The 57,042-nt window shown below is 40.0% G+C and overlaps 2 protein-coding genes, 2 non-coding genes and 2 pseudogenes across 5 annotated transcripts; 5 read left to right on the top strand and 1 right to left on the bottom strand.

Moving 5' to 3' along the window:
* Window positions 1–122: 122 nt before the first annotated feature.
* On the top strand, window positions 123–5,333 carry LOC143623200 (late embryogenesis abundant protein At1g64065-like). The gene is made up of 2 exons (XM_077094159.1): window positions 123–460; window positions 5,003–5,333. The coding sequence occupies exons 1-2, from the start codon at window positions 123–125 to the stop codon at window positions 5,331–5,333; spliced, it is 669 nt and encodes a 222-aa protein (XP_076950274.1).
* Window positions 5,334–8,027: 2,694 nt separating this feature from the next.
* LOC143623199 (RING-H2 finger protein ATL67 pseudogene) lies at window positions 8,028–8,972 on the top strand (annotated as a pseudogene).
* A 2,383-nt stretch (window positions 8,973–11,355) lies between these two features.
* Window positions 11,356–11,443, top strand: TRNAL-CAA (transfer RNA leucine (anticodon CAA)). The gene has a single exon. It is a non-coding gene; the product is annotated as a tRNA-Leu (tRNA).
* A 775-nt stretch (window positions 11,444–12,218) lies between these two features.
* On the bottom strand, window positions 12,219–14,481 carry LOC143623198 (2-alkenal reductase (NADP(+)-dependent)-like; annotated as a pseudogene). The gene is made up of 5 exons (XR_013151850.1): window positions 14,229–14,481; window positions 13,403–13,580; window positions 13,070–13,236; window positions 12,824–12,906; window positions 12,219–12,656 (listed from the first exon to the last, which is right to left on the bottom strand). The product of XR_013151850.1 is annotated as a 2-alkenal reductase (NADP(+)-dependent)-like (transcript).
* A 19,977-nt stretch (window positions 14,482–34,458) lies between these two features.
* Window positions 34,459–34,542, top strand: TRNAL-CAA (transfer RNA leucine (anticodon CAA)). The gene has a single exon. It is a non-coding gene; the product is annotated as a tRNA-Leu (tRNA).
* A 3,131-nt stretch (window positions 34,543–37,673) lies between these two features.
* LOC143623197 (uncharacterized) lies at window positions 37,674–38,579 on the top strand. The gene has a single exon (XM_077094157.1). The coding sequence runs from the start codon at window positions 37,927–37,929 to the stop codon at window positions 38,500–38,502; it is 576 nt and encodes a 191-aa protein (XP_076950272.1). The 5' UTR covers window positions 37,674–37,926; the 3' UTR covers window positions 38,503–38,579.
* Window positions 38,580–57,042: the final 18,463 nt, after the last annotated feature.

Below are 57,042 nucleotides of genomic sequence, written 5' to 3'. Positions count from 1 at the left end.
GACTTTTAAAAGTCAAAACAATAAATGAAGGTTGTACAAGTATAAAGCCACATAACATAACTCATAAACCCCAAAAGTCCAAAACTCCTAAACCAATTCTACACACCTCTACAAATTTTAACATGATGGAAAAAGAACAGGTTAGACCCCAGGCTCCAGCCACGGATTATCAACATAGCAACAATAGCGATGAAGAGAACGTTCTAAAGAAAACATCCCGTAGAAGGAAATACATCAAGTGGTGTAGTTGCTTGGTTGCTGCGATAACAATCGTGGTCGTGGTGATTGTGACCTTGATTTTCACAATCTTTAAGGTTAAAGAACCCGAGATCAAGATGAATGGTGTTACAGTTGACAATCTTGGTTTTGTTAATGGCACCGTACCAGTACTAGGACTAGGAACCAACATGTCTTTGACAGCTGATATATCGGTTAAAAACCCGAATTATTCGTCTTTCAGGTGAGCAATGAACATTTTGATTGGTAATTTGCAAAAAAGTGTTTCATTTTTTACTTGGTTAAAAAAGGTGATAATATTTATCCGCCATCTAAATCCCATTACTGTTATAATATTAGCCTTAATTACAACAATATTATTGAAGTAATATTTGAACAAATAAACAAGAGGATAAAAGGAAAAGATGAGAATGTGTACTGGGGATGATATTTCATTTACATTGTAGTATTATTTATACTACGTAAATGTGAAATTGCCGACAAACTCAAATTATTATATCTTTACTTGGAGTGTTCATGTGACCATAATTTAGACAATTGTGAAAAAGGTGTCATACAACTTGCACAATTCGTCGGTGGATTCATAACACTCCCCCTTGGATGACACCTTTTCAAAACTTCGGGGTCTTGAAGTACTGCCTCATTAAAAACCTTGCTAAAGGAAAACCCAATGGGAAAAAACTTTAGCTAAGGGAAAAAGAGTGCAGTATATAGCTCCCCCTCAAATTGCAGGTCGTTACATTGTTCGTACATGGCGCATGCCAATATCATGAACATGTTTCCTGAATGTTGCTGTGGGAAGTGCTTTTGTGAAAAGATCAGCTGAGTTGTTGTTGGACTGGACATATCTCATTTCAACCTAATTGTCTTTAATAAGGTCTCGAGTATACTCAAAGTATCTTGGTGGTATATGCTTTGTTCTGTCACTTTTGATATATCCTTCCTTCATTTGCGAGACACAAGCTGCATTATCTTCATAGATAGGAGTTGGAATTCGATCTTTCTCTAGTCCACAAGAAATCAATATGTGTCGTGACATAGATCTTAACCATACACATTCTCTTGAAGTTTCATGCAATGCAATGACTTCAGCATGATTTGAAGATGTTGCAATGAGTGTTTGTTTCTGAGAACGCCACGAAATCGCAGTTCCTCCATTCTTAAATACGTATCCAGTTTGAGATTTTGCTTTATGGGGATCAGATAAATAACCTGCATCTGCATAACCAACTAACCCTTCTTTTGAATCGTTAGGATAAAATAAACCTAAATCAACAGTTCCTTTTAAAAACCGAAAAATATGTTTAATACCATTCCAATGTCTTTTAGTAGGGGATGAACTGAATCTTGCCAATAAATTAACTGCAAAAGAAATGTCAGGTCTTGTACAGTTAGTAAGATACATAAGTGCTCCAATTGCACTGAGGTATGGTACTTCGGGACCAAGAATCTCTTCATTATCTTCGCAAGGACGAAATGGATCATTGTCAACATTGAGTGATCTAACAACCATCGGTGTGCTTAAAGGATTTGCTTTGTCCATATTGAAACGTTTTAAGAGTTTCTCAGTATAAGTTGACTGATGCACAAGTATCCCATTATGCATATGCTCAATTTGTAAACCAAGACAATATTTGGTTTTTCCAAGATCTTTCATTTCGAATTCTTTCTTTAAAAGAGCAATTGCGTCATTAATTTCTTTTTGTGTCCCAATTAAATTTAGATTGTCAACATACACAGCTATGATCACATATCCTGATGTTGTCTTCTTGATGAAGACACATGGACAAATAAGATTATTTGTGTATCCTTTGCTTATCAAATAATCACTCAAACGATTGTACCACATCCTTCCAGATTGTTTCAGTCCATACAAGGATCTTTGTAATTTGATGGAATACATTTCCTTAGGCTTTGAGCTTATTGCATCGGGGAGTTTAAATCCTTCGGGAATTTTCATATAGATGTCACTATCTAGTGATCCATACAAGTAAGCTGTGACAACATCCATAAGGCGCATCTCTAAATTTTTAGAGACTGCTAAGCTGATTAAATATCTAAACGTAATAGCATCCATGACAGGAGAATACGTTTCTTCATAGTCAATTCCTGGCCTCTGGGAAAAACCTTGAGCTACAAGTCTTGCTTTATATCTTGTAACTTCATTTTTCTCATTTCGTTTTCTCACAAAAACCCATTTATATCCTACAGGTTTCATTGACTTTGGTGTAATGACAATAGGTCCAAAAACCTTTCGATTGTTTAGTGAGTTTAATTCAGCTTGCATAGCATCTTTCCATTTGTTCCAATCTTGTCGATTTTTACAATCATCTACAGATTTTGGTTCAGGGTCATCATTTTCTTCCATGATATCGCTTGCCACAGAATAAGAAAATATATCATCAATATTTTCCATTTCATCTCGATCCCACATTATATGTGATTTACCATAGTTTATTGACAATTCTTTATTGGAATCATTTATTTCTTCCTGAGGAAATGTTATATCATTTATTCTTTCCTGAGGGAAGGTTTTGTCAATCATTCCTTCCTTAGGGTCAGTATCCTTCTCAGAACCCTTTCTTTTTCGAGGATTTTTATCCTTTGAACCGATTGGCCTTCCACGTTTTAAACGTTTTTGAGATTCATGAGGTGCATTATTATGGTTTTGCTTGCTTGGAATCTCAACTCGAGCTGGAGCATTAGCAGCTGGTATATGAGATTTAGTGACCCTGTTTATATCAGTAAATGCATCAGGTAACTGATTTGCAATTTCTTGTAGATGTATTATTTTTGAACCTCTGTCTCACTTTGTTTTGATCTTGGGTCTAGGTGTAACAATGATGGCACACACCATGATATATCTCTTTCTTGCTTTTTTATTTCTCCCCCTAATGTCGGGAACATTGTCTCGTTAAAATGACAATCAGCAAAACGTGCTGTAAATACATCACCTGTTAAAGGTTCAAGGTATCTTATGATGGAAGATGTTTCATATCCAACATATATTCCCAACCTTCTTTGGGGACCCATTTTTGTGCGTTGTGGTGGTGCAATAGGAACATACACAGCACAACCAAAATTCTAAAATGAGAGATATTTGGCTCATTTCCAGAAACAAGTTGTGTGGGAGAGTATTTATGATTTGCACTTGGTCTCACGCGGATTAATGATCCAGCATGCATAATTGCATGACCCCAAATAGAAACAGGGAGTTTTGTCCTCATTATTAATGGTCTAGCTATTAGCTGTAGGCGTTTGATCAACGACTCGGCTAAGCCATTTTGTGTGTGTACATGAGCAACAGGGTGTTCTACAACAATCCCCACAGACATGCAATAATCATCAAAAGCATGTGATGTAAATTCTTCCGCATTATCAAGCCTTACTCTTTTAATGGTATAATCCGGAAAATGTGCACGTAATTTGATAATTTGAGCAAGAAATTTTGCAAAAGCAACATTACGAGTCGATAATAAAGAGATATTAGACCATCTGCTGGATGCGTCTATTAAGACCATGAAGTATCTAAATGGTCCACATGGTGGATGAATTGGTCCACATATGTCACCTTGAATTCTTTCAAGAAACATTGGTGTTTCTTTATCGACTTTTAATGGCGAATGCCTTGTAATTAATTTTCCAAGAGAACAAGATGTACATTGAGGCATTTTATCTATTTTGTGGATCTTTTGACCTTTCAGTGGATGCCCATATGTATTTTCAATGATCATTTTCATCATTGTGGATCCTGGATGGCCTAATCTGTCATGCCATAAGTTTATGATACCAGAATCGCAACAATTTTCTTTGACTGCCATATGTGCTTGAGGCACATTTATATATGTATAATGCAAACCAGAATGGAGCATTAGCAATTTTTCCAATATTTGATCTTTGCTTATGATATGCAAATATTTTTCATTACTAACAGTCCTTGACTGAGTATCATATCCATTATGATATATGTTTCTGAAACTCAACAAATTTCTTGTTGATTTTGGGGAAAATAAAGCATTTTCTATTTTGAGCTTTGTACCATTTGGTAATGCTAAATTAGCTTTTCCCACTCCTTCTATCAAGTTTGTAGGACCTGATATTGTATTGATGATCCCTTTTGTTGGTTTCAGTTTATAAAATATTTTTTAGATCTAAGTATAGTATGCGTGGCTCCACTATCCGCTATACATATATCTTCTTCATTTGTTTGATCTTGTGCTCCAGTGATTTTCATTTTAAATCTTTGTGTCTATTATCTTTCTTGGTTAGGATATAAGCGGCTCGTGCTGATAACGTGTTATAATATTAGCCTTAATTACAACAATATTATTGAAGTAATATTTGAACAAAGAAACAAGAGGATAAAAGGAAAAGATGAGAATGTGTACTGGGGATGATATTTCATTTACATTGTAGTATTATTTATACTACGTAAATGTGAAATTGCCGACAAACTCAAATTATTATATCTTTACTTGGAGTGTTCATGTGACCATAATTTAGACAATTGTGAAAAAGGTGTCATACAACTTGCACAATTCGTTGGTGGATTCATAACAATTACGACATTTTGATATTAGATTTATTGGCTACACATATAGCTAGGGGCGGACCCAACTAGTAAAGACCAGTGTCACGTGACACCATTCAACTTTTCTCTAATAATTTTATATATTTTAATCATATACATGTTTTTCATTTACTATTTACATAACTAATAATGTAATAACGATGTTAACATTTATGGGACGATAATATCTTTTAGGTACAAGAACACGACAACGAGCCTCTACTACCATGGGGCGGTGATAGGGGAGGCACGAGGGCCACCAGGACAATCGAAGGCGCGACGTACGGCTAGAATGAGCGTTACGCTCGATATTATCGTCGGTAGTCTATTAAAAGACCCTCATTTACAAAATGATTTGGGTACAGGAGTATTGACCATGAGCAGCTACACATCAGTTGGTGGTAGGATCAAAATTTTGACGATTATAGACAGGCATGTGACTATGAGGATGAACTGCACCATGAAAGTCAACATTTATAGTAGATCAATTGAAGACCAAAAATGTAAGAGAAAAGTCAAACTATAGAGTGTTAGTTTAACAAATTATTATTTTTTGTCTGGTTGTATGTGGTATATGTCTACATATTTTAATATACATATTAGCTGTAAACAATAATATTAAGTTGTTTAATTTCTTTATAGAACTTAGAGCAGCAATTTAAATTATTTTATAAAGTAAATCTAACTATCTATATAATTGCCTACCATTAAATCCTATGTGTCGTTCTCAGGTTGTTCTCTTCATTCTTTAGAGCCACCAGATTGCTTGATTGCTAAATGGAGGCTTCTCATGCATTTGACCCGAATTCACAGGTATGGGTCTTGCCAAACCCGGATAGTCTTTAAATGGGTTATAACATCTCATATATTTATGAAACTCTTTCATAATCAAACACTAATTTTTGCGGGTCATGGGTCTCACCAAACCCGGATAACTCTTAAACGGGTTATAACATCATTTATTTGTGAAATAACAATAGTTTATACGGGTCAGGGGTCTTACCAAACCCTAATAGCCCTCAAATGGGTTATAAGATCTCATTTATTGGTAATCACTATCATTAAACCCTAATTTAATTTATCTCCTTTACATGTTCTCTGTTGCTGGTCTATCATCTTCATCGCCGGTTAACTTTCGATACTACCCATCATTGTCAACTACATTAACATCCCCTTTTTTATTACACAAATTTTTGTGTTCATGTTTGCTCATTTAAATAAATCAACATGCTCGTGTCCGTTAATATTTGTTTGTTAAAAATATAAAAAACCTACACATCTCAATTGAAAAAATTCAAACGCTAAAATATAATAACAAACTAATATATGCGTATAAAATTAAAACTAAACTACGTTAAAAAATAAAATAAATCATCATAAAATAGCAAAACGATTAAAACAAAAACTTGAATAAACCCAGTAACACGAGAGGATCAAACTAGTATTAAATATTTTCTTCCCCCCAAATAATATCTTTTAATAAATGAACCTGGAGCACGTCATTTAATTTATTGTTAGAAAAAATTTGGCTTAATAGATTAAAAGGTTAAACTTGTCATAAGTCCTTTATCTAAAGTATTAGATTTTTTCCTTACAAATATTTATTAAAATTATTTTAATAAATAATGTGTTCGTATATATGAAAACGGGTCTTATTTATGTGGATGGTAACGGCCCATGACATGCGGGCAAACTAAATGTCTTGGGCTCTTGGCAATTGTCAATTTATCAAGCAAACAATCATTGCATTTTGTGTCTTAAACTAATTTAAAAATTCCATGTTCATAATAACGTACATTCACATCTACAACAACGTTTGGAAACAACGTAGAGTTGAGTTTACATGTGTCATATACATCGTTTGTTATCAACTTGCAAACGGGTTTCAATCATAGTGGCGTGATAATTGGCATTGTATGGTCTCCTCTAAATCGTAATAATACCATGTTATATGCATGCGTTATAGGTAGTTCGGAGTGGGAAGCAAGTATTGCAATCCCTATGGCTCATGAAATTGAGGATGACACCAAACCTATTTGCTATTAAGACACCTTATCATAAAAAATCATCTTGTTTCTAGACTGCAACACCCGGTTTCTACAAAATACAAGGACTAATACATTTAATTAATGAATGCGCATAATACACATATGTGCAATTGAAATCCTGTATCTGATATAACTCGTCTAACACTTGTTATTCATTTAGAAAATACAATTTATTAATTATTACTATTATTGTGAATATGATTACTGATTTTCTTTTTTCTATCACCATCTTCATTTCTAAAATATAAAAACATTTACTATAATAATTCTTTATCTATGGAGAGATTCAATATTCATAAAATCAAAATTTAAAAACTGTATCTCAAAAGTATATCGCGCATCAAGAAAGGAAAAAAAAAGATAATAATAAAATAAAAGTATAAATCTAGAGATCGATGGAGAATAATATATAAAAAGTTCAAACAAAAATCAGAGATTTTTTTAAAAAGAAAAATCATTTTTTTAGATGGAGATACATATTAAGCAAATACATAGGTGGACGATGTCGGACTTGACATGCGGGCAAAACTAATTGTCTTGTTGACAATTTTCACATACAAACAAACCTTTCATTTTTATGTGTCTTGACTAATAATATCTTCCGTATCAAATATTAAACCATAAATATTTTTAGTTGCATGTTCTTTCTTTTGTCCTTGAACCCCTTAATTAATCTTCAATAATTCACCGGCTATAAAATCATTTTTATATAAATATTACTCCTTCCGTCTCATTAAAAGTGTACGTTTTTTTTATTTGTCTCATTACAAATGTTGATGTTCAAAATTTATTGGTCAATTTCAAAGTTTATTTTTAAACACGCACAACTATCATTAATAAACAATATTCATAAACTTAATTTTCAAGGACATTATTGTCATTTGGTAAGCAAAAAAACAATAATTTAATCTACTTTAAACTTTGTGTATTTCAAACTAAGACACTTTGACCGGAACGGAGGAAGTAAGACACTACATCCTGGTTGGCCTTATCCAAATGACATAATAATGATGGTTAAAGTTTGAAAACTTATCATCTCAAGTTTAAAACCTGACCATATAGATTTTCCTTACAGTGATGAGTTTTCTCGATGATATTCTTAACTGAGTTGGACCTGTAACTAGCGTTATAATAATATATTAAGGGTAGTTCAAAACACTATTAATACCAAACAAAGGGTGTAAAATATGGTTAGCTTTCCGGTTAGGTTTGTTTATCCTTTCAATGGTGATGGTGATCAATAGAGCCATTAATGACACATCTCTAACTTGTTCAACAGTCATTTAATGCTACAGCTCAACCACTTAAACTAAAACCTCTACCCTTCATCATCTAACCTCCATTCTTCCCATCTACAAATGGACAACCACCACTATTCACCACCATGTCCACCACCATCCAATTCCCACCACCAACACCACCATCTCCAATCCCCAACGCCGCCCACTACTACATAACCAACCTCGGCCTCGGCTACGCCATCGCCATCGCCTTCGGCTTCCTCGTCCTCTTCTCTTCCCTCCTCCTCGCTTCCTACATCTGCTTACGTCACCGCCACACTCACAGGGTCCAAAACCCTAATAATAACGACGTTACCAGAACCAGAACTGGAAACCCTGGCACCAGTTCTGGTTCCGATAACGGCGTTATCCTCCCGACGATAATCTTCGTTAACCAGGACACGGCCAACGAAGATCAAAACGCCGTGGTGGGACTTGATCAGTCTGTGATCAACTCCTACCCTAAATTCCCCTACTCCAAGATCAAAACATCAAAGACGATTGATTCGATGTGCGCGATTTGTTTATGCGAGTACCGAGAACCCGAGATGATGAGGATGTTGCCGGATTGTAAGCACTGTTTTCATTTGACGTGTGTTGATGCATGGCTGAAGCTTAATGCATCGTGTCCGGTTTGTCGAAACTCGCCGCTTCCTACACCGCTGTCTACGCCGTTGGCGGAGGTTGTTCCGCTCTCGCAGTACTCCGATGGCCGTCGCCGGAGGTGATCTAACGTCAGCAGATCTGGTTTTCTGGTACGGTAGTTTGTTGGTTAGGGTTTGGTACGTTGGTGGCTTGATTTGAAATTTGTGTAAAGTTATATTGTTTACGAACTTTGATTTTTAATTAATAATAATAACTTTGTTTTTTGTGATATTAGTATTTTAGTTATGCTTAATTGTAGAAAGAATGATTAACGCGTAAAACGTACACAAGTTTAAGTACTGGTTGCGTGATTATTTTATAAGTTGCAAAATTATTTTTACATATTATGTACTTGTATGGTTTTTTGTGCGTAATTGGTTAACTTTTATGTATAACTTTTTTACTTATTAATCTGTATATATTACTTATATATGTTGTGTAATTATATATTTTATGCGTAATTATGACGCAAAAGGTGTTGTACACTAAGAGCCTTTGTGGTTATGATTCTTTCCGTTAGTAAATAAAAGCCTCACATATACGATAAACGAACTCTTGCAGATAGTAGTAACTTATTGGCAACAATGTAACAATATCTTTTCTTTTGAACGGCGAATTTCTTTATGTGGGACTTGAACCCAAAACTTTACTTTCAAGCAAGATGTTTAAAAGATTTGTTTTTTCTAATGGACTATCACCACACTGGTCACAATGTAAAGTTTGTTGATTTAAAGGAAATGATTTTTGTTATTATTTTTAAATTATAAATTACACTAGTTTAGTCTAGTAGTAAATATGTATGACTTATAATTAAGTAGTTATGAGTTTTAGTCTCACTTGATACGTGTGTTAAAATGGATAAAAATAAACTTAGATGTTAAAAGAAAAAAGAAAGTTTGTTTTCCTTTTTAATTTTTTATTTGTTGATCACTCACGTACAAGGACGACACATAAGTTCTTTTTTGTTGACCACACGCGTACGAACATATGTGTTGGTATGTGGACCATGTAATGATCACACAACGCTCCGTCCCAAGCGGATTATCCATTTATTTTAACGTTTCTATGATTAAAAATAACAATTAATCATTTTTGATAATTACATGCTTCCAAGTTCCAATTAGAATTTTCAAATGAAATTAGGTTCTTGGTTTCAAAAACTATCTATGTTTTGATTTTCGTACTAGGTTTAATTTGGTACTTTTGTTTGAGCTTAAAAGTTTTACGAAAAACAAAACGGCTCAAACTAACAAATATGAGCCTAAAACCATGGACTTTAACTTTATATTAGTTAGTAATTCTTGCTAGATACCCTTTCTTGCTTTGATAATATTCGCCAATCAAAAGACAATTAAAAAAAGATTTATGGTTCTTAGGGTTATTAAACAAGCTGTTGTTTTAGCTTTTTATCATGTGAAATTTATTGTGTCGTGTAAAGTACTAAATTTGCGTAGAAATTTTTCTTAGCCTTATATGAGTAATAAAATTGGCCAACGTGCGAACAGACCCACCTATATATATTTGATTACTCAATAATTGCTCTTGTTTTTTTTGTTGACTACCTTCGATAGTTTCGTTATACACATAGCTGTTAAATAAGAAGTTACTCATAAATTATATAAAGTATATATATCATCAATGATAAATGATTTGTATAAAATATTAAAATACAAATAGTGATCAACATCAACTTAGGGGACTGGGCTAGAGAACCTGGAAGCCCAACAACAAAAAATTGTCTACCAAATAATGGGCTAATCTACTACACTGCACCCGATAAATATCAAGGGAGACTACAATTTAATGGATAAAGTCATAAAACCTTACTACTCAAAAGTCTCAAATGGACAAAGATAATGGACCGAAGGTTTTGTTTTTTCTACTTAGAATGTTCACCAAAAATCCCCTAACCTTGTACTTGAAAAGATTTGAACCATCCACCTCAAGATTAGAAGGACAAACTTCATACCACTAGGTTATAAGTTGAACCAAATTATAATACTTAAGGATCGAGTAGTTGCGATTAGCCGTTTCCAACAACTTCCCATAATTACCCCATTCACCCCCCCCCCCCAAATAGTTTACCACAATGGACTTTGGGTCTGTTGCTTTGAATTAGCGTACCTTGAAGGGCTTATTCACAGTCAAATCGAATAATTTATGATCCGTCCTAGTTATATTTATTTTCATCTTTTAGAGCTTTCATGAACCTGTCCTAGTAAGGAGCATTACCTAGTCTAGACTCCTCTAAACGGTGTTAATACTTAATATGTATCTCATTAAACCGTCGATACATTCAAACGCCCGCCATCAATTCTCACATAAACATGAATCCCGATCACCTTTTTGATCATAACGCTAATGCGATGCTTATGCAATCAGACACTAAGCGGTATAAAGAACCGATATGTGATGAGCTTTACAATTTGTATATTCAGTTGATGTAAAATGATATTGAAGTGGGAAAAACTTATGCTTTACCAATAGAAATAATGTAAAAGATTTAATTGTTTAAATGCATTCTACTGCATTCAAAGATCAATTAAATACTAACAAAACAAGCTATTTTCAAGATGTCAGGATGGCCGAGTGGTCTAAGGCGCCAGACTCAAGTTCTGATCTTCGAGAGAGGGCGTGGGTGGGTTCAAATCCCACTTCTAACATATTAATTAACTTTTTATTTGAATTAATAACAATTACATTATTAAAAAACATTATAAAGTTGTAGCCCATTATATGTGAAGATTTATTTATGATTTTGCAGTACTTATTTCATAGAGCATATGTAAAAGCTAACACATATATATTATAACTAGTTTTTATCTCCCGTATTACGGGGGTTGTTTTATATTATTTGTTATCATATTTATTTATTTTTTAAATTTATATTTTTTATTGTATGAAAGTAAAATAATATATTTATAATTTGATGATAAATTATTTTACAAATAAATGAGATGCTATAACTCGGTTTAAAAGTTATATGCTTTTGATGAGACCCAAGACCCGTTTATTTCTTTTACTATAAAATTGGTTTTTTAATTATAAATAATATTTATGAAAGTTAATAATATACTTATGGTTTGATGAGACCCAAGACCCGTTTAATTTTTTACTATAAAATTGGTTTTATAATTTAAATAATATATATAACTTTTTTAAAATAAATAAGTTATTAATTTTTATTTTATAAGATTTTTACATCAATAATTTGATGAGAATAATATTTAATTTAATGAGATGTTATAACCCGTTTAAGGAATATCCGGGTTTTGTAAAACTCATACCCATAAATTCTGGTCAAATGCATGAGAAGCCTCCATTTAAAAATCAAGCAAATCTGGTGACTCCAAAAAAAGGGGAGCGATTACATCGCGACACGTAGGATTTTTACGTTTTCGTTTATATATATTATAGATAGTATCAGTGTATCACAGTTTGTTCATTATTAAAAACACCACAACCATATAGTAGTTAAAAGCATAAATACATGGGACTCATTCACGAGCTACAACCACCACCTGCTTCCCAACATTTTTGCCTGAAAACAGCCCAACCAAAGCCGCGGGTGCATTCTCAAGCCCTTCCGTAACGTCTTCTTTGTAGCAAATCTTTCCTTGTTTTATCAAAGGTATAACCATTTCCGTATACTTAGGATACAAGTGATAGTGATCACCCACGATGAAACCTTGCATGCGCAAACATTTTGCTACAAACGAAAACAGGTTGCACACCCCCTCCCCTTGCTCTAGATTGTATTGTGAAATCATCCCGCAAGCTGCAATCTGACCATTTATTCTCATGTTTGAGAGTACCGCCTCTAACATCTTCCCACCGACGTTCTCAAAGTAAATATCAATGCCATTGGGGAAGTACCTAGTATTGTTGTATAAAATAATAATATCAAAACACTAATCTTACTAGTGGTTTAATTCCAAATTGTAAAATAAAAATACCTTTTTTTTTCAAATTGTAATCTAGCAGAAAAAAAAAACGACTCGATAGACCAACCCATTTTGCCACCTCTAGAATCTTATGCTAACCTTTTCAAAGCTGCATTTAGATCTTGCTCTTCCTTGTAGTTAAAAGCCTCATCATATCCGTATTTATTCTTCAAAAGATCAACCTTGTACACATACAACAACGATTCGGAGGAAAATAAATTGTTAGCTAGGTTTGTGACAATGCGATAAAAACATTATTAATGGTAGTTATAAGCGGCAAGCCAGCAAGGAACTATCAATCATACGAGTTGATACTATGTTAAAATTATAAAAAAACAAATTAACCTTTTCTTTTGTACCCGCACTCCCAACAACATAACATTCCGACAACTTTGCAAACTGCCCAACAAGCTGACCAACTGCACCCGCAGCTGCTGAAACAAAGACATACTCTCCTTTCTTTGGAGCACAAATCTCGTAGAAACCAACATAAGCAGTCATACCAGCCATACCTACATAATAACCCAAAAGTATATATATAAAAAAACAGAACATAAACACATAAAGTACACTTATCTAACGCTTGCATCAAGATTTATAAGTTGAACTATACATCAACATTTGAGTTGTAATAAAATAAAACATCTAACTTTAAGCATGAACACACACATAACATACCAAGAATTCCTGCATAATAAGATAGAGGCACATCAGTATGTTGAATCTTAAATAGAGTCTCGGGCGCATCGATAATGCTATATTCCTCCCATCTAGCCTCTCCCCAAACTAGATCACCTTTCTTGAAGTTTGAATGCCCGGAATCAATAACTTTAGCTACTACATATCCTTCTATAGGCTGCAAACCGGTAAAAATATGTACATAAAAATATTGGAGACATGTATGTTAAAAAATGAACATTTTTAATGATTGCATCATAAACTCGAGCATTTTTATATTTGATATTGGAATTTTTTGCTGGATTAGGAGATTTAAAGAAAAAAAAAGTGGTTTTAGAAGGTTAACAAATAATTAAGTGTTGTTAGGTAATTTGCTATCTCAGATAGCGGACAGTCGAACACGTCAGCTTACTTTCCACGTAGTTGTCCACGTCATCCATTTGTTCCGCAAGTGTCGTCCTTGTGGAATTTGCTATCTCAAATAGTGGACCACGCAGAAAAATCTGATGGTAAATGTCGCTAAAAGGACTTTGCGTAATTCGCTATTTGAGATAACGAATTCCACGTGGACAACCCTGTGGAAATATCGGATTACCTGAGATAGCAAATTACCTAAATCATTTAAATTATAGTCAACCACCTTAAACCACTTTTTATTTTTTTTCTTTAAATCACCTAATCCAGCAAAAAAATTCAGTACATAAAAAATGACAACTAAAAACATAAGACAATGTGTTACAATATTCTATGTTATGTTGTATAACAGTTTTGTGCTAAATTTTATTATAAAATAAATCTGAAAACATATGAAGATGAAGTTACTGACCGAACCAGGCGTGAAGGGTTTAAAGGCACCGTCTCCATCCGAATCCGCATGTAAGGATCACATGACAGATAAAGGTTTTTAACAAGAACTGCTGTAGAGCCTTGTGGAAGCTTGAGGTTGGTGGTGGCAGAAGTGTTAAGGATCATGTCGGATTCCTTAGGGAAACCATTATTAACGTAATCTTTCAAAACAAGCTGTGTGTTCTTCACTCCTTCCATAGTTTGTGTGCTAAACTGTTTGATTGTTGAGTCTCAGAATATATGAGCGGCAGAGTTGACTTTAATGAGGCTCTGGAATGAACCCACCGTCAATGTAGTCAAATGTGAAGATGTTAGATTGTGAGTGGCATATAACATGTAGCAAACACGTGTATGTACTATGTATGATGATTGTTCTAGGGTATATATTATTATTATTATTATTATTATTATTATTATTATTACTATTCTACCAAGATACTAGAATCGTCAAATCCACCAATACAATGAAGTATGACGATAATGACTAATGACACGACTAAATTCCTTATTTTCTAAATACACCAATAGTCATCAAGTAAATTACATGAAATGTCTCCTCCCATCCTTTCGGTAATAAAGATTAAAGGGGAAGTTTTATGTATATTTTGATCTTAACATGAGTATGTAGTAAATAATGCCAATTTATTTAAAAATGCGAACGTAAGAAACAATACCAACTACAAAATCAATCTACATAAACAATGACTTATAATAACAAAGAAAAGAACCTAAAAACTACAACAAAAGAATCAAAATCAAGAACAAAATAATAACAGCATATACCAGCAAATACTTATAACAGCAAAAGAAAACATCTACAAATAACAACAAAATATAAATAAGCAAATACTTATAACGTCTCATAATTGAATATTAGCAAATACGAACAAAAAATAGCAGCAAACACCTATAAAAATAAACCTAATCATAACAACAAATTGGTTCTCATTGTTTTCATGTTAAGAATAAAATGTATTTGATCCTTTAATTCCAGTGAATCATGAGTTGAAAAGGCAAAGACGGATGGTCTTTTACACCAAGTAGCAATAATGCTCCAGATCGATAGCTTAAATTGGCATGAGCCAAGTGATGGCGGATCATAGCGAGACTGGGTTAATGGGAACCACTGAGTTTCGAACTTTATATAAAAGATGAAAGTGAACCTGCATATATTTTGTGAGTGAACACATACAAAAAGTGGAATTTTGGTCTAGCTAGTGGTAAACATACATGCTTCCTAATCTAAGAACCCGGTTTGATTCATGCTTTTAACGCATTATTTTCTTTTTTTTTCTTTTCCTTAGCCCTCTCCACACATCAAATATACAGATTACATATATAGAACATGAAACAACCCTTTTACAATTATGTTAGTTATTTTGTGAAAATGAACAAATGTTATAGATATTACAATTATTTGTAATAAATTTTTGTTAAACATTACTAACAAAGTAACAATTCATATTAATCAATAATATGTGGTTAGAACAAAATATTTGTTAATCCGTTAGAATTCGTTAAACTTAACCCATTAGAATTGGATAGTTATTATGTTTTTGTTAAATAAGTTATTAGGTTCCGGTCCTAACCCATTGGCTGATCCGTGAGAACCAATAGTAGGGAATAACCTTAACCGACCCGAACCGTGAAAATGACCCGAATTATCAAAATGACACGAGTCGTCAAACGGACCCCAAACAGTGAACCTACTAAAAAAATCTTAGATCCACCACTTGACAAGTGTTACACCGAGTCTATTTTATCTTCACGAATCAAGCATACCAACCACCCAACCGCCACACTACATTTAGCCCAAGCAAATAACACCAGTATTCATAGGGGTACTAAATCACATTCATGCAACTCAATAAGAAATTGAAAAAACAAATGATTAAATTAATAGAAACATTTTTATTGATAACAGAATAAATATATTTTTGTTTTATAAGAAACGTCTTTTAATCTAGTTAATTTGGTATATCAAAGTGTACATGTATACATGAATTTTGTAATGCATAGACATAATTTGGTATATCAAAGCTTGTAACCTAGTCGGTTAATATCATCAACAAATAAATATATTTTTGTTATGCATATATGAAATTTGTAAAAAGAACACTAACGTGTTAACACCAAAATGCATAGAATATGAATCGGCATTTCAAATGTACAAAAATGCCTACAAACTTGGATACAACATGATATAAATATGTCTTAAAACTTCTGATCATGGAGTCATGGCAAATATGGATTTGTATCAAAGTGTCCTTTCCAGTGGTATAAAAGAGAAGTGCTTATAAATGGGAAAACCGGCCAAGGCACTTAGAAGCAAAAATAAGACTAAGGTTGTGTTTGTTTTTGATTAAAACATCTGCAGGAGGGGTGATGTCTGCAGGCGCGCAGACATCACCCATGAAGACTGTTTGTTTTTTTTTTAAGATAAGATCTGAAATCAGCTTCTTTTATCTTAAAAAAAAAGCTAAAAATTATTGCTTCACACATCTTCACCCTACCTGCTCTCCTGCTGCCTCCTCTCCAACCATCCAAAAACAACAATAAGCATCCCATAAACTCCGGCCAGATATGATTCACCTCCGTCATCGCCTCCGGCAACTTCATCGTCGCAAAAATCCTCATCACCCCACCGGAAAACTCAGCACTAGCCTCCGGCACTTCAAACGCAATCTTCCCTTCAACAATTGACGAGTAGGAGCTAATATTATACGTCTTCACCGTCATCGATCCGTTGGAACCCTTGAACGCGATAAACGATTGAGCCCCCGCCATTCCGGTCCCGATGGGATTAATCGCCCATGCCACCCATCCATTTCGAATCCGGTGTACAACGGTGAGGAAAACGGGAGAAAGAGTAGGGTCGCCGGAAATACGCCGTTTGAGACGCCGGACACGTCGCCGTCACGGTTGGAGACGGAGGAGACGTCTTCTGGCGACGACGAAGACGTTTGTGGCGGTGGTGATTCGAATAGTAACAATGGAGTTTCTTCTACATCGTCTTCTGGAACTCCTTGTACTTCCCTTTCTTGGTGATATTAATGAATTAATAAATAATTTATTAATTAATGTGTTTGTATTTTCAGTTTATGCAGACAGTGTTAACTTATAAAAACAAACAGTCTTATTTTTTCAGCTTACAGAGCTTCAGACCACATCTTCAGCTGCAGACATAAAAACAGATGAAATCAGCTTACAGACAGTTTATGTCTGCAAAAACAAACAGCACCTAAACTTATCGGGGCGTCAATGGGCCTCCAATTTACACACGGGCCATGGCCCGTGTACTACATGCCAGACATTAACTTTTCTTTTTTTAAAAAAAAAAATAAACTTCATTCAACAAAAAAACAACTTGCAAGTCCTCAAAACGAAGACCGCAAGGAAAACCAAGTTACATCAAACAAAAAGGATATTTACACCAATCACTCCATACTACAGATTTAAATCTAGACCTATTTCGAATCCAAAATACGAGCAAGATTTAATCTTGGACGCCACCTCGAAAGCTTTGGCCTCTTTATCCTGAAAAATCTTCTCGTTCCTTGCATTCCATATACTCCATAAAGTGGTAACCACTATACAATGAGCCACCCTTTTATCGAGTTTCGGCTTCTTTAAACCTTTCGCCAACACAAGAATATCCCGAACTTCAAACAAAAAAATAGGATCCAAGCGGCAACACACGACAATCTTATCCCAAATCTCAGCTGCAAAACGTGAAAATTTGAATAGTGGATTCCTGATGCGAGACACAGAACGGACAACTATCCTCGCTAAGACCCATCCCTTGCTTATTTAAAGCTATTTTAGTAGGAATCCTATCCTGCTCCGCTTGCCACGCCAAAACATTGCACTTGATCGGCATCAACCCATCCCATTTAAACTTAAAAAAGAGTTCATATTATCGACTATCAATAATAAGTTTTTTAGCGCAGCAACCGAGAACATGCCATCTTCCGAACCAACCCAAATCCAATTATCAGACTCAGCGGCCCAGTTGCACTCAAATATATTGGACAAAAGCCCAAATAACTCATCCAGCTCCACCGATGATCTAGGATCATGACGCCAAGCTCATCTCATGACCCGTTCATTATTTTGAAAACTCACTCTATCCGCCACGCTGCACCATTTTTGAGATTCCAATCTAAAAATAGTAGGATACATACAACGTAATGGAAATTCTGAGAGCTAAGGGTCACACCAGAATCTAATTTTTACACCATCCCCAGCGACGCCGTGCAAAAAACCATTAAGTTTTTTACCATTACCAATCGAACGCTCCCCGATCTTCACAATCTCTCTCCAACATCCATGAGCCACCGACCTTAGTGGTAAAAAGGACCAACTTCGAGTACCACCATGACAAGCAACGATGAGTTTCTTCCATAAACAATTCTCATCCTTTTTGAACCGCCAACTCCATTTAAGTAAAAAAGCTTCATTAGTATCTTCTAACTGATTGAAACCCAACCCACCAAGTTTCCTCGGCCTCGCCACTCTCTCCCAAGCAACCCAATTGATCTTTTTTTCTTCACTAGAGCCTCCCCATAAAAATCGTTGCATAATACCTTCTAACTTTTCAATCACCGCCGACGGAGCTTTGAAGAGCGAAAAATAAGAAATAGGCAAATTTTCTAACACCGATCTAATAAGAGTTACTCTTCCTCCAATAGATAAAAGTTTAGACTTCCACGAGGCGAGCCGCTTCTCCATCACGTTAATGACAGAAGACCAATTGCAAATGCGATTCATGTTTGCTCTCACTTTGATCCCTAAATAATCAAAAGGGAACAATCCCCTTCTACACCCCACCACGGCCAACATGTCATTCACTTCGACGTCAATTCTGAACAAGTTGGATTTATGTAATCCTAGACATTAACTAAAACATAACTTCTTTATTGAACGAGTTTAATTGACAAGCCTTATTTGTATAGTGTTTTGATTTTATTTATTTCGATCCTTCATTTATTCTTGCTTTTTAACATATTATGATAACAATTTATTTTTATATATGCTCCTTTTATTAATGTTGCCAGATTTTGTAGTTTACACCAACTTAATTGTTTTTCTTAAGCTGAATTTATACTAGAAAAGCTATTAGTGATAAATTGTATAACATGTAATAAAATATCACATGCTATTTAGAATGCTTTAGTTTGGGTTTCCCTACAAATCCCGGCTAAATAAAAGGTGGGTTTTATTTCTTTTATTATTTATTTATTTATTTGTTTGTAGACAATAAATTTCATAAAAGGTCGATCTTAAATTTGTAGTGATATGACTATGATTATTTGTTAGCAATTTGATAGTTAATATTACTATTTCTTTGAATTTTTTAAAAAAAGAAATCTCATTATAATTGTGAATATGAGACTGTTATACATATAAGTTACTTGTGAAGTAATTTTGATGGGATGGAATTTAATTAAATCCAAATAACGTACTACTACTATTAACTCTTAACATAAATCCATTCTGATAAACATCGACCATCAACCGATATCTGTTTGCCTTCTCCAAAATCCAATGTTTTTCTTCCACTTATTTCATGGGCGCCGAATGCTTTATTAGGGTGTTCAATTTTCACCAGATAAAGAAAGCATCATATTAAGTTATCCCATAAAATTAATTATCCAAAGAATATGTATGATCTCATGGAGATTAAGAATAGAAAATTGATACGGGGGATAAAATGATTAGAATATAAGGATTTAATTAGATTCTATTAAAACTACATAGTTTTGATGATTTTACATCTCACTTATATGTGTTAAACAAGTTCGATGGGCCACCGGGCCAATATAGTCCATCTGTATGCTTTTGCAACGTTGAAAACATGTTTTATCCTCTTTTTTCAAAAAAAAAAAATTTTGCAACTCATTTTGAAGTCTTCCTGTTTTTAAAGACGAAATTTAAACAGGCCATAATGCTTTGGTTGGACCGGTTCAACCGGTTTATGAGTTATTTAACATTCATTTTCTCTTTATATCTCACCAAAAGTCTAAAACATACAATTTACCCTAAAACTTTACTATTACTAAAAAGAAATGGATGAAATAATGTCTTCTTCAAGCAAAAGCTGAGACGTGGATTTGATGAAGCTGTATGTATTTTTTTCGTGGCCAGATTGACAACTGGACCGTTACCAGTTCAGTGGATGGATCGGTTTTTTTTTTTGACAACATTTGTTTAAAATATCTTTTTTGTTTGAATATATTGATAAGGTAAAGTTAAAATACAAAGGGAATGGAGATAAAAATAAGAATTGTGAGAAGAATTTGTGACAACACAAAAACCCCTTAAAAATAAATAAAAAAAAATTATAACTCAAAATATAAATAGAAAACGAAAAAAATTAAAAAAACTAAAATGTTTCCACCATCATTCCCGTTCAAAAAAAATGACGAAAAGACACAACGGCGAGATCAAAGACAAAATGACGAAAATGAACAAAATACACAATTATAACAAAAAAAAGACACAATATATCGCAAAATATAACACAATGCCGAACAAAATATAACACAATGTTGAGTAATATAATACAATATAAAGAAAAAAAAGACACAATGTCAAAAAAAAAGACACAATCAATTACGAAAATAAACACAATTATAAACAAAAAGACACAACGACTTTTTTCACTTATCATTGTGTTTTTTTAATGAGAACGAGATAAGCGGTGAAAACATTTTTGTGTTTTTACATTTTTCGTTTTTTTATTAAAATTTGAGTTATGATTTTTTTATTTACTTTTTTAAAATTCTATTTAGAAGTTTTTTGTGTGGCTAAAAATATTTCTCATCCTTCTCATTTTTGTTCATATTTGTAGAATAACTTGACCTCGTAACAACATACTTATATCAAACTTTAAACGCAATATAAAGTTTAGATTTTATGTGATATATTTAAATATTTTATAAAACTAATTCTGACGTCATCTGATTCTTGAGTGTTGAGTCTGGGCCAAAGAATATGGGCCAATTTGATGACAAGTCTGATCATGAAAACCTTGGTTGTAATTTGTAAGTGTGCTAATTTCTTTTATATATATAATTTAAAGAATCACATATATATTTATTTTGTTCATTTAAACGTTATCGAGTTTATGTATTACAAATTTTAGTCTATCAGCTAATTTATTTTATTACAAATTTTAGTTTATCAGTTCAGAGTAGAGGCATCGGGGCTCTCCAAATTTGAAGAGTGCAGTAGCATAAATCCAATAAAATCGTAGTCCACAAAAATAATTTTATCTAGCATAATGAGTGATTTCTTTATATTTAATCAAACCTTTGGCCTTGTTCCATATGCTGCGTCATTACTCAGATTCATCATGAACACACACAATTATTAGAAAAAAAAAATGGGAATGAATCTATTGTTCAACAGTGGTTGTATCGTATCTCATACCAAAAGACCAAATTGCCTTTTTATTTAACATAATTATTCAACCGAGTTAGTGAGTCGGACTAAAATTGATATGAATCAATAAAGCAGCCAGTTTGATGATGAGCCCGGCTGTGAAACATTGGTTGTAATTAAGTATGTTAATTTCTTTTGAGTGTTTGAGTGTGTGCTTACAGTTCAGTTGTTCAAGTTAAATGGTGTACGATGAAGAAACACTAAATGACCACAGCAGATTACGGATAATCTTAGGGTTAAGTAGATGTTTCCCACGAGGGTTAGGTTCGGCAAAGATGGTTATTCTTCTGATGACCTGCAAAACAGACACCGTGAGCTCGTCACTGAGAAGAGGGGGGGGGGGGGTTCCTCCTTGTGACCACCCTCCGGCGTGAGAATCAGACTAGATTGCTTTGAATATAAGTGTATATTAAGAGAAATAGCTAGATAAGATAAGATGATGATACCGTTCCAAGGTGTTGGAGTATTTATAGCCGAATGTAGGTTTCCAAGCAGGTACGGCCAGCTGTATAATATTTCTTTTCCACCGACTACAGGCTATGTACGTGCCACGATGGGAGTTGGTGGGTAGGCAGCGGCTGATAGTGACATGGCCGGCTGTATACTATTCTTTTTCCACCAACTACGGGCTATGTACGTGCCACGATGGGGGTTGGTGGGTAGGCAGCGGCTGACAGTGACATTTTGTACTGGAGCATGCTCCTCCTCATACTATTGTCGGTGAGCTGTCACCCTGTGATTGGTTCATGGGCTGCTTTGGTCAGATCTTGTCTATTTTGTCCATACCTTGGCAGGTATAGTACAAAAGATCTTCCAGAAGCGTACGGACTGGCTCTTTTAGGCGGGAATATTCCCGCCTTGCTCATTCTTTCTTCAGGTGACATTGCTGAAGTATAAGTTAGTGCCTTATGCGTGTAGCCTTACTGTTAGTGCGGGTAGCCTTCCTTCTTGGCTTGTACCCATAGCTGCGGGAACAGGCAGAGTACTGTACCAAGGGAGGCTTTCCTGCGGGAACAGCTGGCTTACTGCGTGTAAGGTCTTCCTCTCTCTGAGCATGGTAGGTCCTGTGGAACCAGTTGGTCTTTGCGCAGACGTACCTCATTAAGGTGTGTCTTGCGGGTCCAACTGGGCTTTGCGGGGACCTACCTCTTCAAGTCCCCCCCAGTCTATTGTTCTTCTCATGAATTGTTAATAAGTGAGGTGAACTTTTGGACTTTAAGCAAGGGGTTTTTAAAGAGGTTTTTGTTTTTTAAGGTTTTCCATGGGGATTATTCCTGCGGTTTTCCTAATGTCACTTGCAGAAATTCCCGACTTTTCTGCCTGATCTTTGGTTATGATGCGGGTAAGTGTTTAACCTCTTCGCAAGTCGGGAGCGTTGAGTTTCATTTGTATAGGCTCTTCACGAGGTTTTGGTAGTTTTGGACATAGTGATCAGTTATGTTAAACCACCAATTCCGCCTTGAAGTTTCATACAAGCTAGTTCTCAACGTTCCCGCCATGCGAAGGTGTTATTACCCTTTCCGCAAGCATGTCCATAAGATCCTTCTTGGCTTCAATTCCCTGCAAGTGCTAAGTATGTGAAGGGTTTCGCCTTGACACTGTACCCACACTTGTCTTACGGTTTTTTGCTTCCCAAGGTAAGGGGGGTATATTCCCTCTTATTCTTGAATCTTTTTTAATCTTCTTGAAATTTGAAGAGTTGGTGAAAGGATAAGAACAGTCCAAACGGTTGAAGTGACGTTGGCGTCTCCTGACGGTTTCTTCTGACAGTTTCAGGATGTGCAGGAAGTTATGGCGACGTGACAGTATATGGTCATTCCAGACGCTTTTTCAGGCGCGTGGGCGCGAGTTTTCGGGCGCGTGGGCGCGAATTTTACGGCACGCGTCCTGTCGACAGCTGTTGCCAGCTTGCTTTCCACGTGTCGTCGTCTCATTGCGCCTGCGCTTTTCTCTCTCCCCCGCATTAAATTCATCGCATTCATTGCGATGAGTATATAAAGGGGGGAGAGGATGCATCTCAACTCACACCTTCACCTCCTTCTTCTTCTTCTAAGCGATTTCCGGCGAATACTCTAACTTTTTTTGTCGAGCATTCTCCTGAAATCGTTCTTCTTTACATCCAAAACATGTCTTCCATTCATGATTCTGAGGCTACTGCCGAGGAGTCTAATGTGTATTCCGAGAACCCGACGTCTACGTCTGACAAGGACGATAAGAGTACTGCTAGCGAGTGCCAGTGTGCTCTTTCCGTCGACCTGTATCAGTACATCGTCAAGAAGTTCATGCTCGAGCCCTTCGAGCCTACGTTTCCAGAGCCTCATCAGACGGTGTATGATGCCCCCAAGGGCAAGATAGGGGTATATGCTGCATTCTTCATATATGGGAATCTCAGATTCCCATTGACGAAGTTTGTATACCGTGTTTTGGAGAAACACGGTGTACACTTGACGGAGGTACACCCAATGGCGATCGCTAAGATCCGCAATTTTGAATGGGTGTGCCACATTCTGGGTGTTGAGCCCCGCGTCGACCGCCTGATGACCTTCTACTCTTGGAGGTGCATCCAAGGCTGGTACACCTTGGTCACTCGGATCAAGGGTTTGAAGATCTGTGCTACCGAGCGCAGTTTTCGATCTTGGAAACGGGAGTTCTTCTATATCTCTGCCCGTGTCGTCCCTATTGGGATGACATTCAAGAACGGGAGAGCACTCCCCAACCTTCACGCCTCCAACTACCAGGAGGCGGAATGGTTTACCAAGATCTCCCGGATCCAGACTCCGGTTTACCGCTTTGCGGAGTCTGGGATGGTGATGCTCGGGATGAGCCGGGTATGGAAGGATGCCGGGGCAGAGACTCCGCAGATACCCATCATCCTCGAATACGGTTTGAACTCTATCCCTTACGGTATGCTCCGTCTTATTTGCCAATTTAGGGTTTTTATTCTAACCATTTCTTTCTTTTTTATTTTCAGAGGGGAACAACTTACAATCACTTCTGCAACCGCGGGTGAGTGGTGGTCCCGCTCGGCTGGGTACTCGTGATCTTGACGAGAACGAGTTGCCCATCCTGGAGCAGACGGTGGATCAGTTCGTGGAGGTCTACCCGCCGGGCCACGAGATTCTGAGCGCCACGCGGCCAGGTAAGGGATTCTTTAACCCCCGCCCTCTTCATGCTCAAACCTCTGCTGGAATTCCTCTAATTTTGTCATCTTCTGATGAGGAATCCGCAGATGGTCCTTTCTTCGTGAGGAAGAAGAAGGCTGCCGGCGTGAAAGGCAAGGCGAAGGTTATCTCCACTGCCGATCAGGGGAACCGGTCTGATTCGGAGACCGAAATCGAGGAGGCGGCGGGGAACCCTGGTGATGGTGAGACCACTGTCTCGGAGGTTGAGACAGCTGTCACATCCGAGCAGCCCAGTACGACGACGGTGACCGGCATGAAGAGGCCGGCTCCATCGGGTTCGTCCCCGCCTGTCAGAACCTTTAAGCTCAAGAAAACCCGTAAGTATAAATTTCATTTATCTTAACCGCATTTCTTTCCGCCATTATATTTAATATCTTGTCTTCATGCAGGCGTGGATGCAACCGCATTCCAGAGTAGTGCGGAAAGGAGCAGTTCTGGACCCACGACGGTAGGTTTGGTCAATCTACCCGAGGCGATGACCCAGGCGGCTGCGCCTGTTTGCAGTATTGGTTCAGTTGCTCATCCCGTTGAGACAACTGTTCCAATTATGACGTCATCCCCGCCGGCTGTCAGTGCCATCTTCATCGCATCCTTCACTGAGCCGGTGGTGATTTTTCCTGTGGGTTCTTCCGCAGGGACGGCCACAGTTGTGAGTTCACCTCCAGTGAGTTCACCTTCGTTGGTCTCTACCGCGGCGGCCTCTACCATGCCTCCTCCGGCGCCGGCGACTACGGCCGGTTCCTCAGGTATGTTCAGGGTTGGGGCTTCTAGCCAATCTTTTCCTCCTTCCCATCTCCTTGACCTTTTGGATGGATATCCCTTAGGTTCAGGTGATGGGTTTGGTGGCTACCGGCCTGTTGTCGACTCTACAGGTGCGTGGGGTTATTTTGGCCTATTATCCCTTTTATTATTTTTTTCTTTTTCTAACTGTTTTTTTTTCTTTGTTTTTTGCAGTTTGTGATTCCAACGAGGTGTATGCTCCACGGGGGAGTATCCGCCGGGGAACGACCCTCCGTACGGCTGCGGATTGTGTTGAATGGGCGCGCCACGCCGCCCCTAGTGGTGCATTGGGGGAAGCAATGGCTAGCTACCAGGAGGGTAGGCTAACCAACGAGCTTCAAATTCTCCTTGCCCGGATGCAGCCGCGCGTCGAGTTGCTCTGTCGTGAAAACGACAAGTTAAAGACGGCGCGTAGCCTGGAAGTGGCCCAGGCGCGAGCTATCCGGGAGGAGAATAAGAGACTTGCGACCATCGCTGCGGAAAAGGAGAAGGCCTTCAAGGACCTCGAGGTTGAAGTTCAGGCCCGGCACGAGGCCCGTTCCAAGGCTACCCAAGCTGTTAACGAACAGCTTAGGTTGGCTAATGAAACTGCACGGAACGCAACCGAGATGGCCACCAAGGCTGAAGCTGTTGCTGAGCCTCTACGCACTGAAAACGAAGAGCTTAAAGCCAAATTAGAGAAGCTCCAGCAGGCTCATGATGCCTTGGCCTTAGAAGACGCCAAGAAGCTCCAAGAGCTTCTGGATCAGAAGGGTATGCTTGACCGCACTGAGCGTAAGCTGAAGGGCGTTGAAGAGGCTGCTGCTAAGGAAGTTTTGTTTGCCAACCTTATCAAAAATGAAGCCGAACGCGCCCGTGACCAAGCTCAAGCTGCCCTCCAGGAAGCTCTGATCACCAAGGAATGGCTTCTACGAGAAGAGTTGTCGCAGGTATGCTTAGCTTCATAATATCTTTACGCTTTTCTTTATACTTAGAAAAGTTTTTGATACATATATTTTTTTGTAGGTTGTGCATCGGATCTTCACGAACACATCTTATGACGATGCCATGAGCGCAGCCCTCAACGCTTCTCATGAGAATGGGGAAAAGGCTGGTTTCCTGCTTGGTCTGGGGTTTGTTGAGAAGGGCATTCCGCCTTCCAGCTTTCCTCTATACGACGTGGACACTGAAGCTGCCTATGACCAAGCAGTGAACCGGTATGCTGCCTTCTCGCATCCGGTGGTGGAGAAGGTGAACGAGATTGCTGCTGCTGATGAAGGGCTAACTATTCTCAAGGCTTTTCTTGAACCGCCACAGCCAACTGATGGTGCGGGTTCAAGCGGGTTTGGAGGGAGTGGTCCTGAAGCTTGAACCCTGAGATCCCTTCCAACCGCTAGGATAGATTTACATTTTTGTAGGCGGGTAGATGCCCAGCCATTCTTGTAATCTTTGAATTTCTATGGAATATAGATGTTTTTGTTAATGCCTTGCCTTGTAAACCTTATATGTTTTATTCATGCATATTTTAGTTTAACTTAGCAACTTTCTAAGTGTTTTGGATAAGTTAACCTGTCAACGTGGTAGATAATAAGTTAAAGTTTTGCTTCCTCTATCCTGATTGTGCGGGTAAGACTGTCACTTTCACTTAGTAGGATGGCCAAACTTTACATATATCTGACCTGCGTGAAGGTTTTCCTCATCTTTTCCTTAGAAATTTTTACCGTTTTTATGTTTATGCGGGTTTTGCCGCCTTCGATACGCAACGACTTACTTCTTCCCATACTTATTTATACGGTGAATACCGGCATATCAGTGTGGAAAGTTCATAAGTATAAAGGTAAGGCTATCAACACAATGTGATAAAGGAGAATCATTTCCATTAGAAGTGACTTTAGGCCTTTTCTTTACAAGTTTGGAATTGATCTACATGTAACATTTGCGTAATTGAGCTCCATTCCATGTTCTTGGGATGGGGGTGCCATCGAGCCTTTCGAGCCGGTATGCGCCCTTTCCCAAAACTTCTCTGATAATATATGGCCCTTCCCAGACCGGGGCCAGCTTTCCTGGGCGTTCTTGGTTCGAAGCCTCGTTGTTACGCAGTATGTAGTCTCCGACATTGAAGTTGCAGAGTTTTACCCGCGTGTTGTAGTATTTTTGCATTTGTCGCTTGTAGTTCTCTTCACGCGCTGCGGCTAAGTCTCCGCGTTCTTCGGTTAGCATAAGGTCTAATCTCCTTTCCGCATCATTGTCTTCTGGTTGAGTCAAGACCCTTGGTGAGGGTAGACCAATTTCGACCGGGACCATGGCTTCAGTGCCATAGGTGAGGCTGAACGGGGTTTCCCCCGTACTTGCCTTTTTTAGCGTTCTGTTTGCCCAAAGGACGTGTGGAAATTCGTCCACCCAGCCGGATCTATGTTCCAAGAGTCTTTTCTTTATACCATCAACGATGCTCTTGTTTGCTCTTTCCACCTCACCATTACCCTGCGGGTGTGCCACTGAGGTAAAGGTGTGGGTGATTTGAAGTTCTTTCAGCCACTTTTGTAGCTTTTGGTCAGCAAAGTTGGTGCCGTTATCGCTCACCAAATTCTGTGGAAGTCCAAAACGACAAATAATAAATTCCCAAAAAAATTTTTTGATATGTTTTGCGGTTGTTTGGGCTAAGGGTTTTGCTTCTATCCAATTGGTGAAGTAGTCGATGGCTACGACTAGGAACTGAACGTTCCCTGCTGCTGTAGGAAATGGGTCTGTCACATCGATGGCCCACTTCTGAAATGGCCATGAAGAAGTGACTGGAACGAGTTCGTTCTTCGGGCGATGCGTGTTGGGTGCGTAAAGTTGGCAGGACCTACATTTTCTGATGTAGGCCAACGCATCCGTGTGCATTCCCGGCCAGAAGTATCCCGCGTTGTTTAGCTTAGCTACAACTGCGCGTGGACCTACGTGTACTCCACAGATGCCTTCGTGTACTTCCCTTAGGAGGTAATTAGCATCTTGGTCGTCCACGCATCTTAGGAGTGGGCCAAGAAAATTACGCCTGTAAAGTATGTCATCAACGAGTTGATAGTTCAGTGTTTTACAGCGTATCTTTCTTGCCTGTGTTTTTTACTCTGGTAGTATACCCGCCGCAAGGTAATTTATGATTGGTGTCATCCACGTTTCTGTGCCGGTTTGGATGACACAAATTTCCTTGTGCGGGACTGATGGTGCTCCAAGGAGTTCAATGCGGATGTCCTTTCCCAAGTGGGTGAAGGCTAACGAAGCAAGCTTGCTTAACGCATCCGCAGATTTGTTTTCGCTTCGCTTGACGTGTATGACTTTACAATCGTTGAAATCGCGCATAAGGGTTTTTGCTTGTGCGAGGTACAGGGCCATTGTGTCGTTCACAGCCGTGTACGTCCCGTTTATTTGGTTGGCTACTAACATGGAATCCACGTGGGCTTCCAAGTTTTTCACTCCCATCTTACGCGCAATTCTCAATCCGGCCAAGAATGCTTCGTACTCCGCTTCGTTATTCGTACTTGGAAAATCCAGTCGAATAGCATAAGTGTACTCTTGGCCCGCTGGGTTAGTTAGTTTCAACCCTGTGCCTGAACCCTCGTTGTTGGCTGCTCCATCAGTATAGAGTCGCCAGACATCATCAATGTCTTGTGCTGGAGAGGGTTGAGCCTCTTCCTGGCACTCTTTCTCCCGCGAAGCGGGGACTTCTGCAATAAAGTCGGCCAAGACCTGGCCTTTTATGGCTGGTCTTGGCTTGTACTTTATCGCATATTCTCCCAATTCTATTGCCCACTTTGCTAGGCGTCCTGACAACTCGGGTTTGCCTAGAACGTTTGCAAGTTTGAAGTTGGTGAGAATGTTGATTGGGTGCCCTTGGAAATACCGTCTTAGCCTGCGTGAAGCCTGTACGAGCGCTAAGACTAATTTTTCCAAAGTAGAGTACCGGGTTTCTACGTCTGTTAAGACGCGGCTAACATAGTAGATGGGCATCTGGATGCATTTTCGTTCTACTAGCAGGACTGCCCCGGTTGCTCTATCTGTGGCGGAGAGGTATAGGATTAACTCCTCCCCCGCTTCTGGTGCTGTGAGCGTTGGGAGTTCGATCAAGCGTGACCGAATCTCTTGAAAAGCTGCTTCCGCTTCTGGTGTCCAGCGAAAGTGCGTTTTCTTTAAACAATTTCTCAATGTTGACACGAATGGGAACGACCTATCCGCATGATTTGCCAAAAAGCGGTTAAGTGCGACTAGTCGTCTATTCAGTGTCTGAGCTTGTTTGATGGTAGTAGGTGATTCCATTTTGATAATGGCTTGGACCTTTTCAGGGTTCGCTCTGAAGCCATCTTTGGTAACGATGACTCCCAAGAACTTCCCTTCTTCCATCCCAAAGGAACACTTGCTCGGGTTGAGCTTCAGGTTTATCTTTCTGAGCGTGTTGAAAGTTTCTTCGATGTCTTTCAACATCGCTTCTGGCTCAGGGCTTTTGATGACCAAGTCATCCATGTAAACTTCCAAGTTCCTCCCAATTTGGGCATGAAACTCTTTGTCCATCAGGCGTTGGTATGTGGACCCGGCATTTTTAAGTCCGAATGACATCATTTGGTAACAAAACGTGCAATCGGGAGTCCGAAATGCGGTTTTGTCCTGATCGTCAACGGCCATGTGGATTTGATGGTATCCCTTATATGCGTCAAGGAAGCATTTAAGGCGAAACGGTGCTAATGAATTTACCTTAAGGTCAATTTCGGGTAACGGGTAACAATCTTTGGGGCATGCTTTGTTTAGGTCTTTGAAATCTATGCACATGCGCCATTGTTTGTTAGATTTCGGTACCATGACGGGATTTGCAACCCATGTTTGATATCTACTAACGCGTACGATGCCCGCGTCTAGGAGTTCTTTGACTTGGGTTCTACACGCGTTAGCCTGTTCCGCCCCCATTACTCTGCGCTTTTGTATGACCGGCGTAAAAGCCGGGTCACACTTGAGCTTATGCTCTGCCTTACTTCGAGGTACACCAGTCATGTCAGCTGGTGTCAACGCGAAGATGTCAGCGTTTTTCTGTAGTAAGCGTTTGAGTAAGGTGCGTGTGGGCTCGATGAATGTTGGACCAATGGTAACAGCCTGGTCAGGGTATTTGCCATTGAAGGCCCATTCTTCTGGTTCGGTAATGGTTGGTTTAGCCATCTTTGGTTTGGGTTTAGATGAGACAGATGCGATGTATACCTGGGGAATACCGGTGATCATCGCTACATCCTTAGCTGTTGGCCACCCCATCATGCCGTGGACTGAAGACACCACGGCATTGAATCTTGCCATCCCGTCTCTCCCGAAGAGAATGTCGTATGTGTGGTGTGGCTTCCTCATTACGACGAAGTCCACGTCTTCTGTGCGGGAGTGTTTCCCGTCCGTGAGAGTGACGGGGAAAGATAGGATACCCAGGGGGGTGTTTGTGCTGCCATCGAACCCTTCCATCGAGGCGTAGACCGTTTCCAGGCGTTCTTTGTCTTCGTCGTCTAGCTTGTCGAAGAACTGCCTGTACATGACCGTTGACGAAGCGCCGTTATCAGCAAGAGTGCGGGAAGTGATGTAGTGCCCCAGCTGGCTTTTGATGACTATAGGGCCTTCTTTGTTGGGCCCTCCTGGCACTCGCGGGAAGCGCACTTCAGCTTCCTTCCACGCACATGGTTCTGTCGTTCGTCGTTTTCTTCCTCTGACGTTACCATGAACCATGTGAATGCTGATGTCGACGGGCTTTCGTCCGTTGCCCTTGTACCGATTATCATTTCTCCCCCCATTCTTGATTGATGCCACAAGGTGTGTAAGTTTTCCATCTTTGACGAATGTTTCGACAATATCCTTCAAAGATGTACACTCCTCGGTGGTGTGGCCCTTTGTCCCGTGGAAGTCACAGGATTTGCTCTGATCAGCGTTATGGCGCTGTCGAATCATTGGAGCTTTTGGCCATGGGAGTTTCTCAGTGGCAAATATCTCTGTGACGCTTTTGGTGAGTGGCGTCCATCTAGGATTCCGGCTTGATGAGTGCGTGTTATCCCTTTCGCCTAATAGAGGGCGAGAGCTGGATGAGGTGTCAAAGTTTACCCTTGACTGCCAAATACCAAGCTTCCTCTTCTTGTTTTGTCGGGCGGTGCGGACATTATTCTCTCTGGTCCTTTGCGTGTAGAGGTTTGTACTATGGGGAAGATTCCTACCCAGTTGCTTCTCCGTTTCGGCAAAGCGTTTAGCTGCCGTCATGATGGCATCCCATGTGGATGGCATGCCGTCTTTACCCGTCAATGTGCGGATAAGCTCTGGGTATTCGGCGCCCTGGATGAAAGCGGCGCGAACGAGATCTTCACTTATGGTGCCCAGACTCAGCTTCTTTGAGTTGAAGCGAGTGATGAAGTCTAGCAAAGATTCATCCTCCTCTCTAACGCATTTGAGGATCGTCCACTGCTCTTCAGTATATTTTCTCTGTTGACTGAAGTGCTGGCTGAACTTGTGCTGGAAGTCCGCCCAATCATAGATGTGGTGGACCGGTAGACGGTCAAACCACGCCCTGGCCGCTCCGACCAGCGTCATCTGGAACATATAACACCACGTGGGTTCCGTCCAGTTGCTGACGGTTGCCTCCGCTATGAATCTGTTCAAGTGACCGTCTGGGTCGGATATGCCATCATAAGTGCCGATGTTGGACATCTGTTTGGCACTCTTCGGGGCGATTGCTTCCGCAATGTCCTTTGCAAACTTGGACGTTCCCGCATTTGCAACAGTTGGCCTGAAAGTTTTGGAGAAGTCACGTGGGTTTCCCCCCGTGTTCCTTGGCTTAAAGGTTTCTCCAAAATTTCTTCTCGGCTGGAAGTCTGCTTCCTTACGCTTCCCTTTCGTCTTATGACGAGGGTTTTCGTCACTGTCAGATTCTTCCCTCTCATCATCCGAATACTCGCAATCATTGCTCATGTTGAGCTGTTGTCGAGTGCTTCCGAATTCGTCATTAGCCTGTTGGAGTGAACTTAAACGTTCATCCAACTCAGCTTGGAATTCTTTTTGACGTGCTTCCGCCCAAGCTTTAACTTGATCAAGTGTTTGGCGGGGGAGCCTCGTCTGTTGTTTCTCCAACTGGGTATCAATGAATCCCAGGGGCGGATTGTTTACTGCACTTGCCCCGGCTTGGGTAACCGGGGTAGTGTTCGTAAAAATTGTGTACTCGCCGGTGTTCCCCCTAGTAGCTGGGGTTGTGGTTACCGGAGTTTCTTGGTCACTCGTTGGAGTAACCTTAACCATCTTTCCAGAGGTTTTGAAAAAACTGAGAAAAAGAATTAGTTCTAGCTTTGTCCCACGGATGGCGCCAATTAAGAAACACTAAGTGACCACAGCAGATTACGGATAATCTTAGGGTTAGGTAGATGTTTCCCACGAGGGTTAGGTCCGGCAAAGATGGTTATTCTTCTGATGACCTGCAAAACAGACACCGTGAGCTCGTCACTGAGAAGGGGGGGGGGGGTTCCTCCTTGTGACCACCCTCCGGCGTGAGAATCAGACTAGATTGCTCTGAATATAAGTGTATATTAAGAGAAATAGCTATATAAGATAAGATGATGATACCGTTCCAATGTGTTGGAGTATTTATAGCCGAAGGTAGGTTTCCAAGCAGGTACGGCCAGCTGTATAATATTCCTTTTCCACCAACTACAGGCTATGTACGTGCCACGATGGGAGTTGGTGGGTAGGCAGCGGCTGATAGTGACATGGCCGGCTGTATACTATTCCTTTTCCACCAACTACGGGCTATGTACGTGCCACGATGGGGGTTGGTGGGTAGGCAGCGGCTGACAGTGACATTTTGTACTGGAGCATGCTCCTCCTCGTACTATTGTCGGTGAGCTGTCACCCTGTGATTGGTTCATGGGCTGCTTTGGTCAGATCTTGTCTATTTTATCCATACCTTGGCAGGTATAGTACAAAAGATCTTCCAGAAGCGTACGGACTGGCTCTTTTAGGCGGAAATATTCCCGCCTTGCTCATTCTTTCTTCAGGTGACATTGCTGAAGTATGAGTTAGTGCCTTATGCGTGTAGCCTTACTGTTAGTGCGGGTAGCCTTCCTTCTTGGCTTGTACCCATAGCTGCGGGAACAGGCAGGGTACTGTACCAAGGGAGGCTTTCCTGCGGGAACAGCTGGCTTACTGCGTATAAGGTCTTCATCTCTCTGAGCATGGTGGGTCCTGTGAAACTAGTTGGTCTTTGCGCAGACGTACCTCATCAAGGTGTGTCTTGCGGGTCAAACTGGGCTTTGCGGGACCTACCTCTTCATACGGGTTGACAAGTCAAAGAATTAGTTCGTTAACTTTGGATTTTGAAAGCATTGGTTTTGGTTACTGAGATATAGTTGTTAATATTAAAGTATAATGAGATTTCACTCATACTCATTAGTCTTGAGCTACAATATGAGAAATAGAATTGTAATATTGAATTTAAATAGTAGTAGGTGTGAATCCTAAATTATTACCCCTTATGATACTATTAGTTAAATGTTTTATGTAGTAATCACAGTAATCAGCATGCCATACTTATATGATTATTCTAATATATTACTTATGTATAATAATATAATATACACTATACAGCCTAGATAATGAAATTATCTTGTATGCTCACCTGTTTCTGATAAAAATTCAAGTGGTAAACTTGTTGACAGTACTTCTTTCAATTGGTCAGTCAAATATTAAATTTATTGCATCTTTTTCAAATAATCATAAGCAAGTTAGTTTGATTAACTCTGTGACATAAACTAACAATATTAATAATTTATATGAAAAATATAACACAAAGTCAGGATGGCCGAGTGGTCTAAGGCGCCAGACTCAAGTTCTGGTCTTCGAGAGAGGGTGTGGGTTCAAATCCCACTTTTGACAATAAATGACGAGATTTTTTAACTAATCAAAATCTGATACGTGTAAAGGTTCTGACACATCAGAAGAGAATTTTTAGAAATCTCGTCTGGTACAACCATTTTTTTAACTTAATTAACTTTTTAAAAAACCGTCTCTCCAGACGGTTTTTTTATGTTTCTCGTCTGATCCGTTCAAATTATTATTATCCCTACATTCTTCCACATCTTCATCTTCTTCTTCTTCATCTTCATCTTCATCTTCATCTTCATCTTCATCTCCAAAATCTACATTAATATTCAACATGTCTCAAAACACCTCTCGAAGATGGTGTCTCCGGAGTACGAGTAGAACCACCTCTCAGCGGCGAAGGAGACTACGGAGATCTGCCCGGCGGTGACGACAGACTGTTTCTTGAAGTGGGTGTTGCCGGAGAAGTGGTGGACGGCGGTAGTGTGGTGGGTGTTGGTGGCGCCGGCGGAGATGAAGTAGGGGAGATAGGGGCTGGTGGGGAAGTGGCTGCCGGAGGTGAGGAACTGGTGGTTGGCGGTGGTGACGGGTGGTGGAGATGAAAAAGAAGATGAAGATGATGATGATGAAGATGAAGAAGATGAAGATAAAGAATAAGTTAGGGATCATCATAATTTGAACGGGCAAGATAGGAAACATAAAAAAACCGTCTAAAGAGACTGTTTTCTACAAAAAGATTTAAAGAAAAAAATTGGACTGAACCCCTAAGATTTTCAAAAATATGGTCGGAATTGTCAGATTCTTGCCACGTGTCAAGTTTTAATTGGTTCTACAATCTCGTCGGTTATATTTCCAAAGCGTCGCCTCAGTACAAATTTATGGGTTATATTGGGAAAGTTAGAAAGTTTTGGGTCTTTTTTTCTCTCTCTCTTCATTTGGGTTATATAGGGAATTTTCCCATTAATAATATAGTAACCTTTTAAAACAAAATATTATTTACTTTTTAAGTATTTATTATAGGGGAAAATTCCCTAAATGACCCAAAAGAAGAAAGAGAAAAAAAAAGATTCTTTTTGAGTCAAGATTCCCAAAACAATCCAAATAATATGGACTGAGGCGACATCTTGGAGAAATAAACGACGAGATTTTTTAATCATACAAAAGCTGACACGTGTAAGGACTCTGACACGCCAGACGAGATTTTTAAAAATCTCATCTGTTCCGACCATATTTTCAACTTAATTAACTTTTTAAAAAACCGTCTTTCCAGACGGTTTTTTTATGTTTCTCGTCTGTTCCGTTCATATTATTATTATTCCTAAACTTAAATGAAACCGAAAAAAAAAACATAATAATAATGATATTAATATCTTTAGCTTTAGCTTCTCACATACACAATGAAGGTACTGCATTCAAATTTGGTGTTTGATTCTTGTTTGAAGCTTTTGATGAAGCTGATGATGATGGTTTACTGAACGCTCTCATCGAACTTGCTAACGCCCACCCCCAGCTCCGGCTCCGTGAATGCTGCTCGCCGTGATCCGTTCCGGCACCGATGATGTCACCTTAGGGTTTGAAGCCACAAAATAAGAAGACGAAGAGGATGACGTAATCATAAACCCACTTAACAACCCACCGCACCGGACTCTCTCGTTAATGCAGTCCTGGCCGCCGGTGCGCATGGCGGCGTGTTTTGACTTCCCTTCGCGGTGACTCCACGCGCTGCAGGTCGCTGAATTCGGTTGAGATTCTCTCGAATAAGTCGCCGGAGAACCTCCGGCTGTCATGAAGATGAAGAGTGTACGGTGTGACTTCCCTTTCGTTTCATGAAGATGAAGAAGATGAATAGATGAAGATGAAAATAAAGTTATGAATAATAATAATATGAACGGACCAGACGAGAAACATAAAAAAACCGTCTGGAGAGACGGTTTTTTAAAAAGTGAGTTAGGTATAAAATATGGTCGGAACAGGCGAGATTTTTAAAAATCTCGTCTGGTGTGTCAGAGTCCTTACACGTGTCAGCTTTTGTATGGTTAAAAATCTCGTCGTTTATTTCTCTAAGATGTCGCCTTAGTCCATATTATTTGGATTGTTTTGGGAATCTTGACTCAATAAAAATCTTTTTTTTTTCTCTTTCTTCTTTTGGGTCATTTAAAAATTTTCCCTTATTATAGCCCCTTGATCAGTATTTCGGTGTGTATATAGTGGCATTTATTTAAAACTCTAAATACATTTGAAGAATTTAAAGAGCTCATATATAATAGCAATTATTATATTTAACGAGACAAGGGTCACAAACAATTTAAAAATCAAAAATCCCCTTTATTTTAATCATTAATCTTACCTCATTTCTTTCTCTCAAATGTTTTCTAAATTCTCTCTCAAAATTGTTTCAGCTGACCATTTCTTTTGGTTTATCATGTAATGCCATTATAATGGGTGCAAGGGTCGGTGGCCCAACTTTGGGGTTCATACAAGTGTTGTGATTTTTTAATTGGCTAGTTGATGGTAAATAATTATAAAATAATTGGAAGGTGATATCAGCATACCATGCATGGAAGAAGACAAATTAACAGGCAATTTTTTGGTGATGTGGAAAAAACAACCTCTTCAAGTGTAGGGTAACATGTGATGTAAAAGAAATTCTTGAAATTTATATTGATCATACTTGAATGACCGACTTGGATCTATGTACTAATCTTTTTTAGTAAGTGGTTTTGGATGTTAACTTGATATGTGACAAATCAAAATAGGGATACATGTATTTATGTGCATATGCTGGTCTCTTTATGAAATTTGGATACGTTACATATGTACGCTAATTTCATATGTAGAGTTCATATAAACACACAACTTATAAGTTAAAAGTGAATGCTCATTCATCAGTACAAATGTTGTCTTTTGGAGTGTTGAAAATGTTCTTTTGGAATGGTTTTGGACCACAACAAAATATATTAGCTTTTAAATATCATTGAAACCGCTCCAAAAATCATGTATTACAAAAAATGTTTTGGAACCCTAGCCTACATCAAGGGAGTTGCCGGATGTTGCGGTTAGGTCTTTAAGTCATCGTTAGTCATTACCACTTCCTGCAAGCATTAACATAGTTCCAAAGAATTATGTCATGAACCCGAACACAACCACCATTTGTTCTTTGAGAATATATATATTATAATTTATAAGTAATGAAATAGTTTAGGAACTAGTAGAACTTTGAAAAGGAATTTATATTATTTTAACATCATTACAAAACGTCTTTTGAAATAAACAAGCCAAATTATGTTCCTATTGTAAAGACTAAAGAACTATAAGTCAAAAACCTAAAACACCAACCTGGCCCCTCGTGTACACTTTCAATTATATAAATGTTCTTTTACATGATAATCATATGTCATAACTCAAAACTAATATCCTTATTCCTTCCAAAAGGCAACCATGGAAACCTCTCAACCTCTCACCATAGAAAGCTTCTCCTACTCTTGGTTAATCAACCAAAAGCCCTCCCTAGACCACATCTTCAATCCAAACAACCGCAACAACGAAGATAACAACACAAATTTCTGTTTCAATCTTCCATACGCTACAAATCTTGTCGATGCCGATGAAGTTATTTTTAATGGACACATAATTCCTAAATCCATCAATCAGATCAAGCTTTACTCGTGTCCCGCTACACCTGTGGTTCATTTTCCACACAAAAAACCTTCAAAATGTACGAAAAAATATAGTCAACTTATAGCAAGTTGGCGAGTTTCATCCAAGAAGGTGTTTAGAAAGTGTTTTAGCTTTCTTGTACCTAGAAAAAGTACAAGGATTGTAGACAGTTCAAGCAATTCAGTTTGTATGTCATCTTCGGTTGTTACATTCCGGAGAACAAAGAGCTGGAGTCACAATTCGATAAGTGCGTCTCATATTTCGTGTTCAAATGATAAAGCATACCATGATTATAATGAAGGATCGGTTCATGAGGCCATTGTTCATTGCAAAAGATCATTAGGTAATGCTTTCTGAATTATATATAGAGATATATTTCTAGAAGCGTATTTTAATTCAATACAAACAACTCTTAACGTGAGAAACGTACAAACATCTATAGTAATTACGCTAGTACTAAAGTAACTATTGTTACGCAATAGTTTTTGAATTAGAGTTACTATTACTCAACTTCATTTTGTAACTACTATAGTTCAAAACTGTAAAATAATAATAATTACTATAGTTATATTTACCTTTAATACGTTAATTTGGTCTCTTTCGGATCCCACCCCTTATCTTAGCTTTATGCTATCTTTTGTAATTAAAATTCTCATGCTGCATGAGTTTGGTTTTTGATATGCAGAAAAGTGAAATGAAAAGAAGAATGGAGGAAATGAAACCTTTATCAAGAAGAATGATAGAAGATATATGTACCGTTGTTTCTAAAGGAGTTGGTAAACTTATATATGAAATTAGAATATATGTCACATGTAAAATCATAAAGGAAATATGGTTGGATTTTAAACACTTCTCGTCTTTTCTTTCATATGATATACTCCCTCCGTCTCATTATAATAAAATTAGAACTAGTAATGTAATAAATATCAATGTTGATTGAAATTCATGTATGCGAACTTGGCCTTTCCTCTTTATATAGGGAATTAGATGTCTTTCATCATGGTTTCTCTCTCTCTCAACCCCTCTTTCAATTATCGCAAACGAATTATATAACGAGTTATGATAATTGGTTCACGATAAAGCTGAAGATCGGCCATGATAGTTAACAATAAGGGTTATTACAAGAACTTTTTGACAGGGATCGCAAGCAGTGATACATGGATCTCAAATGCATATCAAAGGTATAAACCTTTAAATTGAGAATATTAAGAATTGAGTGAGTTATTTGTTCATTTATGCTATGTAAACTAGTCATGTGTGAATGAATGTGAAAAATTTTATGATTTGATTTGAAAACTTGAAAAATATGATTTTATAAAGGGGTTGTCCATGTTGGTACAAAGGCCGGAGTTGGCTTACGTAAGCCATATGTCGGGTCTAACATTTTTCCTCTCCCCTACAGTACCAGCCATACGTTGTATCTTAATTCGTTTGATTTTTTATTTTTTAACTAAGTTTTAATGTATTTTTAGTTGTGCTCTCACTTAACATTGCTAATATGTTATTTGAATATGTAAAATTGGGATGAAAAGGCATGGTCGGGTTTCTAGACGAAAATCGGACTAAAATTTGAATCAGCCCACACGGCCACACCCATTACCAATATGCCACAAAACTTGTAGGTTTATAAAGTTACTATGATTTTATCAGTACTTATTTATCGAATATAAATGGAGTTTGTGAAAACTTTAATGTAAGTTATTAGTTTTATAAATAGTTAATGTGACTCGTCATGCTACAAATATTGAAAAATATGAGACCATCTTGATTCTTGAAAAATATTATATAAAGGGTTTACAAAAATTAGAGTGTTACCATTTTGTTAAAGTTAATAGTTAACATGAACATAAAATGCATAAGTGAAAAAAGAAAAACATAGGCGGTGCATAAAACAATTTCAAGCATCCTAAAAAGCCATTTCAATGGTCAGTAACTTTAAAATAGATTTCAATGACTAACCATGGACGGTTAAGATTTGAGAACTTTATACCCACTAGCCAATTTACTTAAGATATATAAGCCTTTATTCATCTGTATTTAAGTGTGACATACAATACAAGTCATATCGGATATAAAGTATTTTTTTAAAAATTAAATCTAACGGTCTGGTTCGGTGTTTTACTGCAAATTTTACACCGTAAATCAAACTGTTCACTATGGTTTGAAAATGTTGAAACCGACCGACCACAAGCTAAGGAAAACACCGACCGTGAAACCAAACCGATAACCGGTTCGGTTCGAACGGTTTCACGGTTTCATACCAAACCATAATATGTGTGTTAATATTGCTTATATTTAGTTTCATAATTATATCTGCGTAAAATTGGTTTTTACACCTGGTTAAATTTCTATTACACACATATGTAACATTGTTATTACATACACATGAGATGGTTCTAATGATAAGTCATTTTAATACGAGAAATCAATTTGGACCAGTTATTTAGTTTTAATCTTAAACTTCTAAAAATAAATGAAAAATGGTATAAAAGCAGTATTAAATATGTTCTATTCCAATTAATATAGTTAATTAAACCATATAATTATCTCTTAATTAACATAATTAATCAAACCATAACAAAAAAAAAAAGATTAAAAATTTATTCTCTCTAAAAATTTCTTCACACATTACACCTGCAGTATTGAATAACCTAGACTTGTATTTTCGTATATGAACATATATCCTACACTTGTGTTTTATATTTTTTTTTCTATATAAAAACATTTTTCCTATGCACATAAAACATAACCTACATAAAAAACAAATATCATATAGTTGTTTTACTTGCACAATAATTATATAACATACACAAAAGCATATATAACTTACACAAAAACATATAACAAACACATGCATATGTTTTAGTGTAGGTTATATATTTATTGTGGAAAAACACAAGTGTAGGGTATTTGTTATTATGTGGGTTATATTTATATGAATAGGAAAAATGTTTTTATATATGAAAAAATAAAATATATATAAACACCTAAGTGTAGGTTATTTGTATACAAAAGTACAAGTGTAGGTTATTCAATAACACAATTGTAATGTATAAAAAAATTATAAGATATGAGAAAATTTTAATTTATTTTTTAAATAACCATTCAACACTAGTTTGTTTATATCACATAATTTTATAATAATAAAAAAAACTAACACTTGAAACAATCTTAACTCATTTAATTAAGAAAAAAAATTCAAAAATTAAAATAAAAAAAAATTCCAATACCACCCTTAGCTAATTAATTCATACATTAAATGTTTTATATAATTACTAGTATGTCATTGTTAATTTTAACCATTGATTAAAACGATCTAAAGGTTGAGAATTTTTCTTATCATTTCTCGCACTTCTCGTATTAAGTTCACCTCTCGCATTAACTTAAACATACATACATATATGTAAAATTGTGATTGCATGTATGTAATTACAAAATTATATATAATAAATAATGAACCGATTGTGTGTGTTTTTTTGCATGTCTAGGCCACGTATTTTTTTTCTTAATACTTGTCTTATATACCTTTCAGAAATAAAACGGGAAACCATCATAATTTATATTTTTATAATTGTCTACATGTAACAAATTAAAAATACATTATGCATATCATAAATTACAAGGTAACTAATAGTTTTATTGGAATTTAAAAGGTTGCAAAAGAAACATAAAAATTCCCATGACACGTTATGTCCATATATGTTATACCAACTATAGTTGATATTGTATTCTTAGGAACATATAAATAATTACAATTTTAGTTGGTATAACATATATGGACATAACGTGTCATGGGAATTTTTAGGTTTCTAAAAGTTTTTCCTAAGTACTGTTTGCAGCAGTATAAAATTATACGTCATATTGAGAATAAAAATATAAAATATATATCACATGCACAGGTGATCACCATTTGAAGCATGGTCCATGACTTATGCGTACATTATTAAAGTTCAGTTTACTCAATTATTGCTAAAATGGTACTCCTATAGATTAGTCGGCATGTATTTTATGGTGTTTAATTAATTATAAAACAAATCACGAACCTTATATATTAATAATTCTCTACAGTCTACAGATACTGAAATGGAAATTATTAAAGAAAAGTAAAAAAAAACGAACATGCATGGATGGATGATCACCATTTGAAGCATGACCCATGTCTTATATATTTAATTTTCTATCATTAATATTTGTAATAATATTATCGTACTACTAATTAAAAGTGGAATATCTAGATTCACAGAACAACACGTCCACAAGACTTTAGACTTTCGATTGTAGATTGCATAATAACAAGAAATATATAAGTTTGGTATTTTTTTCTTAAAAGCGTTTGGAATCATCATCAATACTCGGGTGAGCCTCCTGATACGGGATGTCAACCATCCATACTAATTTTGGCGTTCCAGGTCTGACTCACTAAAGAATACCATCAAGAAGGAAATCTATCATTATGGGAAAACCCTCTTTAGTCAGGTTTCAAATTTGAAACCTTAAAAGCTCGAGCTTTAACCATCACTCCTATGTCATTAAACCAGAAGATCATAAGATTGGTCATTAACATGTTATTTTAATAGGGTTGGCTATTAACCTAAACGGTTACATATCTTTGTGGATTTTCACTCAAAACCGGTTAGGAACCGTAACCGTTTATTGACAATAAACAATTTTGATTAATATTGACGAAAAAAAAGTTTGATAAGTAGCAACATTCCAGAAATCGCTCAGTTGGTATTTGCGGCTCTAATTGGCATTATATCATACTAGGATGATATAAGGCCAAGTGTAGTGGGGCGAGTATTTGGGCGAAAATGAGCGACAAAGAGGAGGAACACCGTCCCCTGGGCGATATCCAGGCGAAATAGGGTGGTGGCGAGGAAAGTTTGTCGCTGGGAGAAGAAAATATTATTATTATTATATTACATGTTGTGTGTGTGTCTATAGATGTATATGCATATGTATATATGTTGTGTGTGTGTGTGTGTGTGTGTATGGTGGCATGGCAAATTTGTAGCCCTCTCCACCATTACACCCCGAAAACAAAAACTCACTCTTTGCTGACTGCGTGTCACATGACGAAAAACGCCTTATTTTGTAGTCCCTCAACTACGCATAGCCTAAGAGACCCCTTATTAGTTATTAGGCATCCAACCACCCAAGATTGACTCGTTAGAGCATACAGAGTTGTCCCGACTCCCATTTTATCCCATTGTATATATGAAAGGAAGGCAACCTCATTTTCCAATTATTTCCATCTCTCTCGCACAATACTATTTGTTCTCTCTCACTCACATACGAGATATATATATATATATATATATATATATATATATATATATATATATATATTACACATGCATACATGATATCTCGATTACACGTATACTTACTTAATTGATCGGCAAAAGTGATCTCCAAGGCTATTTTTCGATAGTCAAGACCACTTATAATGGTTTTCTATGGTGTTGCAATTTGCAAACTTGACTCCCAACTCAGGCTGATAAGTAACAAACTAACACGATTCGCGTAGCTTCATTATTACTCTCTTTATGGATTTTTATCAACTGTTTTGAAATATCTTTCATGGAGAACCAAAATATCTGAATAACCAAAGATTTCTGTACAATGTTCCTTGTAGGACATATGTGCTTGAAGAGGTAGGTCCCAGCAGAGCCCAGTTGGACCCGCAAGACTCACCTTGAAGAGGGACGTTTGCGCAAGGACCAACGGGTTCCGCAGGACCCACCATGCTCAGAGATGAAGACCTTACGCGCAGTACGCCAGCTGTTCACGCAGGTTAAGCCTCCCAATGGTGAAGTACCCCGCCTGTCCCCGCAGCTGCGGATACAAGCCATCAGGGAAGGCTACCCGCACTAATAGCAAGGCTACACGCACAAGGCACTAACTCAATAATTCAGTGTCACCTGAAGGAACGAGCAAGGCGGGAATACTCCCGCCCAAATGAGCCAGTCCGTATGCTTCTGGAAGATCTTTTGTACTATACCTGCCAAGGTATGGACAAAATAGACAAGATCTGACCAAAGCAGCCCATGAACCAATCACAGGGTGACAGCTCACCGACAAACAGTACGAGGAGCATGCCCTAGTACTGTTTGTCACTATTAGCCGCTGCCTACTCACCAACCCTTGTCGTGGCACGCACTTAGCCTGCAGTTGGTGGAAAAGGAATAGTACACAGCCGGCCTGGTCACTATCAGCCGCTGCCTACCCACCAACCAGCATGGCACGTGCGTAGCCCGTAGTTGGTAGAACAGGAATATTATACAGCTGGCTGTACCTGCTTGGAAACCTACCTTCGGCTATAAATACTCCAACACCTTGGAACGGTATGATCATCTGGTATTTTACCTTCACTAGCTATTTCTCTCAATATACACTTATATTCAGAGCAATCTAGTCTGATTCTCACGCCGGAGGGTGGTCACAAGGAGGAACCCCCCCCCCCTTCTCAGTGACGAGCTCACGGTGTCTGTTTTGCAGGTCATCTGAAGAACATCCTTCTTTGCCGGACCTAACCCTCGTGGGAAACATCTATTTAACCCCTAGATTATCCGTAATCTGCCCGGGGTCAATTAGTGTTTCTTCATTGGCGCCATCCGTGCATAAAAGCTAGAACTAATTCAATTTTTTCAAAACTTCTGAAAAAATGGTTAACGTTACTCCGGTCCCAAGGCCAGTAAGTGACCAAGAAACCCCGGTAACCACAACCCCAGCTACTGGGGGGAACACCGGCGGTTACACTAATTTTACGAACACTACCCCGGTTACCCAAGCCGGGGCAAGTGCAGTAAACAATATTTCACTGGGGTTCACTGATGCCCAGTTGGAGAAACAGACGAGGCTCCCTCGCCAAACACTCGATCAAGTTAAGGCGTGGGCCGAAGCACGTCAGAAGGAATTCCAAGCTGAGTTGGATGAACGCTTGCGTTTACTCCAACAGGCTGACGAATTCGGGAGCACTCGACAACAGCTCAACATGAACAGTGAGTGCGAGTACTCGGACGATGATCGGGAGGAATCCGACACTGACGCGAACCCTCGCCATAGGGCGAAAGGGAAGCGTAAAGAAACGGGCTTCCAACCAAGAAGGAATTTCGGAGAACCCTTCAAACCAAGGAACGCGGGGGAAAACCCACGCGACTTCTCCAAAACCTTTAGACCAACTGCTGCAAATGCGGGAACATCCAAGTTTGCAAGGGACATTGCGGAAGCAATCGCCCCGAGAAGTGCCAAACAGATGGCCAACATCGGCACTTATGATGGTCTATCCGACCCAGACGATCACTTGAACAGATTCATCGCGGGGGCAACCGTCAGTAACTGGACGGAACCCACGTGGTGTTATATGTTCCAGATGACGCTGGTTGGAGCGGCCAGGGCGTGGTTTGATCGTTTACCGGTCCACCACATCTATGATTGGGCGGACTTTCAACACAAGTTCAGCCAACACTTCAGTCAACAGAGGAAATATACTGAAGAGCAGTGGACGATCCTCAACTGCGTGAGAGAGGAAGATGAATCTTTACTAGACTTCATCACTCGCTTCAACTCCAAGAAGCTGAGTCTGGGCAACATAAGTGAAGATCTTGTTCGCGCCGCTTTCATCCAGGGCGCCGAAATACCCAGAGCTTATCCGCACGTTGACGGGTAAGGACGGCATGCCATCCACATGGGATGCCATCATGACGGCGGCCAAGCGCTTTGCCGAGACGGAGAAGCAACTGGGTAGGGATCTTCCCCAGAGTACACATCTCTACACGCAGAGGACCAGAGAAAACAATGTTCGGATCGCCCGGCAGAACAAAAAGAGGAAGCTAGGTATTTAGCAGTCAAGGGTAAACTTTGACACCTCATCCAGCTCTCGCCCTCTTGTTGGCGGAAGGGATAACACACACCCTTCAAGCCGAAAACACCGGTGGACGCCACTCACCAAAAGCGTCACGGAGATATTTGCCACCGAAAAACTCCCATGGCCAAAAGCTCCAATGATCCGGCAACGACCTAATGCGGATCAGAGCAAAATCCTGTGACTTCCACGGGACAAAGGGTCACAGTACAGAGGAGTGTACATCCTTGAAGGATATTGTTGAAACATTCGTCAAGGATGGAAGACTTGTACACCTTGTGGCATCAATCAAGAATGGAGGAAGGAATGATAACCGGTATAAAGGCAATGGACGAAAGCCCGTTGACATCAGCATCCACATGGTTCATGGCAACATCAGAGGAAGAAAAAGACGAACGACAGAACCATGCGAATGGAAGGAAGCTGAGGTGCGCTTCCCGCGAGTGCCAGGAGGACCCAGCAAGGAAGGCCCTATCGTAATCAAAAGCCAGCTGGGGCATTACATAACTTCCCGCACTTTTGCTGACAACGGCGCCTCGTCAACGGTGATGTACAGGCAGTTCTTCGACAAGCTAGACGACGAAGACAAAGAACGCCTGGAAACGGTTTACGCCTCAATGGAAGGGTTCGACGGCAGCACAAACACCCCCTGGGTATCCTATCTTTCCCCGTCATTCTCACGGACGGGAAATACTCCCGCACAGAAGACGTGGACTTCGTCGTAATGAGGAAGCCACATCACACATACGACATTCTCTTCGGGAGAGACGGGATGGCAAGATTCAACGCCGTGGTATCTTCAGTCCACGGCATGATGGGATGGCCAACTGCTGAGGGTGTAGTGATGATCACCGGTATCCCCAGGTATGCATCGCATCCGTCTCATCTAAACCCAAACCAAAGATGGCTAAACCAACCATTACCGAACCAGAAAAATGGGCCCTCAATGGCAAATACCCTGACCAGGCTGTTACAATTGGCCCAACAATCGCTGATCCTACGCGCACCTTACTCAAACGCTTACTACAGAGAAACGCTGACATCTTCGCGTGGACACCAGCTGACATGACTGGTGTACCTCGAAGTAAAGCAGAGCATAAGCTCAAGTGTGACCCGTGTTTTACGCCAGTCATACAAAAGCGCAGAGTAATGGGGGCGGAACAGGCTAACGCGTGTAGAACCCAAGTCAAGGAACTCCTTGACGCGGGCATCGTACGCGTTAGTAGATATCAAACATGGGTTGCAAATCTCGTTATCGTACCGAAGGCTAACAAACAATGGCGCATGTGTATAGATTTCAAAGATTTAAACAAAGCATGCCCCAAAGATTGTTACCCGTTACCCGAAATTGACCTCAAAGTGGATTCATTAGCACCGTTTCGCCTTAAATGCTTCCTTGACGCATATAAGGGGTACCATCAAATCCACATGGCTGTAGATGATCAGGACAAAACCGCATTTCGGACGCCCGATGGCACATTTTGTTATCAAATGATGTCATTCGGACTTAAGAATGCAGGGTCCACATACCAACGCCTGATGGACAAAGAGTTTCATGCCCAAATTGGGAGAAACTTGGAAGTCTACATGGATGATTTGGTCATCAAAAGCCCTGAGCCAGAAGCGATGTTGAAAGACATCGAAGAAACTTTCAACACGCTCAGAAAGATAAACCTGAAGCTCAACCCGAGCAAGTGTTCCTTTGAGATGGAAGAAGGGAAGTTCTTGGGAGTCATTGTTACTAAAGATGGCTTCAAAGTGAACCCTGAAACGGTCGAAGCCATTATCAAAATGGAATCACCTACTACCATCAAGCAAGCCCAGACACTGAATGGACGCCTAGTCGCACTTAACCGCTTTTTGTCAAACCATGCGAATAGGTTGTTCCCATTCGTGTCAACATTGAGAAACTGTTTAAAGAAAACGCACTTCCGCTGGACACCAGAAGCGGAAGCAGCTTTTCAGGAAATTCGGTCACGCTTGATCGAACTCCCAACGCTCACAGCACCAGAAGCGGGGGAGGAATTAATCATATATCTTTCTGCCACAGAGAGAGCAACCGGGGCAGTCCTGCTAGTAGAGCGGAAAGGTATCCAGATGCCTATTTACTATGTTAGTCGTGTCCTAACAGACGTAGAAACCCGGTACTCCACCCTGGAAAAATTAGTCTTAGCACTTGTACAAGCTTCACGCAGACTAAGACGATATTTCCAGGGTCACCCAATCACCATTCTCACCAACTTCAAACTCGCAAACGTTCTAGGCAAACCCGAATTATCGGGACGTATAGCCAAATGGGCAATTGAGTTGGGGGAATATGCGATAAAGTACAAGCCAAGACCAGCTATGAAAGGCCAGGTCCTGGCCGACTTTATTGCAGAAGTCCCCGCTTCGCGGGAGAAAGAGTGCCAGGAGGAGGCTCAACCCTCCCCAGCACAGGACATCGATGATGTCTGGCGACTCTACACTGATGGAGCAGCCAGCAACGAGGGTTCAGGCGCATGGTTGAAATTAACCAACCCAGCAGGCCAAGAATACACTTACGCTATTCGACTGGATTTTCCAAGTATGAATAACGAAGCCGAGTATGAAGCATTCTTGGCAGGGCTGAGAATTGCGCGTAAAATGGGAGTGAAAAACTTGGAAGCCCACGTGGATTCCATGTTAGTAGCCAACCAGATAGACGGAACGTACACGGCCGTGAACGACACAATGGCCCTGTACCTCGCACAAGAAAAAACCCTTATGCGCGATTTTAATGATTGTAAAGTCATACACGTCAAGCGTAGCGAAAACAAATCTGCGGATGCGTTAAGCAAGCTTGCATCATTAGCCTTCACCCATTTGGAAAAGGACATCCGCATTGAACTCCTTGAAGCACCATCAGTCCCGCACAAGGAAATTTGTGTCATCCAAACCGGTACAGAAACGTGGATGACACCAATAATAAATTGCCTTGCAGCGGGTATACTACCAGAGTCAAAAACACAGGCAAGAAAAATACGTTGTAAAGCATTAAACTATCAACTCATCGATGACATCCTTTACAGACGTAACTTCCTTGGCCCACTCTTAAGATGCGTGGGCAACCAAGATGCTGACTACCTCCTAAGAGAAGTACACGAAGGCATCTGTGGAGTACACGCAGGTCCACGCGCTGTTGTATCTAAGCTAAACAACGCGTGATACTTTTGGCCGGGGATGCATACGGATGCGCTGGCATACATCAGAAAGTGTAGGTCTTGCCAGCTCTACGCACCCAACACGCATCGCCCGAAGAATGAACTTGTTCCAGTCACCTCTTCATGGCCATTTCAGAAGTGGGCCATCGATGTGACAGGCCCATTTCCTACAGCAGCAGGAAACGTTCAGTTCCTAGTGGTAGCCATCGACTACTTCACCAAGTGGATAGAAGCAAAACCCTTAGCCCAAACAACCGCAAAACATATTAAAAAATTTATTTGGGAATTTTTTATTTGTCGTTTTGGACTTCCACAGACTTTGGTGAGTGATAACGGCACCAACTTTGCTGACAAGAAGCTACAAAAGTGGCTAGAAGAACTTCAAATCACCCACACCTTTACCTCAGTGGCACACCCGCAAGGTAACGGTGAGGTGGAAAGAGCAAATAAAAGCATCGTCGAAGGCATAAAGAAAAGACTCCTGGAACACAGATCCGGCTGGGTAGACGAAGTTCCACACGTCCTTTGGGCAAACAGAACGCTAAAAAAGGCCAGTACGGGAGAAACCCCGTTCAGCCTCACTTATGGCACTGAAGCCATGGTCCCAGTCGAAATTGGTTTGCCCTCACCAAGGGTCTTGATTCAGCCAGAAGACAATGATGCGGAAAGACGGTTAGACCTTATGCTAACCGAGGAACGCAGAGACTTAGCCGCAGCGCGTGAAGAAAACTACAAGCGACAAATGCAAAAGTACTACAACACGCGGGTAAAACTCTGCAACTTCAATGTAGGAGACTACATATTGCGTAACAACGAGGCTTCAAACCAAGAGCGCCCAGGAAAACTGGCACCGGTCTGGGAAGGACCGTACATTATCAAAGAAGTTTTGGGAAAAGGCGCATACCGGCTCGAAAGGCTCGATGGCACTCCTATCCCAAGAACATGGAACGGAGCTCAATTACGCAAATGTTACATGTAGATCAATTCCAAACTAGTTAAGAAAAGGCCTAGAGCCACTTCTAATGGAAATGATTCTCCTTTCACATTGTGTTGATAGCCTTACCTTTATACTTATGAACTTCCCACGCTGATATGCCGGTATTCACCGCATAAATATGGGAAGAAGTAAGTCGTTGCGTGTGGAAGGCGGCAAAACCCGCATAAACACATAAAACGGTAAAAATTTCTAAGGAAAACCTTCACGCAGGTCAGCTAAAGGTGAAGTTTGGTCATCCCAATAAATGAAAGTGACGGTCCTACCCGCACAATCATGAAAGGAAACTGAACATTGACCTATTGGCAACCGCGCGTCGAAAGGTTAACTTATTCAAAACACTTAGAAAATTTCAAAGGAAAAGATGAGGAAAACTTCCACGCAGGTCAGATATAGGAAAAGTTTAGCCATCCTACTAAGTGAAAGTGACGGTCTTATCCGCACAATCACGAAAGAGGAAGCAAAACTTTAACTTATTATCTGCCACGTTGAAAAGTTAACTTATCTAAGTACTAAAGAAATTGCTAAGTTAAAACAAAATATGAGCGAAATAAACAAGGCAAGGCATTAACAAATAATTTTTATTCCATCAACATTCAAACATTACAAGAATTGCTGGGTACATACCCGCATACAAAATTAGAAGTCTACAAACATAAAAATCTACTCTAATGGTGGAAAGGGATCTAAAGTATCAAGCTTCAGGACCACTCCCACTTGGACCCGCACCATCAGTAGAGTGTGGCGGTTCAAGGAAAGCTTTGAGGATAGCTAGCCCATCATCAGCAGCAGCAATCTCGTTTACCTTCTCCACCACCGGATGCGGGAAGGCGGCATACTGATTCACTGCTTAGTCATATGCAGCTTCAGTATCCACGTTGTAAAGAGGGAAGTTGGAAGGCGGAATGCCTTGTTCAACAAACCCTAGACCAAGCAAGAAGCCATCCTTTTCCCCATCCTCATGAGAAGCGTTGAGGGCTGCGCTCATCGCATCGTCATATGATGTGTTCGTGAACACCCGATGCACAACCTAAAAAACAGAAGTATATCAAAAACTCTTCAAAGTGTAAGGAAAAGCGTAAAGAAATTGTGAAACTGCGCATACCTGCGACAACGCTTCTCGAAGAAGCCATTCCTTGGTAACCAGAGCCTCCTGGAGGGCAGCTTGAGCTTCATTACGGGCGCGTTCGGCTTCGTTCTTTGTAAGGTTGGCAAGCAACACATCTTTGGCTGCAGCCTCTTCGACGCCCTTTAGCTTACGCTCAGTGTGGTCAAGCACCCCCCTCTGGTCCAAGATCTCTTGGAGCTTCTTGGCATCTTCCATGGCCAAGGCATCATGAGCCTGCTGGAGCCTCTCTAATTTGGCTTTAAGTTCCTCATTCTCGATGTGTAGAGGCTCAGCAGCAGCTTCAGCCTTGGTGGCCCTCTCGGTTGCGTTCCGTGCAGTTTCCTTAGCCAACCGAAGCTGTTCATTAACAGCTTGGGCGGCCTTGGAACGGGCCTCGAGACGAGCCTGAACGTCAACCTCAAGGGCCTTGAAGGCCTTCTCCTTTTCCGCATCAACGGCGGCAAGCTTCGCATTCTCCTCCCGGATAGCCCGCGCCTGAGCCACTTCAAGGCTACGCGCCGTCTTTAACTTGTCTTTTTCACGACAAAGTAGCTCGACGCGCGGCTGCATCCGGGCGAGGAGGATTCGAAGCTCGTTGGACAGCCTACCTTCCTGGTAGCTGGCCATGGCCTCCCCCAGCGCACCGCATGGGGCGGCGTGACGCGCCCATTCGACGCAATCCTCAGCAGTCCGGAGGGTCGTTCCCCGGCGGATCTTCCACCGAGGAGCGTACACCTCGTTGGAATCACGAACTGCAATAAAACAAAAAACAGTTAAGAGAGAGAAATGATGAAAGGGATATAGGCCAAAATAACCTACGCACCTGTAGGGTCGACAATAGGCCGATAGCCACCAAACCCATCACCTGAACCTAAGGGATATCCATCCAGAAGGTCAAGGAGACGGGAAGGAGGCAAGGATTGGCTAGACGCCCCAACCCCAAACGTACCTGAAGGACTGGCCGTAGTCGCAGGTGCCGGAGGAGGCATGGTGGAGGCTGCCGCGGTGGAAACCAACGGAGGTGAACTCACCGGAGGTGGACTCACAACCGTGGCCGCGGTTGCGGAAGAACCCGCAAGAGAAATCACCGCCGGCTCAGTGATGGATTCTGTGAAAATGGCACTGACGGCCGGCGGGGATAATGTTACAGCTGGAACAGTTGGCTCAACGGGATGAGCAACTGAACCAGTACTGCAAGCAGGCGTAGCCGCCTGGGTCATCGCCTCGGGTAGGTTGACCAAACCTACCTTCATGGGTCCAGAGCTGCTCCCTCCCGCTCCACTCTGGAATGCCGTAGCATCCACGCCTGCACGAAGACAAGATATATAAGTATAATGGCGGAAAGATATGAAGTTAAAGTTATGTACACTTACGGGTCTTTTTGTGCTTGAATGTGCGAACAGGCGGGGACGAACCCGATGGAGCCGGCCTCTTCGTACCGGTCACCGTCGCCGTCCTGGGCTGCTCGGAGGTGACAGCCGTTTCAACCTCCGGAGCAGTGGTCTCAACACCACCTGGGTTCCCCGCCGCCTCTTCACTCTCGGTCTCCGACTCAGACCGGTTCACCTGGTCGGCGGTGGAGGCTACCTTCGCCTTGCCCTTCCCGCCAGCAGCCTTCTTCTTCCGCGCAAGAAAAGGACCATCTGCGGATTCCTCATCAGAAGATGACAAGATTAGAGGAATTCCGACAGAGGTTTCAGCATTCAGAGGGCGAGGGTTAAATAGTCTTTTACCTGGCCGCGTGGCGCTCAGTATTTCGTGGCCTGGCGGGTAGGCCTCCACAAACCGATCCGCAGTCTGCGCAAGGATGGGCAACTCGTTCTCGTCAAGAGCGCGAGTACCCAACCGAGCGGGACCGTCAGCTTCCCGCGGATGCAGGAGGGACTGCAAGTCATTTCCCTCTGAAATAAAAAGAAAAACAGTTAGAAAAAACCTTAAATCAACAAAGAAGACGGAGCATACCGTAAGGGATAAAGTTCAAACCGTATTCAAGTACGATGGGAATCTGTGGCGCATCCGCCCCAGCATCCTTCCACACCCTGCTCATACCGAGCATCACCATCCCGGACTCCGGAAAGCGGTAAACCGGAGTCTGGATCCGGGAAATCTTGGAGAACCATTCCGCCTCCTGGTAGTTGGAGGCGTGAAGGCTGGGGAGAGCTCTGCCGTTCTTAAATGTCATCGCTATAGAGACGACACGGGCAGAGATGTAAAAGAACTCCCGCTTCCAAGACCGAAGACTGCGCTCGGTAGCGCAGATCTTCAAACCCTTGATCCGGGTGACCAGGGTGTACCAGCCTTGGATGCACCTCCAGGAGTAGAAGGTCATCAGGCGGTCGACGTGGGGATCCAAGCCAAGAATGAGGCACACCCACTCAAAATGGCGGATCTTGGCGATCGCCATTGGGTGTACCTCCGTCAGGTGCACACCGTGTCTATCCAGAACACGGTATACACACTTCGTCAATGGGAACCTAAGATTCCCATAGACGAAGAAGGCGGCATATACCCCTATTTTGCCCTTGGGGGCATCGTTCACCGTCTGGCGTTGCTCCAGAAACTCAGGCTCGAACGGCTCGAGCATGAACTTCCGGACGATGTACCGGTAAAGCTCGATGGGAAGAGCACACTGCATTCGCCAGCAGTGCTCTTATCGTCCTTATCGGACGTAGACGTCGGGTTCTCGACATACAAGTCAGACTCCTCGACGATAGCTTCTGGATCATGAGTAGACGACATGTTTTGGAGGTAAAGAACGATTTCAGGAGAATGCTCGACAGAAAGAGTATTCGCCGGAAATCGCTTAGAAGAAGAGAGAAGTGAAAGTGTGGATTACCAAGGACCCTCTCCCCCTTTATATACTCATCGCAATGAATGCGATGAATTTAATGCGGATGAGAGAGAAAAGAGCTGGTGCAATGAAACTATGACACGTGGAAAAAGCAAGCTGGCAACAGCTGTTGACGGGACGCGCGCCGTAAAATCCGCACCCACGCGCCCAAAAAATTGCGCCCACGCGCCTGAAAAAGCGTCTGGAATGACCATGTACTGTCACGTCGCCATACCTTCCTGCACGTCCTGAAACTGTCAGAAGAAACCGTCGGACGACGTTTCAACAGTTTGGACTGTTCTTATCCTTTCACCAACTCTTCGAATTTCAAAAAGATTCAAAAAGATTCAAAAGTAAGCGGGACTATACCCCTTACCTTGGCAACCAAGTAACTATAAGACAGGTGCGAGTACAGTATCAAGGCAAAACCCTTCACATATTTAGCAGCCGCAGGGAATTGAAGCCAGGAATACCTTGGAAGTAAAGTAACTATAAGACGAGTGCGGGTACAGTGTCAAGGCGAAACCCTTCACATACCTAGCACTCCGCAGGGAATTGAAACCAAGAAGGATCTTCTGGGCCACGCTTGCGGAAACGGGAATAACATCCCCGCATAGCGGGAACGTCGAGAACTAGATTGTTTGAAGCTCCAAGATGGAATTGGTTGCTTTAACATAATTGATCACTATGTTCAAAACTACCAAAACCTCATGGAGAATCTACACAAGTGGAACTCAACGCTCCTGACTTGCGAGGAGGTTACACACCTACCCGCATCATGCCCAAAGATCAAGCAGAAAAGTCGGGAATTTCTGCGTGACATTAGGGAAACCGCGGGAAGAATCCCCACGGACAACCTTAAAACTAAATCCTTTTCAAAACCCCTTGATTAAGTCCAAAGTTCACCTCACTTATTAACAATTCATGAGAAGAACATTGGACTGGGGGGGCTTGAAGAGGTAGGTCCCAGCAGAGCCCAGTTGGACCCGCAATACTCACCTTGAAGAGGAACGTTTGCGCAAGGACCAACTGGTTCCGCAGGATCCACCATGCTCAGAGATGAAGACCTTACGCGCAGTACGCCAGCTGTTCACGCAGGGAAAGCCTCCCAATGGTGAAGTACCCCGCCTGTCCCCGCAGCTGCGGATACAAGCCATCAGGGAAGGCTACCCGCACTAATAGCAAGGCTACACGCACAAGGCACTAACTCAATAATTCAGTGTCACCTGAAGGAACGAGCAAGGCGGGAATACTCCCGCCCAAATGAGCCAGTCCGTATGCTTCTGGAAGATCTTTTGTACTATACCTGCCAAGGTATGGACAAAATAGACAAGATCTGACCAAAGCAGCCCATGAACCAATCACAGGGTGACAGCTCACCGACAAACAGTACGAGGAGCATGCTCTAGTACTGTTTGTCACTATTAGCCGCTGCCTACTCACCAACCCTTGTCGTGGCACGCACATAGCCTGCAGTTGGTGGAAAAGGAATAGTACACAGTCGGCCTGGTCACTATCAGCCGCTGCCTACCCACCAACCAGCATGGCACGTGCGTAGCCCGTAGTTGGTAGAACAGGAATATTATACAGCTGGCTGTACCTACTTGGAATCCTACCTTCGGCTATAAATACTCCAACACCTTGGAACGGTATGATCATCTGGTATTTTACCTTCACTAGCTATTTCTCTCAATATACACTTATATTCAGAGCAATCTAGTCTGATTCTCACGCCGGAGGGTGGTCACAAGGAGGAACCCCCCCCCTTCTCAGTGACGAGCTCACGGTGTCTGTTTTGCAGGTCATCTGAAGAACATCCTTCTTTGCCGGACCTAACCCTCGTGGGAAACATCTATTTAACCCCTAGATTATCCGTAATCTGCCCGGGGTCAATTAGTGTTTCTTCGGTGCTTGAGCATGCCCTTGTTCAACCAATATTCACATGGTCTTGTTTTTTGTTTCTCTCTTGTTCTTTTGTGGATGTAAAATACTATATATTGACATTCATATTTAACTTTAAATTGTTGTTTTAAATACATATATGAAAATTAAATATGTCTTATTATAGATTCTTTTATGTGCTGGCCAACATACATTATTTTTGTAAAACTAAAGACATACAACTCCATTATCAAGCTTTTAGGGCTTCTACAAGAACTAAGAAGCTACACTCGGAACAAAACATAATAGTACTAACATGCATTCCTCTTAATTTTATTAGTTTAAAGTTATCAGTTTCTCTATTTTAGCTCTTAATTTTCGTTATCATCAACACAAGTTGTTCAAGTAGTGTTTGAATATAGGTAGTGCGGACCCATAAAATTTTTCAATTTTTTTTTTCAAATAACAATCACTATATACTTATAAGTCGTTTGGAATTATTACACTATAATAGTACTAACATTGTTTTTTTTATATTCATAAGTGATACCTGAACCCCGTACCACAAAGATAGGACCTCCCTTGGATATAAGAAAACTAGATTTTAATAGTACAAAATTTTAACGTACAAATAAATCAGCCGGATAAGCATGTCTAGCTAGATGTAAAATAGTATTGCGTGTTGTATATTGATTTTCTATTTATAAAAGTTGTTGATGGATGAAGTTTTATTTTATATCAAGGCAATCTCTTCATGTTGGCGTGTTCTTTGGATGGTTGTGACTTGTGACATGTGTGTCATTCTCTGATTTGACAAAATTGATTTGTTGTAAGTGTCAAGTCTATCTATTTTGCAAGTGTTTTGTTTATGAAAACAACAACTCGTTTTTTGTTTGAGTAGTTAAAAATGCACCACGTTTTGATACAAACAACCAGAGACCTTACATTTTCACTACATATTTTTTTAAATTTTCACTAATATAAAACGTGATAATTGTTTCAAAACTACATATTTTTTAAAATTTTCACTAATGA

This window comes from Bidens hawaiensis, unplaced genomic scaffold (assembly GCF_021521415.1).
Source record: "Bidens hawaiensis isolate Kalapana, Puna unplaced genomic scaffold, B.hawaiensis_p1.1 tig00003356_1, whole genome shotgun sequence".
NCBI classification, from domain to species: Eukaryota; Viridiplantae; Streptophyta; class Magnoliopsida; order Asterales; family Asteraceae; genus Bidens; species Bidens hawaiensis.
This window is presented reverse-complemented; position numbering and strand designations above follow the sequence as displayed.

Bases quoted from the DNA above. Each gene is read 5' to 3' on its own strand.
- LOC143623200 (XM_077094159.1), top strand. From the start codon at position 123: ATGATGGAAAAAGAACAGGTTAGACCCCAGGCTCCAGCCACGGATTAT. The intron at 461-5,002 runs GTGAGCAATGAA...AATATCTTTTAG, and splicing joins CCGAATTATTCGTCTTTCAG to GTACAAGAACACGACAACGA.
- LOC143623197 (XM_077094157.1), top strand. From the start codon at position 37,927: ATGGAAACCTCTCAACCTCTCACCATAGAAAGCTTCTCCTACTCTTGG.